This window comes from Mizuhopecten yessoensis, unplaced genomic scaffold, assembly GCF_002113885.1.
Source record: "Mizuhopecten yessoensis strain PY_sf001 unplaced genomic scaffold, ASM211388v2 scaffold10185, whole genome shotgun sequence".
In the NCBI taxonomy this organism is placed as follows: domain Eukaryota; kingdom Metazoa; phylum Mollusca; class Bivalvia; order Pectinida; family Pectinidae; genus Mizuhopecten; species Mizuhopecten yessoensis.
Window position 1 is genome coordinate 511,987 of NW_018408421.1, and position 72,089 is coordinate 584,075.

A 72,089-nucleotide genomic window follows, 5' to 3' on the forward strand; every position below is an offset into this window, starting at 1 on the left:
TACTTACATTTTATAATGCCTGATAAAATTGTTATCTTCCTGTGTTACGTATACTGTGTTATGTACGGACGTTATCGACATGTACCCATCACCTATCTGTTACAGGTATTGCTGACTTTAACTTTTATGAATGGGTCAAGGAAGGTATCCAGCGGTGTTGTAGGTAAGAGATTTCTCGATTGATAAAATATTAAATGTAGCTGAAATTGCAACCATAAGCAATAATAATGCTGTATTTCATGTTCCTTTCACAACTTTTAGCTCACCTAGCATATGAGGCGTGTGTTAGCTTGTGGTGCAGACTATCCACCATAACATTTTCCATTTTATATCTTCTAGAGAATGATAAGGCCAAAAATAAACCCCAATAGACCCTGGTTTTTACCTCCAACTAACAATTATATCTCGTTAAAACACACTCCATACATCAAGTGTTAGGATGACTTGTCCACCAGATGCAAACAAACAAATAAAAAGGGTATTTAAATATGTACCCTCTCTACTTCATAGGCAGGTATCAAAACTAAATTTAATCCCATAGATATTATTCAAAAGACCAAAAAATATATTTGGTAATTTTTGTAAATTAGCCCCATACCCTTCCAAAACAGTGGAGAAAAGAAATAAAAATTAATCCTGACTGAACAACCCTATGTTTTTTCAGTCATGTAAACCTGAGACATGCATACTGTAGAATCATTTAAAATTTCGTGGTTTTCATATACTTTCCTGGTTCAAGGACATTATATTTCAACGATTTCTGATTTTCCCCTATCTATATCGTACCAAATTTATGTTTTCGTGGAGATTTAATTTCGTGGATTTTTGTTATCCATAAAAATAAACGAAATTTAATGTCCCATGAAAAATTATGATTTTACTGTAATATTTTTTGGCCTAAGGTCAAGATTGTGAACAGGTTAATAAAGCCCAGCCAGTGAAATGTTTTGTGTACTGTTTCAATGACTTGTACAATATTTATTCTGTCACCAGACAAATTGTTGCTTGCATAGAATTCTCCATTTTTGATACTCTTATAGTTTCATGTATTGGTCCTGAATTTCAGACGAGGAAAACCAGTTCATGAAGAAATTGTGGTGGCACCATCTACCCCTGCTGTACACACAATGGCTGCTCAGCTCACAGAAGATAATGAGGATTTCGCCAGTAGGGGGCGTTACCATCAGTCAGAAGTTGTTAGGGGAGAAAACTTTGATGATTACGACTCAGACTGATACTAATATCTGGGAATAGGTCTTAAGAAAATTAATGTTATAATAGTTAAAGTATGATTGTTTGGACTCTGTAGATATATTTATCTGTAAATATATTTATTTCAGATTATGTATGTATATGAATGTCTGTGTTAATTTTAAATGTGGTGTTGTCAGATATACCTACGTAATGACGATATCTACACAGGGACATTGGAGTTCCACTAGCAGTAATGTATAGGGATAGTATACGGTATCCTGGTATACTTTTGCCCAGTAAAACTTTCACCTTTTTCCAATAAATTTCATCTTGGCCCAATAACATGTAATTACTATATATTACATGCTGTGTACAAATATTCGCTGTAATGATAAATTTGCCCTCATTGGGGAGGGTGAAAAGGCGAAAGCTAAACTGCGACGAAAATTTCCCTGTATACAGTAGTTATATAGCAAGGGTACAACAATGAATTACTCTCTGACTAAACTCTGCATTTTACTCATCTCCGGACTTCAAATGATCTCCTTAATTATACTTACTGTATAACTCGTGTATAGCTTTTATAGGGCTGTCACTATACATTGTATTGTACCATACAGAAATCAAATATCGCTGTATGGAAACATTTTACAAAAACTTCACTTCAGGTATCTCCTAGATATTTACAAATTATTACACATTCGGACAAATATGCTCATAACCATAATGAGGCTTCTTACTAGTGTTGGAAATTAATTCAAAATTCAAAATGAATGGTTTGAAAGATGGAAATGTTAAATCTGTGATCCATGGATATGATTAAGTTTGATTATATTCTGACAACAATTTATTTTTTTCCTTTGTCAATATATAAATATTTCGCTATATATCACATTTCCATCACCTATACCAGAGATTGGTGCTTTTTTGCCAAGAAAAAAAATATTATAAGACAGAATAATTTCCAGTTCAGAGTTGTGTTGATAAACATGATACATTTGTATTCTGTTTCTAAAACTTATAATGGGACAGGAAATTCTTAATATTCTTAAATTGTCTAACCAAAGGCTTCTTATTTTTTTATTTTTTTTTATGAATTAATCTTTTAATTACTAACGTGTGAAAAACTACAATGCAAAAATGAACATTTTCACAGTTTTAAAAAATGAATCTCTTACAAAGTTGGATGTGTTCTGTTAGTAGAAACAAAAGCCTGGAACAACTGCCATATATTTGCAATTATTTTTTTCTCTAAAATCGTCATGAATTTGATGTTCTCATCAAAGTTTCTTAGATGCACCTAGTCACAAATCTGACAGTATTTTCTATTAATGTATATGTAATTGTGTATATATGTGAACAAAATGTATAAGTTTGTTGAATATGTGAGATCTGTCCCTTGGGCTGTCAGTATCGATAAAATGTATCGGGGTTTTAATTTGGGTCTGAAAATAAATATTAGAATTCCTCATTCCTTCAAACTTTTTCCCAATGTGAAAACATGTTATAAGGGATAATGTTTTAACAGATGAAGTATAATATTACACCAACCTCTACCCAGAGTTGTCCTTCCTTACACTCACTTATCAGGGGTTAACACTAACACTAGTCTGCTAGTCCTGGACTAGTAGATTTCAGCAAGGACTAGTGAATCACCTAACCTAACTGGTCCTTTGGACTTGTGAAAAATATGATTATAAAATAAGAATACTACTTTCTAAAATTTAGAAAATCGCTTGAAAATAAGATATACATATATATTGCATGATAATTGTAAAAAAAAATCCTACAACTTCCCCATGTTTTAATGGCAGTAGATATTTTAGTCCTCATCAGTTGATTACTTTTTATGTTTCGTGCTGTAGATCGCGATGTTTCCTTATCAGGAAATCTTGGACCAGTTACATTGATGAAAGACTAGTAAATAATCTATTCAACTAGTCCTGTGGACTACCTAGCAAAATGTTAGTGTCTATCCCTGCTTATATGTAAGTAGTATAAGTTATTTATATGTAAGTAGTATAAGTTATTTATACTTATATGTAAGTAGTATAAGTTATTTATGCTTATATGTAAGTAGTGTAAGTTATTTATGCTTATATGTAAGTAGTATAAGTTATTTATAATTATATGTAAGTAGTATAAGTTATTTATACTTATATGTAAGTAGTATAAGGAACAACAACTCTGGGTAGATTGCTGCTACACAGCAAATGTTTGACTCTGCAAAACTAGATCTTGGAACTGTTGACATTTCCATTGGAAAAAGAACAAAAGGAGGTATATAAAGCTTTCTCTCTGTTTGTTTTAAACTGTATCTGATTTACTTGATACAATGTGTTTTGTATTTAGTACTGAAAGAATATATCTACAGGTCGAAAGAAACAAATCTGGAAATAATTTCAAATCTACATTAATATTTAATAAGAGAAACGGATTAAATGTAATAAATAAGAGAAATGAACAATTAATTAGTACAATGCCTAGATACCTAGGATTAGGTTGGCCTACCTGTAATTGTAGTACATGTTGTCGACTAATTGATCAGTATCACCATGGAAACACCGTTTGGATTGACATGACTATTTTGGTCGTGGTGGGGAATTATGTGTTACACACAGTGGATGATCATCATATAGAGATTCTCCATTGTTAGTGCTGGACATTAGATGTTGAATTTCACATCCTTATACGTGAAGGAGATCAATGGAATCATACCCAACATATTCAAAACAAGACTTACAGGATTTTTCATAGCTTCACTTAAAGTATTAAAGAAACTGCTATCTAAGTAAATTTGTCTTTGCTATATGGACAATTTTGACAGACAATGGTTGTAGTTTGATAAGTGTATTTAAATATTAACTTTATCTCATTGAATTGTAAAGTTCCTCAATGACGGTGCCCAGTTAAGTAAAGTTTACCAATATACCCGGCCGAACAACAAATATTATTAAGTCAATAGAATAATAAATGTTTAACAAATATGTTGATGATTTTGCCTTACAATCTGATAAGAAATCCATCTTACTTGCTGCTATGTGAGTATATTGAAGTAACTTCACCATATTCTATTAGCTTAAGTAGTTAAACTAATTTCTGATAATATTGATGTACACTTCTTTGTTAGGGTGCTGATTTAGGTTGCTTATTAACTGTAATGATTGTAGATTGAGGTTTTTTTTTTTTGCATAACCAGAACACGCTTTACATTTCATTTTTCATCAAACATTGAAATCTGCTGATTTTGTTTAGAGAAGTGGGTTATGGATCCAAATGTGATACTTGGTTGTCACCTGGAGTCTTTAAAGGAACATAACCTATTTGTTTTTCTTATATAATTATATTGTTTTATGTCTATTGTCACAAGGGTGGACCGTCACATTTTCTGCTACTGAGTTGTTTCAATTGGTAGCAAAAAACAGTCCCAGCATCAGACTTGGAAGGTTGGTGCCTCGGTTACAAATGTGTTTTAAGTTTTTTTAATGACAATTTTTTACTTCTTTTTGTTGAGAACAAGGTTGTTACTGTTGTTATTTTGAAGTTTAGTAAAACATTATTTTCAATGAATTTTCAGTTTAAAACATTATCTTTTAAATTTCACCAGTATTTGTTTTTTTGAGAATCTCAAACATAACATGTTGTCTTTATTGTTATTGATGGCACAGTGGTTAGTGTGCTCACCTTTCACGAAGACGGCTGGGGTTTGATTCCTTGATCGGACTTGAAAAGATAGCATTCCATAAAAAGCATTGGTTTTAATTGTGTTAGATTTGAAATCCTAATGTACATTTAATAGAACAAACGTTATATCTGTTAATGAATAGTTATATAAAGAATATTGTCAATGCAATGACAAAGAAAAAAGTATTTATGACCATTTTATTTTCTTAAATTGCAGAGTTATCTCCCCCTTATATTTATGTTTTGCAAATAAGGTGCAGCAGCATTCAGAGTTACATGGCTGGTAGTACTTTTAATCAGATTTAACATGAGTTGATTTTGTTTGACACAAAATTTGAACCAATTTCATTAGAAATAACTCTTTTGTGTATTTAGAGATGAAAAATTCTTAAAACTGTAATTAATCTTAGTAACTTGCAAAGGTGCAGAAACAAATTCTAGAATAAAAATAACCATTTGTGGAAATGATGACTGCAGAATGAATTTCTGCTTCCTAAAGTATTATTATAAAGATACATAAAACACAAACATTCCTGACTTGTTATTTTGAATTAGATATGGAGGACCACAATTTCTGTAGTTCTGTTTTTATGACATTTTATTACTGTTGTTAAGATCTGTACGACATTGGTTGTGACAGAAATTATTACTTTGTTATCATTATTTAGTTTCTATTGGAGTTGAGTGGTTGTTACCTACTTACCATGTTGTTTGTTATCCTCCTATAATCTATCTTAAGTCTGATTTACAGTGGAACCTTGTTAATTTGGACAGTCTCTCCAAGCTCTTTCCAGATAACTTACTGTATGTGTTTGCTAGTTAAATGTGATAACATGCACCTCTGTGTTCATAGACTGATCAGCTTTCCCAAAAAATAAATGAAGGCCTTTATCCGGAACAACAGAAATATATCACTAATCTTGTGTTTAAGCATTTTAGATGACATTGGTAATACATCCTCGATATGTGGATAATCCCCCCCGATTATGCTCACTTTCGCTCTCTGCACCCCTGGAAGATGTCATAGCAAAATTGAAGGCTCAGTGTACACTGTCTTCTGTATGAGACAAGAAGACTTGTTTGATCCTTTGGTATACATTAAAAGAATCTTGTGAAGGCATAATGGTAAAATTGAAAGGCTTTCAAAGTCGGGAGTCGCTCCTCTGTAATCTTCAAAGGACATGTATCAGCCAAATAGTTTGCCGTGTGTGTGCCTTCAATATTCCAGGGGTGCAGAGAGCGAAAAGTTTTGGAGTAATGAAAATAAACACAAATCTCCATTTGCAACAACAGGAAGAGGGCTTTATATGTTAGCCACCCCAAAAATAATTTACGAAGAATTAATATTTATTATTTTTTGTGGTCAATTTGTGATTTTTTTAGGTATTCTTGAAAAACAGGTTTACAGAAGTAATGAGACATTTATCATTTCTTCTAAATTTGGTCCCAACTAGCAAGGTTATCTGGGTCCAACTTATTACAGTTCTGATGTATTCATTAATTAAATGGTTGTTGGTTTTAAGAACACAGTTTTATTTTTTTAAATATTGTATGCTTTTCTTTTGTTATAATGTGTTCTGATGCTCAATTCTGTTAATCAGTTCGTAGTTTTTTTGTTTTTTTTTACATCGGTTATAGCAATTTTATTTTTTTCAATGTTCGTTATTTTGATATGCTGTACTTACTGCCTATTAGTTCATGGTGTATAAGATGTTTTCAATTTTCGTTATTTTGGCATCCTGTACTTACTGTGATAACATGTATTTAGCTAAAATTTTAATCTCAGGCTTTTTTTTTCTCACAGAAATAAAAACCAGATTTGTAAATACGTAAACAAATGATAATTCTTTTCTGATAGGTCTGATGTTATATTATAAATGTATCTCTAAGAAGACAGTACATTGTAGACAGGATCATGATAAGAATATCTTTGTTAAGCCATTTTCTCAATTGCAAGCCGATCTGAACTTGTTCTGCTTTAAGTATGTATGATAAGGGTATACTGCCATTGTATGTTTTCAGTGTGAATCTGAGAAATTGTTATCATTGATTTTGTTCATATTTATAAATCAGGATTTGATTGCATGGGTGTTTCAAAAGTGTATATTTTTGTGAAAATGTAATCATAAGTTTTGTGCAATAAAAACAAAATGTAGTCCCATTGTCCTCCTCAATGGTTTGAAGGAGGTGCAGCAAGTTCCATATGTACTGGACAAAGGATAAAAACTGAAATTGTGATTGGCACCGAGAAAATGACTAAATGAAATTACACTCTTCTCTCATCAACACCATATTTTAATATGCACAGCAGAATATTTTTAATCTGGAAACACGTTTCAAATAATTCATCAAATTTTCAAATTTAAGATTAAAAAAACCCATCCATTTCAGATTCAGTATCAAGTTAACAGAATTTCAAGCTGTCTCCCAATGTTTTTAACTTCAGTCTTGTTTAAACATTGGTGAGATCTAGATTGACATGATTATTGTAAGGTCACTGGTATCATAATTAAGTATAACTTAACTCAATTAAAAAAAAGATGATTAACATAGATTAAAAATCGCTTAGAACGAAATTAGTGTATATGACACTGACCCATTTTTTTTTTTTTAGCTTCAGTCTTGTTTAAACATTGGTGAGATCTAGATTGACATGGTTCTTGTAAGATCGATGGTATTATTGTTAAGTATAACTTTTAAATTCAAAAGATGATTAACATTAATTAAAAATCGCCAAGAAAGAAATTATTGTATGCATGGACGTTGCAGCATGTATCAATCCTACATATGACATGACCATAATATAGCTTATATCTGCATAAGAATTGATAGGGTATTCCATCTTATACACTGACGGGATGTTAAGGATGATTATTGCTGATGCCAAATGAAATAAAAGTCCAGGTCATACCTTAATAAATGTTGTATGAAATAGACTATTGGTTTCTTAATTGTTTGTTGTTTTGTCATTGTCTTATTAAGGCCTTGCCTCGAGTGGATAGGACATTGATTGCTGACCTGTTGTGTCCCTCCGTTTGACCAATATACATGTAGCTTGGTACAGTCTGTATGAACTGATATATATATATATTTGTTCTGTGGACACTTTTGAAGATCCTGTCATTGTCATAATTGGTTTTTAGAATTGTAAGCATTCCTGAGATGACTTTCTTCATTTGCGGGTATACTGGTCATTATGAGATGGAGCACTTGATTTCAAACTGAGAGTACTGAGACGAGTTCCTTAAAGTAGTGGGGATATTGGTCATTATGAGATAGGGCATTTCATGTCAAACCCTTCCAGGTAATAGTAGTAGTAGCAACTCCCTCCTCTTGTAGGAGAACCAGCTCGTGAAGCTGTATGTTGATTCTGAAGCCAGATACACTATATTTGACTGGCGGTTTGAAGCTGCATAGCTGAAGTGGGAGACATATATGTACCCTATATAAGTCTGTATTGCAGTGTTTGCTGAGTAGTCTATGGGAAAATAGAGCTTCATCAAGGATCATTGTAGACTAAGTTTTGGTGAACTATAATGTGAAGAGAGAGAGACAGTTTAAACGACATATATCTCAGTTATTATGTACAGGGTTAATTAGATCTAACTACCAGTGTATGTACCTATGTGCATCGAATGAATGGAGATATGAATATACAGGAATAGCCATTATTATTACTTGTCTAAGAGTCTCTTGAAGCATTACATGGCAGAGGTCGGGCACAACAGTCTAAATACTCCCACCAGTGGCAATGTCCAGCAAAGTACATCGACGCAGGTGAAGGGCATAACACATATTTCTAGAAATGTTCTCTATCTTATACACTGTTTCGTCGCCCTGTAGGGTTAGCGGTAGGAGAGGATTTGTTACGTCAAGAACAGTCTGTAAAAACTTGTCAGCATCTCTGATGAGTGTTGAGCCAACTATATGGTCGCAGTTGTCAATGATTTCTTGATGTATGAGCGGTATGTAACGACTCCGGACAGGTTCCAGTGCTGGGCATCGAGTCAAAAACATTGTGAACTGATACAATGCGCATGGTGTCATGGTGCCACTTTCCAACTGCTTGATGTTGGGCTTTTGATACTCACTTGTCTTCGGGCGATTTCCTTCTCAGGTGAAATCTGTTCTAATTACATTACCGAAGAGCATTAGGGTTTGCTTGTCGAGGTAAGCCTCAACTGGAAGTTCTCCAGATAGGATGTATACTGCAGAGTCGGCAGTAGATAACGGTAGTCCCATGATATACTTTAGTGCTTGTTTATGGTAGCGGTTGATGTTGGACATGTCTTTTTTGCTCAGGATGGCCGCTTCGAGCCCATACAGCATCCTTGGTCTTGCATAGTGTTCCACATCTGAATTAGAACATTGGGGTGCACTTCACTGTATCCGTGTAGGCCGGCTCCCGTTAGTGATTAGGCCGTCCTCCTGGCGAGCTGGACCCTTTCTTCTGACATGTTCATAACAGAATTTTTGCTAGATGATGACCTATTTATCCCCAAGTGTTTATATGTTGATACAACTTCTAAGCTCTTGTTGTTGAGGTCCAGGCTGACTTGGTCCACTTCAAGGAGTTTCGGACGGTTGGAGATGATGATCTCGCATCACTTGTAGCTCACATGGGTCAGTTGACAGCAGACCGATGTCGTCTGCACATGTAGGGTTGCTTACATGTGTCGTCCCTATCTTAAGGCCCAGATCTTTTTTCTCCAAGAGACCAAAGAAAGGGTTTTTGAACATCTTATACGCAGTTGGAGACCAGCATCCAACCTGACGGACTCCTTGCTGTTCTGAGAAGCTTTCGCAGATGCTGCATTGCCATTTGACGCAGGATTTAGGGTTGTTGTACCACTCGTTCATAAGAAGCCAGTCAGTAGACTGGAGGCCGTATTGGTGGAGACGTCGCAACATGGAATTGTGCCACACTACATCAAAGGCCTTAGTGGCATCGAGGAAGCCTGCGTAGAGGGTACTGTGTCCGTACACTCCGCAATGCATTCCGTCAATAGTAGTGCCGCATTATTGGGAGACCTTCCTTTAGTGAAGCCCTTTCGCATTTTATTGAGGTGGCCTTCTATGACATTGCTGTTGCAGATGTAGTTTTTCAAAGGTTTTTCCGATGATGCTGGAGATAGTGATCCTGCGGTATGAATTTGGGTCATCTATTTGTTTGTCCTGCTTCTTGTAAATAGGGGTGATTATTCCTGACATGACGGTTTTTTGGATTGTTTGGTCGTCGTGAATTTTTAGTGAACAGTTCCGTCAGGACGGTGTGGAGACTCGTACCAGCATACTTGAGATGTTCTGCTATTATTCCATCTCCATCAGCTGCTTTCCCGTTGTGCAAGGTGGTGACGATCTTTCCGATTCCTCCTGTGTATAAGTTGCTTTGGTAGCTTTTCTACAGAGGTAAGTAATGTTTTTGATGTCACTGTCGATTTATTCCTGGTAGTTGTTGTCATATATATTGCTGGTGTCTGGTTGACTGAGGTGCTCAAGATATCGGTCGCCAACGAAGAAATGTGAGAGTTTACGGGTGCCATTTTTTCCTCTCTGTTCAATCAGGTGATGGAACAGTTTCATGTCAGATGGTTGGGCCTCCATTATATCGTTGTATGTTTGCTTCCTATTTTCAGCATTGGTTTGTGTCTGGTGTTTCCTTAGCGCCTTCTTAGCTTCCTTACACGTAATGAGCAGGTGGTTGTATGGTCCAGATGGTTTTCCAGATTGTTTCCAAAGAAAGTATGCCCTTTTGCTGTCGGAGCAAAATGATTTGAGTTTTACACTCCATCGCCGTTTATTGGTATTCTTTGTTCTGCCATTTCTGGTAGAACCGACTGCTTTAGCGCACGATTGCAAGGTTGTTGTTATTGTATTCAGGAGCTCCTGTGTGTCCATTCCATTGGTGTCAAGTCGGTTCGGTTTTTCCGAGATAGACTGTTGATAGTTGTGTATGTTGGCCTTCTTCCAGTTGACTCGTGCTATATGGGAGGTCGGATGATCTGATGGATTTGGTCGGTTCTTTGAAATTACAGGTAGATTGATTGTTGTTGCTCCGGTAACCGGACTATGGGTGGAGAGATTCAGTGGGTCTCTGTCCCAGACTTGGATTTCGAGCCCGGGTGCTGATGGTGTCCGTAGTATGTAGTCAATCAACTATGAATGCCCTGTGTAGTGAAGGAACGTCTTAGTTGTTGGGTATCTTGGTTCAGTTATCAATCCCATGTTCTGGATCATTTCTCTAAATTTCCTATTCCGTGAGTTTGGGGGTTGCCTATGCAGAGAAGCATTGCAGTTTCCCAAAGCTATACTATCTTAAGTAGGTGAGTATTTTTGTATCATCTCGTGCAGCTGAGCCATGGAGTCTTGAAAGTTGTCTCCCGCGCTGCGCCCTCGACATGGGAGATACGAGTTAATTATGATCAAATCTCTGACAGCTGTATTACGCAGATGCGCGTACCCCCTTCCATCAGGGTTGTGATATGAGGGTGTAAGTCTTTTCTCCATAAGATTGCCACACCGCTCATGCCCCTCGGCCTTGCTTTCGGGGATATAGGGTCTTCGCCGTCACTGCATTGGATAGCGCACGAGAATCCATTTTCATCAGCAAGTCTTGTTAGCTTCTATCATCTCCATCATACTGTTCATTCTGTTTTCAAGCATGGCCATTCTCATAGATAGTAATCCTGACTCCGATTTCTGCATTGTCGACTCTAAATATTTGTCGCTGTGTCTGTCTTGCATGCTGCTCACATTTCCAAGAAGTTCTCGGGCTCCTGTAGTGTTTTTCAGTTGTAAGGATGTCCTCAGTTCAGCAATCTGCTCCTCCAGACTAATGGCGTATGCCTTAGATGATGCCAACTGTTTGACAGGTCTTACTCTCATTTACATTGAGTCTGGCTTCCTTTTCCTTGATGGATTTTTCTCTTCTGTCCATTTCCAGTTTCTGGGTGCGCAGCTCCTCAATGTCACAGTGATTTGGATTGTCTGTGTTAGTCGCTTGGTCAACGAATGTGAGGTGGTCATCGTAAGTTGTAGCGGCACTGTTGTCGTTGTTGTCGGTAGTGATCGTGGGTGAAATGTTATCGTCATCGCTCTGGACAATTTCAGGAGATCTTGATTCGTTGGATACTAGTGATAATACCGAGTATATGGACGATTAGTGTTTTCCCATTCTCCAATTTCTTTTGGTGATAGCCCTTCACATCTATAATGGAACCAATGAAGACAGTCCTCGCACATCAGTGAAAGTTCTGTGCAGACTTCATTACAGTGTGGACAGGTTGCATTCTTGATGAGGTATTGCCTGCAGCTACGAGAACCCTAGGATCAGTTTCGATGTCACTATCAGTGAAGTCAGGTTGTTCCTCGATTTGTGTGAAAGGAATCAGTTGTTCCTTGTCTTGATATGGTTTGCCAATAGCAGAGCTGGGTATAGTCGCAAGCTCCATCCCCGCTTGTGTATGGGTAGGCTCAAGCTGATTGGGTGTGGCCTGCCTACGATCATCCCCAGGTGGTTGCTGTTGGGTGGCACTGGGTGATTTGAGTAGGCAGCCGGTTGACATCTGTCTGTCGGTGTTGTCTATTTGTTGTTTGACACCAGATATTGGTACCTCAATTGGTCTTTCTCTCGTTATCTTTTCTCTACCTTGCCCTAAGTTGTACATAATTTGAACACATTGTTCATTAATGTAGGCATTTGCTTCCTCAAAATTGCCGAGAGAGCAGACAGTGTTCATCAGGTTTGGGAGGTGTTCTGCGATAAATAGTCGTATTTTGGAACCGTTCACACTGTTCACGGAAGTTGTTAGATGGAGGTTTATTCGATAAAGTTGTTGTGATGTTGTTTTGTCTTGGATGGATATAGACTCATTTACTGAAAGTAATGTTTCGGTAGGTGCCGGTCCAGGTTTTTGATGACATGCCTTGTAGCTTCAAACATGGCAGCTAAGAGTGTAAATACTAGGTTGTCTCCCCTTTTCATCTCAACCTTTTCCACCTGCCTCTCCGAGGCTTGAATTTTGTTGTTGAGTGCTTTCTTCACATTCAGGTCATAGTTTGCACTGGTTGATCTGGCCTTCGTACTGTTAACTGAGGAAGAGTACGGTATAGGCGGCTTTTTGTTTCTATTAGAGGTGTGCGTTCTGACAGCTGACATGGTTCCCATAGCGGAGGGTACACTGATCTAAGATGTAGATCTATGCTATGGATGTTACCGATGGAAGGTTTGTGTCTTAGATAGACATTTTGGGTATAGTAGCAGTCGACACAACACTAGAATTTATTCATGCTTGGATATCACACTGCTCCGCTGTTATCTACAACATACAACACAGTTCAGCTGTATTAAGATTGTATGCTAGAAAGGTGTATTGGGTACAGCATCAATCGACACTGTACACTAAATCGAGGTAAAATGCTTCAGTGCTCCCGCTCAGTGATAAGTTCATAAAAACACCGAAAGTTGATTCTTGATTGGATATCACACTGTTCAGTTGTTCTCAGCATATACTATAATGACATGGTTCAGATGTGTTCAGACCAGGTTCATAGTGACAACTCTGTATCTACATAACATTGGCATATAAAAAAATATAAAAATACTAAAATACTAATATAGTTGAGATTTAAATAGTCTTAACCTACCAGTTAGAACTCTAAAACTACTGGAGAGGATAAAACAGATATGAGTGTATTTATGTAAGTAGTGACCTCAATGACAACACTTGGACGGGAAGGAACAAGTCCAGTGTTTGGGCTAAAGGATTTTTCAAAAAATCCAAGATGACGGCTAAAAGTCTATAGCTGAGTTGGCCGATATCTTATAAAATGGGAGGTAAATTTATATCTTTGCTGTATTGCAAAACATAAACAGGTAGTACCAGCACTTCTGATGTTTAATCCATACCAAGTCCTTAACGAAAATGCTATAGTTATATTGCATTGGTTTTAAAGACAAAACCAAAACAACAAGACAGTACCAAAGTGTTAGCAAACATATAATTCGAACATAAAACCTGAAAAATTAGGGCAAAATATAAACAAAGAAAATAATTACACGGAGACCATCGGAAAATAATAAGGATACTATGACCAGGTATTCCAAACGGTTGAGCGTTTCATCAATGACACGATGTAGGTAAAATCAAAGTAATTAGTAAATTAGTAAATCGAATCAACAAGGTACAACATAAAATATAGACTTTCATACTGCACAAGGAAATTATCATTTCCCACGACAGTGCTACCATTAAAATTACCTATAATCTTTATCAACCTGCATTTCTCAAAACTTTGTGTCGCAAGTTTGTATGACAGCGGTTAACATCTATCACGGAAGAAATTATTTTTGAGATCCAAGCCGTTGATTACCAAACCAACAAAGACGCTTTGGGATTTTTTATCAGTTGGTGCGGCTTAAATTCCTGTCACTGAGGTTGGATATTGTTTTCTCGGGGTCAAACTCGCATAATTCAAACAGCAAACAAAGCAATGCAAACGAATTACGATACTATACCAGCATTTTATTAAAATGATGTCAATGAAATAGAAAGGGATCAAAGTTGACGGTAACAAAATCATATCGAAGTGTCAACTAAACCTTACTAGAGTAAGAAAATGAAGAAAATTTTCACATGAAGACTCAAGTACAAAGGCGGGTGTTCCGAAGGGTGAGCATCTCCTGCTTAATCGACAAGTTCCGCGCATTAATCAGCATGATACAAGCCATCGACCCTCATGTTACACGAAGAAATAGGATAGTTCTCGATACGATTATTAGTAACCATTAAACATTCAGTAGTCGTCGTCAACCTGCGTTTAAAAAAAACCCAACCTGTGCGGTAATTCAGACCAAATACCGTAGGTTGGATAAGCAAGGATGCTGCTATCAAGAAAGGGAAAATTCACTACTTGAAAATCAAACCTGTTACGCGTATCGTACAGCTTTTTGATAAGCCGTCCATGTTGGTCGTAGTGTAAGTTAGGATCGAGGAGAGCGTCTTATAAGGAGCATCTACATTTTCCTTTGATTTGAAGCTCATTATGGTAGATACGATCTACATGGTCGATATATTTCTTCTTATTGAAAGACAACACAGTCTGTTCCCATAGGAATGAATACCGGTAAGAAGAGGGGCACCGTCTGTTCCCATAGAAATGACTGCCGGTAAGAATAGGGCGCAGTCTGTTACCATAGGAATGACTAACGGTAAGAAGAGGGGCACCGTCTGTTCCCATAGAAATGACTGCCAGTAAGAAGAGGGCGCAGTCTGTTCCCATAGGAATGACTAACGGTAAGAAGAGGGGCACCGTCTGTTCCCATAGGAATGACTGCCGGTAAGAATAGGGCGCAGTCTGTTACCATAGGAATGACTAACGGTAAGAAGAGGGACGTAGTCTGTTCCCATGGGATGGACTACCGGTAAAAAGAGGGGCGCAGTATGTTCCCATAGGGTTGACTGCCAGTAAGAAGTGGGGCGCCATCTGTTCCCATAGGAATGATTGCCGGTAAGAAGAGGGGCAGATTCTGTTCCCATAGGAATGATTGCTGGTAAGAAGAGAGGCGCCGTCTGTTCCCATAGGAATGACTGCCGGTAAGAAGAGGGGCGGAGTCTGTTCCCATAGGAATGACTGCCGGTAAGAAGAGGGGCGCCGTCTGTTCCCATAGGAATGACTGCCGGTAAGAAGAGAGGCGGAGTCTGTTCCCATAGGAATTACTGCCGGTAAGAAGAAGGGTGCAGTCTGTCCCCATAGGAATGATTGCCGGTAAGAAGAAGGGTGCAATCTGTTCCCATAGGAATAATTGCCGGTAAGAAGAGGGCGGAGTCTGTTCCCATAGGAATGACTAACGGTAAGAAGAGGGGCACCGTCTGTTCCCATAGGAATGACTGCCGGTAAGAAGAGGGGCGCAGTCTGTTCCCATAGGAATTACTGCCGGTAAGAAGAAGGGTGCAGTCTGTCCCCATTGGAATGATTGCCGGTAAGAAGAAGGGTGCAATCTGTTCCCATAGGAATAATTGCCGGTAAGAAGAGGGCGCAGTCTGTTCCGATAGGAATGACTGCATTCTGCTGCAAAAATTGCCACCGAAATCAACAGAGACAGTGTCAAGGAGCTCAATCATTCTCACAATTCTTCTTCATAATTCATATTCAGTGTCGCAATGCGATTATAACTGATTTAATGGTATTGAGAATGGTTAATAGAAATTTGGATAATGACTTGTTTGAGTAACTAGCGGTACCAGCGATTAAGCTTCAGATTCCTGTGAAGCTATATTGCTTGTCACCCTTATGTCTTCTGTTCTCAAAATTGTTTGTCAAATTGCTGTAAAAGTGTTAATAATTTTTCATACAAATTTACATCTGTATTTAATGTGATATTCTTAGTATAGGTTGGTGAATTAAACATAAGTGTTAAAACGAACTTTGGGAATGCTTTTCTCGTTCAGGATGGGTAGAATGAAATAACCCTTTGGCTTTCTGATCAGAAAGGCCTATCTGTTGAAACTTGTGTATAAATTATGTTCATCAATTAAAATGACACGCACTTTGGGATTGTGTTACCCTAGTGAGATGAGACTGATCACGTTCTGCTAGTTATAATACAGCACGATTGATTTTCAGCTAAATTCACCATAATATGTCAATCCGTTCATCTTATAAGATGCACTTCTGTTTTGGTGAATTAATTAGACCCTCTGTGGTTAGCCTTAACTTTGTCCGCCACAGTTCCCTTTGTTTTCAGTAGTTGCACGGTACATGATTTACACGCTTTACTAATTATAAATCTATTATCAACCAGAATTCTTCTAATTTTTAAGAATTATATTGTTACATTATTTCTTGCATTTCCTTCCATGTCAGCAGAAGCTTAGGCCAGTTTGATTTCCAACTCTCTTCCACCAACCATCACTGGTTGGTCCTATAAGGACAAAACAACTGTATGGTGCCGTGCAATTCATTTAGGAATACTTGACCTATTGCCATTCGTTTAGGAACAATCCCACGTATTTTTTAATAAATTAAAATCCATTGATAAGCATAATAGTTTTGTCTTTAAAATATTTTTTATTTTAAAAATCAGTTTTTGCGGTTTGTTTGTTGACAGAGAGGAGAATTCAACATTCAACAACTCATATAGCCTATCATTATGAAAACTAATTAATATACATTAAAAAGGTAAGGTAATAATGAAGCGAATCGAGAGCCACATATATATATATATGTTTTATCTAAAGGGCTTTTGAATCATGACAGTCGCCGTTGGTATACATAATCTTAGTCTTTCAAACCGAATAAAATAATTGTAAAATTACTAAACATGGCCACTCGTAAGCATTGATTTTCAAAACGCTGCCAGTAACAATGAGATGTGCCCCGTCATTCAGACACGTGCTCTTGGGATTATTCCACTTGTCCTTTGTTTTGTACAGTAAAAAACACGCTTGGAAAGTAGGCTGAAATGTGTACCCACGAAGTTTGCAGCTTGCTTCCCCAGCAACTAAATACATGAACACACAAAAAATGTCATAGTTATGTATGAATGTTATATAATGCTCACATACTAAAATATTATTCTCCTTCAGCTCGGAAAGTACCTTTAAATATTTCATGATATTGTGTTGGTACTTTTTCATTGTTTGTTAATTCAAGTCATTATATATTTTGATACATTTTTAGAAGTCAAAATTGTAGTTACATGTAAGTAGCATCTTTATCGAACTTTTCTAGTCCAAGAAATGTCAGGTACTGCGTGTCAAGCACAAGCGGAAAACATTAATTTTTTATATAAAATCCATGAACACAACCTCAAAGTCTTCAAAACAGCTAAATACCTTGGGTTCAACATTCATTAAAGCATGGAATCACCACATTGACCAGATAAAAAGGGCAAACTCAACAGCACCTTTTCCTCGACGAAACTTAAGTCAATGCCAACCAGGAACCTCTGCTACAGGACACTGTTAAGACCACTAACAGAGTATGCAAGCACTACTGGGATCCACATGCGACAGGAAACATCAATAAGCTGGTGTTACAGTCAAACGATATACTTTAGCTTGGGCATGAGAAATCAGTATACTGGCAATCGGACGGAATGATGTGCTTGGTGCCTCTGTAAGGTATTTCAGTGGGGCAGCACTATAAAGTCGACGACAGATTCGCGCTATCACAAAGAGGCAAGTACGCCATCACACCATGCCTCAAGCGCTTACACACGCAAGCATGCTTACACAACACGTATAGGGACACGTCCTTAAATGAACTTAAATGTTAACAGGACGTTAAACAAAATAAAACCAAACCAAACCAGAGAATACTGGTCCACAGCATTGTGAGTTGTCTTATTTGTTTCTACTCTGCTTAACCATCTGCCTAAATATGATGTCTAATTAATCCTGATATATCAATGATCAACATCGCAAGCAGATCTGAGAAAAAAATTAGTCGACGCCAATATTTTCAACATCGTATGAATTCATCATATTTCATGTTCAAATTATCTTGCAAAGGGTTATGTGTTCCCCCCCCCCTCTTTTTCAAAAAAAAGAAGAAACATTGCTACCCCATGAAAGAAAACTTACTTAAATATGCACATGCGACTGTATTCTTCATGACTATTAACTACACATAGGTTTTAACCCCATTTAATGAGTACAATTCCTCTTTGCATCGTGTAACAATAGCATTATACAACGTTATCATGTTGTGACCAACTATTCCCATCCATCTAACGTTTCCGCCCTAACAACTTCAATTTCCTTCTGTTTATTACTTGGAGGTATTTTGCACAAACTATAGTTAGTCTTTCGATAAACGTCCAAACTTGATAAACTTCAAAAAAGAGGAACAAGGGTTATCTTAAACTGCGACTTTAATACTCCGTCCAGTGACATGTATAAGAAATTGAACTGGCTACCTTTTTTAAAACGTCTGTTACACGTTCATATAACGCTTAACAGTCAGTTTTGATGTACACTATTTTTACATTGATTGGCTCCTCAGTATCTTAACCACTGTAATACACTACGAATGTCCAGTCAGGCTTTACTAGATATTTGTCAAATAACTTGATGTACCTACCTTTATTTTCCTTTACCTTCCACGGACCACATACATGGGATATTTTATCAACCAGGGACCATATACATGGAATATTTTACGTATCAGGGACCATATACATGGAATATTTTACCTGACATGTTAGAAATGCATGCGGTTTTTAAACACACTGCAGAGAAGTGTTATGGACTTACCCAAGAACTGTAGGGGATGTTTTATGGACTTACCTAGGTACTGTGGGGGATGTTTTATGGACTTACCCAAGTACTGTAGGGAATGCTTTATGGACTTACCCAAGTACTGTAGGGGATGTTTTATGGACTTTCCCAAGTACTGTAGGGGATGTTTTATGGAGTTACCTAAGTACTGTAGGGGATGTTTTATGGACTTAGCTAAGTACTGTAGGGGATGTTTTATGGGCTTACCCAGGTACTGTAGGGGATGTTTTATGGACTTACCTAAGTACTGTAGGGGATGTTTTATGGACTTAACTAAGTACTGGAGGGGATGTTTTATGGACTTACCTAAGTACTGTGGGGGATGTTTTATGGACTTACCCAAGTACTGTAGGGGATGTTTTATACAATTGTATTTCTTCATGTTTTATTATAATGATTCTCTTTTTATGAACATTTTGTAAATGATTGTAAATTTCATAACTACGTGACTAAATTTTGGACGGGTCGTTAAAACAAGCTTTACAATCAAGTATGAATAAAGACTACTATCATCAGTATTACATGAAGTGTATCTACGTACCTGGCCAATCGGAACATCAGAGAGCTCATTCCTTGTTGCAGTGTAACCTCGGCACTCCTCCGTGTTTGCCATATAATAAATAGAGGTTACACAACGAGTGGTTGTTGAATATGGTATTTATTTCACTCGAGTTAGTTAATTTTCAAAAGTTACGAAAGACACGAGCTTTAGCGAGTTATGTAAATATCATTGTTACATAACAAACGAGGTTGCCACGTTGGGTGACATAAGAATAATTTATGTCCGTCCCATTGTTGGTTTAAAAATCTCAGCGACAAAGGAACTTATAGATTAGGAAAACATTGCAGGTTTGAACTAAATAAACAGTCTCCTCTCTTAATACATAGATTAGGTGATTCAGTCTAAAATCGATAATTTTAAAATCAATAACCGTACAACATGTGTCGATGACGACCGATACGTTGAGAACGTTCGTCAGTGATATCATACCTAACTTAGAAGTCGCTGGGACAGCAAACACAAACAAAATGCATTTTGTTAATCCCAAGATGTTATCCATATTGAAAATTCTGACAATTAAACAACGTTTTTGCGACTAACTACCGTCACCCTTAGTGAATAGGAGGAGAAATGACGCCGTCTGATTTTACCACCGAGTACATATACACATTTTTGTTTCATTTGAATGACCAAGCTAACTAGTTTACTGACATGTTAGGTATGATTAAAATAGGAAAGGAACTTCTCACATTTGTGTGTTTTTCATGTGATAATATTAATTTCTGAATTCTAAGGTATGCATTATATTATTTACGTATTAAAACAAGAAAGTTTAGCTCTCTCTTTACTTGCCGTTAAGCTTAATAAGCATTGTTTGAGAAACATATCTATTCCTGATAAAACGTTTATTACCTACATAAGCTGTTACCTTTACTGACACTTTACAGCCTACATGCACTAGCATTCCGTTACTTTGTTCATGGCGTCAAAACAGCCAATGTCAGGTTCGGTATTGGTTCGCTTTTGTTTTGTAATGAATATTTAATGTTTAAATTGCCAATCATGATTTATACATAAGTTAAAACATGCTTGCCTAGATCTGATCAGAAAGCCTTGGAATATATCATGTTTGAATCTTCTCCACCCATCCTATACTAGAACCTTGTTTGCAAAGTTCATTTGAACATCAATGTATCATTCATTAGAAAGAATATCACATTGAAGGTAATGAGAAAAATATTCAAGACAGTGTCTCTAAGCCGTTCACCTCTTATGAGGTTCCTCAACAGATTGTTTAATTTAAAGATTGCACATGCAATGATGACGTCATCAGTATTATGACGCCACAAACAATACAAAGTACGGACATAACTTGTCATTGAAGGTAAAAGTGCTCACGAAAAAGGAATTTCACTTTTACTGCAATGAGACTAATATTATTGTAAACGGGGTACACTTCACCTTCAACTCAGAGAGGTTAACATACAATATAGCATTGGAGCGTCAACGTTGACCTCTCCGTATTTCCGTTACATTATGTCAGCAATCTATTTGTATTTTGCAACCGTTATTCGTGCTAAAGTTTTGTTTATGTGAGTTGGAATCTGCTGAGGAAATATGTAAACCAACCTTAATGACAGGTATACAGTCCCACCTACAGCGAAAGCTCAACACAGCATTAGTTTGTGTATGACAATTATATTGATGATTGAACTGTAAAGCGCTCCAGAGTTTTATCATGGAATCTGTTCATTAGCTCAGTTTAGAACTGATGACAAACTTTTCAATTGGATGGGACAAAATTGTTTCTTGTTCGATTTGTAGAATGAACAGCAAACATTGCAATCATGCGTTATTTCTTAAATAAAAGTCATCATCTGAATGAGATTATTTGTAAAAAAAATCCTCCAGCAGATAATGGGTTAAGAGTTCTAGAGTGGGCCTTATAACTTTATAAGAGCCAGGGTAACACTATTTTAACATAGTTTTACAGGATGAATCTTTTCTATCTGATTTAATTCAACAATACCCCAATATGAGTAATATTTTCAACAACTTGTACACTTTTCCAAAACAAATAATTACATTGGATAACGTTTTTTTCTATCCTTTGTAAAGACAACGATTTGATTTTATAAAACGAAAGTGAAAATCTTCACTTGCAATTAAAACTCTCGTAAACTGTTGGAACAAAGTTCTTTGTTGCAGATACCGACCGATCTCGTACGTTACCCTGTTTCAAAGGTTAACAGTCGGTATAAATGTTTTTAATATAATCCAATGTTTACCCTTAAAAGCCGTTGTTGCAAACGATATAAAATGATATATTGATGTCTAAGGATGATATAAGAAATAACAAACATTTTACAGATTGTATTTGATACATATTTGTTAATTTAGAGTGTTGATAATTTAACAAATCGTTGAATCAAATAAGGAACCAACAGATAAGGAAAGAAAACCGACGACAAAAAGGAGAAAAAATAACAGTTTCAGTCATGACAGCACCATTCCAACAGGCTGTCACACAGCCAGGACATCACCGTCCCACCAAGCTGTCACACAGCCAGGACAGCAACTGTCCCACAAGGCTGTCACACAGCCAGGATACCACTGCCCCACAAGGTTGTCACACAACCAGGACATCACTGTCCCACAAGGCTGTCACACAGCCAGGACATCACAGTCCCACTGACCTGTCACACAACCAGGACTGCACGGTCCCACCAAGCTTTCACACAGCCAGGACATCACTGCCCCACAAGGCTGTCACACAGCCAGGACATCACAGTCCCACTGACCTGTCACACAACCAGGACTGCACGGTCCCACCAAGCTGTCACACAGCAAGGACATCACCGTCCCACAAAACTGTCACACAGCCAGGACATCACCGTCCCAACAAGCTGTCACACAGCCAGGACATCACCGTCCCACCAAGCTGTCACACAGCCAGGACATCACTGTCCCACAAGGCTGTCACACAGCCAGGACATCACAGTCCCACTAACCTGTCACACAACCAGGACTGCACGGTCCCACCAAGCTGTCACACAGCAAGGACATCACCGTCCCACAAAACTGTCACACAGCCAGGACATCACCGTCCCAACAAGCTGTCACACAGCCAGGACATCACCGTCCCACCAAGCTGTCACACAGCCAGGACATCACTGTCCCACAAGGCTGTCACACAGCCAGGACATCACCGTCCCACCAAGCTGTCACACAGCCAGGACATCACCGTCCCACAAGGCTGTCACACAGCCAGGACATCACCGTCCCACCAAGCTGTCACACAGCCAGGACATCACCGTCCCATAAGGCTGTCACACAGCCAGGACAGCACTGTCCCACAAGGCTGTCACACAGCCAGGACATCACTGTCCCACAAGGCTGTCACACAGCCAGGATATCACCGTCCCACAAGGCTGTCACACAGCCAGGATAACAGAGTCCCACTAACCTGTCACACAGCCAGGATTGCACTGTCCCACCAAGCTGTCACACAGACGGGATAGCACAGAATCACCAAGCTGTCACACAGACAGGACAGCAACGTCCCACCAAGCTGTCACACAGCTATAAAGCTAGGACACCACCACCCCACCATGCTGTCAGACAGCCAGGACAGCAACGACCCACCAAGCTGTCAGACAGCCAGGACAATACCACCCCATCAAGTTGGTACACAGACAGGACTGCACAGTCCTAGCAAGCTGTTACATAGCAAGGACCATTTAACCCGAATATTAGTAAGACAATTTTAACTGTGATTGATAACAGACAAATAGTATTTGATAGATATACGAATGCATTCGCATTGAAATTGTCCATTTCATACATGTAAGAATAAAAACATTCTGATTTCATTCAAAAGGTGTAGGAAAAATATAAATAAAAGAGCCCCTGTTAGTATCTTATGTTATATAATACGTTATATAATGTGTCGATATCACATTGTTTATGATAAGCCTCTAACAACAGGTATGCGTTTTATCAAGTAGAGGTTATCAGTTCGAGGGAAAGGTCATACACATATTAATGTAACTCCTTCGACACACATTATGTTCTACAGGCAAGATGGCGTCAATATTTAGACGAAGGAACAAGACTTATACACTGAAGGAGTTTTACGAATCAAATGTGACTCTTCCGGTTATCATATACATTGACCAAGGATTCGCGGGAAACAACGCCGTGGAAACTATTGGTGCAGGACAGGTAGGTTTCCAGTTAGTTACTATGATACGATACACTGTCTGCTGTCATTTATTGTGACGTTCTGCCAAAGGAGTACTAGGATATAATACATATTTCCTAATACTGTCAACCACTTAATAATAACAACAATGATGATTGATTGTCTTATACGAGCTAGCCTTTCTGTTCAAAGAACTCTAGACTCTATTTAAGTAGTGATCGACTACATTTCACAGACACACATACATGTTATGTATATATGCCATGATTAATTGTCTTAACCGGGCTAGCCTTTCTGTTCAAAGAACTCTAGACTCTATTTAAGCAGTGATCGACTACATTTCACAGACACACATACATGTTATGTATATATGTCATGATTAATTGTCTTATACGGAATAGCCTTTCTGTTCAAAGGAACTCTAGACTCTGTTAAAGCAGTGATCGACTACATTTCACAGACACACATACATGTTATGTATATATGCCATGATTAATGGTCTTATACAGGCTAGCCTTTCTGTTCAAAGGAACTGTAGACTCTATTTAAGCAGTGATCGACTACATTTCACAGGCACACATACATGTTATGTATATATGCCATGATTAATTGTCTTATACGGGCTAGCCTTACTGTTCAAAGAACTCTAGACTCTATTTAAGCAGTGATCGAATACGTTTCACAGACACACATACATGTTACGTATATATGCCATGATTAATTGTCTTATACAGGCTAGCCTTTCTGTTCAAAGGAACTCTAGACTCTATTTAAGCAGTGATCGAATACGTTTCACAGACACACATACATGTTATGTATATATGCCATGATTCATTGTCTTATACGGGCTAGCCTTTCTGTTCAAAGAACTCTAGACAATATTTAAGCAGTGATCGAATACATTTCACAGACACACATACATGTTATGTATATATGCCATGATTAATGAACGTAATCACTGTTAAGATAAGAATATTACCAAAGGAGAAAACATCAAACAGATAAAAATCGTAGATCAAGTAATATTTAGAAGCGGGAGTACGTAGTTTGGTATTATTTCAATTACCATTACATTCTTTCTAATCACAGCTGTATCTTTTAACATACCCTTACAAATATCATTGCACCTCATTACTTATCAATTAATTCTCTCAAATACCCTAAACATTCAAATTCTGATCAAATTTCTTTTTTTCCTATAAAATGAATAATTTTCTCAAATACCATTGCATTTAATTAAATTGTATTTGTTTCTATCAAAAACAACTATGTGTCCCAAAATATGTATTTTAAAACATATTTGCACCCTTTCAAATACAATTACATTCTTTCAAATACCGTTGCATTCTCCTAGATACTATCACGTGTATACCCAGTGAAATATTAAGTTTGTTGTACATCCAGTCACATGCAAATGTATTAATGATGAATGTCATCCATATCTTTTCAACAAATGGAAGATAAAGATGTGGTAGGAGTGGGAATATTGTAGTACAAACGCTGAGAGAAAATGAGGTTTCAAAAACCAAAAAGGAATTAAAAAGTAAACAAGAAAAGGGGATATTGAAATATGTTAGCAGCATGCAAGGTGGCAAACGAAACGAGGGGCGTTATATCCATGTTTCACTGTATAAGATAGCATGTATTTGTGACAAACATCCGGATGCTCCAGATGAATTAAATAACTCCTTTGACGTACTTTGTACTATAAAAATCAATCAGATTTTGTCTAATATTTTCAAAGTTTTTACACAGATCTACTCTATTTGCAGTATTTCTTTATCCATGCTGTCTACCGACAGAGGCGGGCAATGACAAGAGGCAATATCCCTGCTGTCTCCGCTGATAAATGTCTGATCAGCATTCCGTTGTCGTACCCTATCAAGTTCAGACGTGTGGAGAGCCGGCTTAAAGGTGGCAGTATCTTTTATCTTGTTTATCTGAGAAACGTGCTATGTTTGTGCACCACAGGATATGCGTTTGGTTATTGACACATATACGTTCATTTAAGGACGTGCCTCGCTGTAATACCATGCCGAATGCACCCAGTATAGTATTCTACCCGAAAGATTTTTCTTTTTATATCAGTGTGCACAGAGCACCAATGCATCCTATATTGTACTAATGTCAAATAATTTACAGTATTCTGAACATCGTGGTCCGATTAAGTCATGCAACGAGGAATTGTATATGAGTTACCTCCCTTCGGCATTGTACATGCATGCATGATATAGCTGTTTAAGGAAGACAGAAAGATCTCGATAGAGTTGTCTGAAACAAACCAAATTCTTTCTTAAAATTACCACCCTTATAACTATCTTAACTGTCTTCACGCTGTTTAGATAAGTTGTCAAGAAGCTAGGTGAAATACGGTCGAAATACGGGTATCATAAACTATCTACGCACTACTGTCTAAAATAAAAACTCAAGTACATCTGTACTTTGTTGAACTGCACAGAGTTTACCGTTTAAGTATTTTTAAACAGTCTAAAAAACAAGTAGAGAATTCCGAAGTGTTAACAAAACCGTGTAGGGAAAATATGAACAAATGAAATATGTACTTTGGTAACCATTTTAAATGTACAAGGATAACAAGACCAGGGCCTGTATTCATGAAACCGTTCTCATACTCAAGTATATATTCTGTGCTCAAGCCGAATTTCTTGTTTCGTTTATAAATTAATAATAAAATCTTATTTTGTCAATGATTTGGAAAAAAATCTTGAAGAGACTTCTGTTTTCAGTGTTTACATTTGATTTTTTGATCGTGTGACTTGATTTAAGTGAGTAACAAGAAAGTCGGTTTGCGCACAAATCCATGGTTGAGCATGAGAACGGTTTCATGAATACGGGCCCAGATGTGCCGGAAGGGTAAAAGTCCTCTGCTTCATCAACAAAAACCCGTCGTGTAAATTTAGGTCAAGTCCAATTAATGTCACGTCCTAAGACAGCTCAGGTAGTGACAACAAAACCAAGAGACACACTTATAAGCATAATAAAACCCATCGAACGTCCCAGAAATCGGGAATATCCATATGAAATAATGATGGCGACCATATATTTGTAAACCATATATTGTAATTTTGTCCATCAATAGTCGATATCTATCACAGAAGTCATGATATTCGGAGAAAACTCTTGAATACAGAACCAATAAATGCCATGGTTGACCGATCCTAAAACCCCCGCTTTTTCATTCATTTCCTTTGCCTACCTACGTTTAGTCTAAAACAACATCCGTCTGCAACGTCTGACCATACACGCCATCAACGATTCATATTTCAACTTTTATTTGTCAACAGTTGGACATGAGGATTTCATGTGGTCACTCCTCAGGAAATTTGACCCACCGTTCCAGGTGCAGATGTCTCGGACTGACCAACGCAGACTGGACACAGGCCCGTGCTCCACTACAACATCTGAAATGTCCAATCTCCTTGTGATGGGGAAATACAAAGAAATATATCTCCTCGGAAACCTCATTAACCAAGGTAATACATGTCCTTTCTTTATATTCCTACATTAACGATGGATAACTATAATGTGAAATTAATCGCAAGCCAACTAAACAGTTCAAACCAGCAGAGTTATTGTAAAAATCAAAAGTATTTCAAAGAAATTTTAATGTAATAAAGATATCTCTAAAAGAAATAGAGATTTCTTAAATTGAAATATGTATATCTTTATATGTTTACATTTGCTCTGCATCCTTCCACTGCAATACAATGAGATGGCAAATGTTGTTATGATACTATAACAACATTTATACTATAACAACATTTGCTATTGTAACGTCATCAATCTCTATTGTGTCGTCATCAATTTCATTGCTATCAACATTTGATTTGCGGTTCAAAAACTGTTCGAAATAACTTAATAAAGCATATTATTCCATCAAAATATAAATATAAATAATGAATATTTTAGCAAATATTGTTATGGTCCTATATATATAACACATATTTTTATTGCTGACAAACTTACCGATCAAGATTGTCATCAATACCAATGTGTGTTATAGGACCAAAACAACATTTGTTAAAACGTTCATTGCTTAAATGAATGAAAAATATCTCTAATTGAGTTAAATATATCTTCAAATGTAATAAAGATATCTCATATCAATATGATTTTATCTGATATCGCTATTCTTAATATAATATTTCCTAAATTAGATAATACAGATGTCTTTTAATTTATCATATTTCTCCTAAATTGATACAGATAACTCTTCAATGTATTAAATGTTAATTTGGTTACCGTAGAAAGCACTATGTAAAAACGTAGATTCCGTCTACTGTATTTTTCTGGGTTTTTTTCGAGGCAAACTGAAGACCGCAGTAATTACATCTAGTAAATTTATCACGGATCTACCCCTAATTGAACGCTAATGCCAAGGTGTGCATTGTTATTGCCTTACCAACTTAATTTTTATTAGTATTCTGTTTTTTATTATTTTATTCTGTATAAAATTGAATGTAATCTGGTGAGAAATTCAAGTGTTTAGTAGACTAAACGATATGTTTAGGTAGGTTTTACTGGATATGAAGTTTTATTTAATTATCTATATATTCCAGACTGAACGCTTCCACAGATTTCAGTACGTTTAATGGTGGGTACTGCTCTGATAATACAAATGTCAACTTTGAAATTATCAGCCTCTATTGGTGATATGTTCACATGTGAAAGGTGATATCACCCGAATATATGTGTAAAAGGTAGAGGGAATTCTCTAATGACGTATGGTGCTAATTCCCTTCTGATTGGTGAAGCAGCGTTAAGTGACGAGTCTGTAATATCACACTCGTATATGAGGTGGCGTAGTTATTCCCCAGTTTGGAAGTAAGACAGAGAAATACAAACCTCCGGGGAAATGTTCTTAAAATCTCGGCTAGAAATTTAAGATTCTACTAATCTCACCCGAGGGTCCAGACGAGGGATTCCCCAGTCAAAATAATAGTATGACGTTACGCAATGAATTGATTCTGTAACGTCAACAATGTATTCTGTATTTTTAAAAGGATTGAACGTCTGTCAGATTGCAGTTACAGCCAATATGAATGCAATCTGGGTGACAGATAAATAGAATGACGTCCGTTCACTCATACGGGCTGTCTTTTATTAATTAGTCGGATGAGCCTAATTTATATTTCCTGCTGCCGGCCATTATCCGACCAAAAACTTTCCAAACAACAGTCGCCATTAAAAAATGTTACCAGGCGACAACTGTTAAATGCAGTTTGATGCTCTACTTATATGTGTAGTACAGTTTAATACAAAAGTAAGAACTTGCCTTCCTGTTCTGGAAGATTTCATTGTCTGCGAAACCCGTTAAAATGCAACTTGTTTGAACCAAACGACAACAACAAGATGGCGGCTATCGTATCAGGGGAGTGGTTGCTAACACTGACGTTACGGAAACCATGGTAATGTGACCCGATAATGCAGGGTAACTACAGACTGACTTTCAATAGAGTTAATGGAAAATGGGAAGGGCATATGTAGATATAGGACAGTGAAAGAGAACAACGAATAATTCTCTCCCTTGGGACAGCGTTACCAATCATTTGGCAAGCCTCGTTTTGGCCAATGATCATCCTTCCCCTCGTGGGATAGGTGTGCCTTACATACGCAATGGTGGTTTGTTTGTGTTTTACGTTATATGAACAATTATTGGCATTTAAGGACGCATTTTAGGTTTTGTTGGCGGAAGAAAGACGGAGAACCCGGAGAAAAACCACCGACCTGGCATCTGCCCCACGTTGACCACCACGGCCAATACGCAGTGGTGAAAGATAATATAACGTATGGCTTGGATAGGGAACAAATATTCATATATCTGTTATGATTTTAGGAACTGGTGCCCTTTACTACAAACAGGTGGCAGCCATTCCACTATACTTACCTGACGTCGAGATCAGCGTGGTGGATGGATTTGCGGAGGGCATCAACGACCGGTGGATGCTCTACATTGACAAACTGTACGCATTCGCTCTACAGGAAATTGATCTACATGTGCGTCATGGAAATAGAGGTAAAGATCAGAGGTCAATAACGTGTCTGGACCTTTAAAGAATAAGTAAATAAATCAAATAATTAATTTTATACGTCAATTTAACGATATATATTGTTTTAAATCCTGAGACGTAATTGCCTTTCTAAAAGAATGTCCCCCTAACGAATAGATGGACCGATTTTCAACAAGACAGCATATACTGTAATACTTTTGAGCACAAGTTACTTTTTGTACGGCTTCTTTTGGCGACATAAAAAACTATTCCGCTTGTTTGATTTGACTGATATTCCACAAACTGCACCTTCGTAGTGATCTACATGTAGCATTAATATATTTTTTTTTACAAATCTCGCCAATGAAGTGATTGTAAAAGAAAGGAATGTCATCAAAACGTTTCTGAGTAAAATTTAGTCACGTTTATTCGCCCGCTCTGGGATCCTGCAGGTAGGGCGTAAGAGTTGTACATACTGCCCTCAATTGCATGATCGTAAGAGGCGACTAAATTTGGGATCTTATCTTTTCTCTTATTTCTAAACAACTTTCTTCTTCCTTATGTCTCCCTTGACAATGCCTCACTTTTGGCCTTTAGTTGAGCGTTCGTCCCTGTGAGAAAGGCTTTTGGTTCTGTTCCCTAGCCGAGACATACCAGAGTCTGTAAAAATGTTAGTTTCTACTCCTGCTTAACGCTCAGCAATTTAGGAGTGGGACGACTGGTTCGCCCGTTGTCAGTAAAATGTGACCGGGTTGGGTGTCCTGCTGGGAAAATTCGGCAGTATGTTTCATTGAGGTAGCACTATTAAGTCGGCATCAATTCCGCGCTATCACAAGGAAACAAACACGAATATACCGCAGCCTCCAAAAACACACACGCATTCGCTGCACGCATGCATCTTGCACAGAAGGGGAGGCCGTCCTTAAATGATCATGGCTGTTGATAGGAAGTTAATTCATACTAAACCAAACAAATCGCCCTCTCTGCCGATCAAGCAAGTCACTGTCCCTACTAGCATACGTAATCACTGCCTCTGTCCATCAACCTTTGTCACGGTCTGCCAAATATGATGCTGTCTATAGTAACTTAATAACTAATGCATACTTGTATAACATCACACAGTATCCTACTAGTCTCACTCAGCTTATAAATGATGCAATGAATGCATGTAAATATCAAGGATATTTGACGATAAACAATGAAAATAATTCGTATCTAAAGCATGATGCTAAATTCCTCAGTAGGGATGATAAATGATCTGTTTATTTTTCTACTGAAACAAAAATAGTTCTTTGTCTTGAAGTGCCGTCGTTTTATACCAGTAATTCTGAAATATTCAGACAAAAAGTATTCAAACGTTATTCTATCAAACTTCTGTCACATAAACAGGTAAGAACCAATGATGGTAAAGGTAAAACATATAGTTTTCATTAAATTATTTTCACAAACACTCCAATATCTTTTATATAATGCAATTAACTTTATCAAAGTGATTTGTATTTTGTACGTTTCAGACATTTCCATTTTTATCGAGGATAAAAGCACGTTGGCCAGGTCTGAGATGTGTGAGTACCTAGTTCCCGATCGTAACTTGTTATTACAAACGTCCGAACACAGACAAAACCATACAACGCCCAACTCACGACAGTATCAGCCTCCACTGAGGGCAGATGACCCGCGATATAACCAGGACCCAACAGCTGGTGATAACTCAAACAGAAAACGACGTGAAGACACAGTCAAGTCGTCGCAGACACAAACAGACGGAGATGACGAGGTAATCGTTGCATTCAGTCGAGATTACACACCATTAGATGAAATTCGTGACCTGAAAAGGCCAGTCCCAGCACCCAGACAGCGGCAGCCCGTTTATCCGACAGCTCCACCGGAAGATATCAGTCTGCCGCCGATCTTGCCTCCAAGAAAGGAAAATGCTTTACACGTTGAACCTAAAGAAATAGAAACACCGAAATATAGTTCTTCTAAAAATCTGCAAACAGATGAGGATGAGAGAGGGGAGGAAGTAGAGGAGAAGGTAGAATATGAGAGGAAATCTCGGACAGCCATACCATTTTACGACAAGAACAGACCTGATACTCTAAAGAAATTGACAAACGAACTGATGCAAATGTGCGAAAGAAAAAAAGAGAGTGAAATTACGTCACCTGTCATCCCGGAACCGGAAATCGATTACGATTTCTTACCTCCAAAACGACTGCCAAATTCATTGCGAGAGCGTCGTAAAGACGGGCGAGAAACAGACAACGAGTACGATGGTGGGAAATATCAAAGCAGCGCACGTTACGTTACACACCAGGCGCTGAATGACCCTAAGACAGAACCAGGTCAAAAGATGACCTTTGACCCTCAAATGCCCTTCGATCATATGACCATAAACGACGTTATTGAAGTGCTGAAAATGCTTAATCTTTATAAATACGAAGCGGCATTTCGATCTGACATGATTGACGGATTCATGCTGAGTGGTCTTACAGATGACCACCTTCGCGATTGCTTCGGTTTTTCAGTTCTTGAATCGAAACGTTTAATGCACTTCATCTTACATAGACATCTGCCAAAGAAAGTATGAGCCATTGAAATCAGCTGCAATGCAACCAAACGTCCCGATAGGTTCCGAATTGTTGCAAATGCTGATCAGAAAAGGATGAACACATGTCCTACCAACCCTACCAGCACCTCTAACCGTTCACTGTACCAACGGTCAAAAACAAAAGTCAACACATTGCACTCTGAAATAATCAGGAATGACTAATATTCAGGAGAAATTGATCATGATTGAAAATAAAACCCTTATCTAGCTTCTCATCATTGATCTACTATGACCGTATTGGTTTATGTAGTGGTAACTTTTTTTTCTATGTGACTTGACAGATGTATCATTATAAGCTACTTCATTTTGATGGTTTGTTACTGTGAAGGTGCTTCCTGAACTTTACAGGGACAACAATATAGCTACAGAAGTGAACGGTTACTTTCAAAAACAATTGTTTTCTTTGGTTTTAAGTCAGTTTTAGATACTAAGTTTTAAGGAAGGTTACTGATGTGTCCATATTTTTCAAGTCACGTGCGACTCCGTGGTTCCCATTGCTAACTGCACGCCTGCACTTTTTTCATAAATCCTTGGATGTTGACATCATCATGAAACGAAGATCATGAATCTTTAAAATAACGTGGGCTGTGGGAGGTGTTACTACTGGAATTATCGTATACACGTGATTGTTACGTGCCTTGGACCGTGGGAGGTAAATAATACTATGATTATGGTGTTTTATTTGATTGTGACGTACCAGTGACCGTGGTAATTGTATCATTATACTGGGATTGTCATGTGGAAGACATTGTGACGTGCCTTGGACCGTGGGAGGTATATACTTCTTGGATTATCGTGTCGTCGTGATTGTGACGTAACTTGGACCGTTGGAAGTTATGCTCCTGTGTTATCGTGTGTGTGTGATTGTGATGTACCTGGTGCCGTGCGAAGTGTATGGTTCTGTGATTATCGTGTCCACGTGATTGCGATGTACCTGGTGCCGTGCGAAGTGTATGGTTCTGTGATTATCGTGTCCACGTGATTGTGATGTACCTGGGCCCTGGGAGGTATATTGGTTTAACATGTCCATGTGGTTGCGACTTATCTGGCGGTGTGAGATGTGTATTATACTCCGATTATTGAGTCCACGTGACAGTAAACGTACTTCGGTTACCTTGTCAACATGATTGTGACATACCCTGGACTTTGGGATATGTTTCATACTGGAATAAATGTTTGATATTTTGTGATAACTAGCATATTTCCAGGGTGTTTGGTTTATATCATCTTCGCAAGCCCAGGGTTAATTTCAGGTAGGTCTACATAGACCGGATCGGTACCCTTGGCCAGCGATTATGGATGTATATAAGAAGGTTGACATAATATTGTTTCTTGACACTTAAGAATCCCCGTCCCTCCGCCTAAAAATGTAGTGAGGCATTTTTTTTTTCCTACGGCATCGCTATTGCATAACCAAATCATTTCTGAACAATAACCCATACCTTACGGGAGTTTCTTCAGATTTTTTGGGATATTATGAAACTTCGATATTTTTTTTCATTTTTTTTTTCAATGGAACAAAATAAAACAAAATACTTTTTATTTGATGCAACAATGGTTTATTAGAAATATAAACCATAAAAATAATAATAATGTCAATATTGATGAACAAAACACAAAAAAACTGAGTAATTTTCTAACAATAATACTAAACGAAATCTATTCCAGGGAACATAACAACAACATTGTCGAAATGGTAATCAGGGGCAGGTGACTCTAACACTGAAAAACGACAGTGGAATTATTTTGTGTTTTGCTCTGGCTGGGACGGGGATCCTTAACGACGGATTCAGAAAAGTCAGACATCATAAACGTAGCTAAATGCCTGTTTTCGTCGTTGGCCGAAGCATACTCTCGGCTCGCCCAATCAATTTTCTTTTAACATCTATCACGGTTTTGTGCTATTGATGAACTCCTTTCTATTTTAATAGCAGTCCGATGTAAGCTTGTATTTACTTCTTTGCTTACACTTAAAGACCGAGTTGACCGCTGTACAGGCAATCTATGTTAATGAAGCTCGTCTAAGTATACAGTAAGCGTCTTGATATCCACTACCGAATACGGATCTAGATATCCAATACGTTATCAATACCATCTCCACTCAACCCTATCATGAAGTTGAATAGGTTAAGGATTTGGCAACCTGTCTGGTGTATCTAAAATAGATGTAAACTTTAAATAAATATTTTTGACCCTACTTAGGAATCATCTCTGTGATACGATCGCATTCTCCCTCCGGGTCATGTATCAATTAAGATTCTTTAGGAATGACATGAAATGGCGCACATAGTTTACAGTACGCTTTAGAATAGTTGAAGTAATAGTGCGTATTTATACAAAATATTGTATTACAAATTACAGGTTTTATATTTTATTTCTTTTCAATGTTTTCCTAATTACATCCGCTCCTACAATCGGAAACTGTGTTTTATTTTTACAGATGTACCGTTGAACAGGTTGTTGTTAATATATGGTGAAATATATGACAATAAGGGCAGATAACAGAATATATTGCATGAATATTGAAAAGGTCGACAGTGTGGGTAAACAGGAGTTTAGGTAATATGACGACAGTGTCACCGGTGAATGAGGCCAACAAAGGGGTTTCTTTCAAGTGCAATCCCACTGAAATATCTTAACCTGGATACGGTAGCATGACACTTGACCCAGTCTTTTCATAATATCTAAGGAAACAGCAAAAGTAAAATTAAATTCAAACGCGTTTAATAAATTGACACACTCCATAATACATGTGTATAGTATACAAGCATAGAATTTTTAATACGTAGTAAAATATCGTCTTATATTCACAACCCTTTAATATTAATGATTACGAGAAACTATATATAATAAATACTGAAAGGAGTTGTTTTATCAATATTTGATGACACCTATGTATCATTCATTCTCATTGATGGGATCATAATCACGGTGGAGGTCGGTGATTTATGATTACTTATTTTAGAAACAGCAGGTCAATATTCAATTAATGACGTCATTCGAATGGTAACTTCTCAATACTTTCTGCCAAATGCAATATTTTCCGCCGTACACTTTCCATGTGTTTCATCTTGTTTAATGATCAAATCATTATTCAGTGTCTAATATAAATGTTAAGAACTTTCATTTCGTCTTCGTCAATACCATTTTTTTATGTCCATTTAACCACATATCTTCCTGACCAAAACCCCATAATTGATGATTATATGTGAACATAACCATTTGAATGCATAAAAATTAAATCGTAAATTGTTTTAAATGTCCTTAATGTGGGCAAAAGGGATAATATATAAACAATTGGACACTCAAATATCTACATTTGTAAGCATGATTGTTTTTTTCTGAATGTAACGCTGCCGAGAGGAAAGATTTGGTAAAGGGAAACAAATGGATAAAAATATCAAGAGTTGTGAATCACAAAAATAACAGGAATTATATCATATACACTAAAATACTACGACTTACTGGAGCAGTGGTACATATAATTTGAGTGGATTTTTATTCTTTTCAAATATATTTTAGATATGTTCACAAACCAAAAGACGTATGTTTTCTTCATGTAACACATTCACAGTGAAATGAAATTCTTTGAAAAAGTATAATTTAAGCATAATGACACGTTGTTTGGAGCTTCAAGCCTATGCTATTGGAATGCAGAGGTTATTATCCACAATGAACGAATCTCTATGAAGCTGTTGTTCGCAGAAGTAATTTCAAATGACAAATATATATAATTGAAGGAGTACAATGTTTCAATCCTGATTTACGACAGTAAATAGAGTAAATATTTGAGAAATATTTTCCGGTTTAAAGAATATCGAAAAGTGTATAGAAAACTTTATCTTTATATTTCTAAAACGGCGACAGATGTGTGCTCTGTTGGTCTCACGGTCAAACTGAATCTTACATATATAAGGTATAATGAATACACATTTAATGAGCCATCTTACAAATTTGTGCTTTAAATAGCTAATGTGTGTTATCAAAATAGATTCCAAACCAACATCTCAATAAAGCACGAAATTAACTAGCTTGACCTTAATTTGTTTTTAATTAGGCAAATAAAGGTCACCTGGTAAATTCAGGGTCACGCTCGTGCACGTGTCATTTACCCTTCATTTCTCTCAGTGTCAGTATATGTGAACACTGATGAAATTTTCTGTAGTCTATTTCTGTTTCATATGATGGGAGGGCATTGCGTTATTTCTTTATTTTTTCGACAAATTCTTAAGGAAACTAAATTTCCTTTGAGTCTTAACTTGCTTTTCGACGCATAGAAAATCCGACATCGTGTTTTCTCCTGAAACGTTTTCCCAAAGGATATGGGAAAGAAGATATTAAAAATGAATCCGTGGCTATACATCTGACTCTGATCCCAATTTCTATATCCAGTTGTAATAATATTCATATCTACCTAATCATTCACTTTTTATCCAAACTCTTTAAATGCAACACCGACATTGTAAATGCCACCACACATATCAACCATTTTCAATAACGTATATAATTAACAACAAAAATGTTTAGAACGAGCGGAACAGTGTGGTATACCATTAAATTGGATAAAAGTGAATAAAATCAAATTAAAATAAAGCAGCATGCTAGCTTCGTTTGTTTAATAATTATACAATTCCTGTAAGCGATATCAGCTGCCAATTGTCTTTTTTAAAGCTCATCACAATAAGATCCCTCCCATTGTAAATAAAACGATTAAGTAATCACATAATATGCTCGAACTATCTATAATAACACAATCCGAGAAGGCAGCTAAATATTGTCATGCTATTCTACAAATTACAAGAACAAAAGCGATAATAGAATATCGTCAGTTCCTGTCATAACTGTTGTCTGAAATGAAAAGTGTTAAAACTGTTGCAAAATATGCACAAAACAAACATTACAAGGAGACATCTGAAAATAGTAAAAATAGAATAAGACCAGGTGTTCTGGAAGGGTAAGCGTCTTCTGCTTCATCGACTACATCCACCATATAAATCTGGGTTAAATCCGAATCATGTCACATCCACAAGAACCAAAATAACAAAGCACACTAATGAGTGTGATTAAAGTAGAGGAAACTCGTGTAATGTCACGTTCTTGAACTTGGAACCAAGGAAGTAATAACGAAACCGAAGATCACACTAATGAGTATAGTAAAAGTAGACGAGATTCAAGTAGCAAACGTCCTCGAACAAGGAACCGGGGAAGAGAGAACGAAACCAGAAAAGCACACTTATGAGCATATTACATCTCCAGCAGATCTCCAGCATACACGCAGGCATACACACATAGGGAGATATTAGCCAGGTGGCATAGGACTAATAGCTAGCGCCTGATAAGGCAGCTCATGCGAATTCCTCAAATTGTATTCATTAATGTACATGATAATTGTCTTGATTGTAAAATTGTATATCTATGTACTGTAAAGCGCTTAAGAGTGGCTTAGGTTAGCTAGATAGGGCGCTATATCAAATGCTGTATTTTATTATTATCAATATTATAATCAAACTCCTCCGTATTTATATAAAACAAGGAAAACTTCCAACTGGGATCATGATGGCTACCAGTTAACTTCGCATTGTATACCAATTACATCTGGTGAAACCTTGTGCTATGGGTTTAAAAGCACCAGTTCCTATTCATCAAAGAGATGTAAATATTCGTATATATGACAGAATATGTTTATATAAGCAATGGATTATGGGTAAAATGAAAAGCAATTCCACGAATCATTTCCAATATTTGTGATTAACTTTATATAAACATTACCAAATAAATAAATCATAGATAGATAAATAAAATATAATAAATAAACCATATAAAAAGGAAACCAAACATACAGTAACACATGCTATTGACGAAAATATTTGGTAAACATGATAATACTCTACATCGTGGAAGAGAAGAACCCGATCGATTTCATTACTTGCGTTTGAAACACCACGAACTTGTATCTCTGATTTTGCTGAAATAAAACACGATGACAAAATACTTGGTTTTCTGATATTCCTGTCATCGACGATATATATAGTGTATATCAAAGAGAAAATACCGCCCCATCAACACTAAATCACACGGCGTCAAGGTCACTGAGCTGTTTGTTTTCATTTTTCATACTGATAATACTGTTGTGAAAAAGTAAATAAGTGAATATGACGAATCTGACTCCGTGTGATGTTTACTGGCGGTAGACGTTTTATTGCTACTCCGAAGGTTACTTTATAGATTAAATGTATAGTGATACATGAACAGGACTTTATATTAGACAGGGGGTATACTGATACCAACATTACTTTCATCACTGATACCACGCATAGCGATCTCTCATAGATAAAGATGTCACCTTAGACACGGTTTCATCATACGAATGTGATAGAAAACATTCAGCTCTGCGTTAGTTGTACATTTGTACGTCAGTGTCGTAGACAAGTGACGTCATCATGTATGATATGACGAGTTATTGACAGAAATGTAACGTTTCCTTTCGTCAACGAGGACAGAACTAACTAAATCACACAGTGCTTTAAAACGATATTACAATTGCTCAAGTGGGATATCACAAGGGACAATATCGCAATATAGTCGTCAGATAAAACGCCGCCTCGTCCATTCCACCTTTACATGGGCCTTACTAAAAAAACCTCCATGTTAGCAGGGTTCAGCACAGTCTTAATGGTATAAGTGTCACCCAACCTGCAAGTAAATACTTAAATTTATAAAACATAGAACATAGCTTTTACTATTAAATGATATGCGATATACGATGGAATCCCAGTAGGTAGAAAATACCAATATTTTGAATGTCGTATTTAGGAGGGTATCTGTAAATTGAAACAAAAGAATAAATAAATAAATAAATAAATGAACGATACGAAATGAAATGAAATGGACCAAGATGAACTATCTATCTTTTATCTTATCTATACAGCTTAAATGCATAGGATGCAAAAACGTTTCATATTTCAATTTAATATGTTGCTCCAAAATTCTCAATGTAAACAGATTCGCATTTCAGCGCTACCTTGACATTACTAATCTGCTGTTAGGCCATACGTCAAACCTGTTTCCAGAACTCACTGAAACAACTCCGACATTATATAGAATGTAATGCTGTTTGATTTATTGGAATAGAGCTGTATCATTCAAGACTCTTACTTAGTAATTCTGATGTGTTTTCCGTCAATCAATGCTCATTCGGTGTCAAATAGATAACCTAATTCGATATAATCCCTTTATATCTTGTTTTGTTGTTTTTGCATTATTTCGTTCCATTTAGTGTTTAGTTTCGTTGGGTTTCGTTTAAGTTCGCCAAGTTTCGTTTAGCTACGTTATATTTCATTGGTTTGTTTACTAACTCATGTTTTGTTCCGATTTTAGAAAGTAGAGGAATGTAGAGACGGTCAATGACATCTGTGTTAAAGAAAGGGAAGCTGCATCAATAACACTCAGGACAACTCCATGATAACATGGAATCTTAATTAAAGAGGATACAGTGACGCTGGGAGACTTTCCAGATTAAAAAGATATAAAAAGACTAATATCTGATCACTTTTTTTGCACCTTCTCCTTTTCACTGCCAAATCGAAAAGTTAATTGGTTTTTACAAATTTTGAAGCTTACAGCTGCATTCTTCAGAAGGAATCCTTCATTTGCTCCAACCGAAACGGCAGCGTTAATTAGAATTGACGCTGTGCCGAGAACACCTCCTTGACTCTCAGTCAACATGATATTTGATAAAGATTTGCAGACTGTGTGGTTCACTTTACGATATGAAGATAAGCGTTGTTCATATTAAATTTCAAATTTCAAATTTTGCCAATATTGAACCGCATTGCAATCAATCAGCTGCGTATATATGTTTTGTTTTTGAAATATAATTTTTTTATTTTTTGGGTGACTTTTTCTCATTAAGGGAAAAACGCATTTTGTTCATCATTGCAACGGATAAGTCACATGACAACGCTATCAATTAAAGCCGAGGCCATGCATCGGTTATATTCATATAACGACAAAAGCTAGTGTGCTGAGTTCACAAATACATCAAGATCATTCTACGATTGAGTGGAATGTTGATGGTGCCACGACACAGCTTAGTTCAGTCGAGGATAGTATGCACTGATGATGGCGGAACACAACAGTTAAAGCTATCTGACAACATTGTTAAATCATGACAGAAACATTTTATAGAAGATCCTTTTTCTGCAGCGGCTGCACTAAAAGCTTGGCACCTTTAAGATTTGGTAACAGATACAGTATATAAAAAATGAATTACACTGCATCTTTCAGCTCTTTCGTCTTTCTAGGACTCATCGGTGATGCTAGCGGCCAAAAAGTTTGAAATTCAGAGGGGCAGGTACGCAAACTCCTTGATTTATTAATTAAAGAATAACACACACAGAATAACATCGTCGTTGTTCCGAAACAACATCAGGTTTTGTTATTTGGACTTTTAATGACTCATGTCGCATTAAGATGAAACCATCCGATTTACCCTCATTATCTTTCCGCAAAGGTTAATAGGTACATCAAGTACACAATTGTTATCCTAGAATTAAATATTATCGAAAACGTTAAGCTTTTTTAAATACAAATATTCAAACGTATGCTGTCTGCTGTTGATATATTTATTACTTTAATATATATATTCTTAATTTTGAATTTAATTATAGTTGAGTAATAAGTTATAAGAAACAATATTAGTTCAACTTTTTGTTTAACCTGTTCAGGGGATGGCTTTGATTACTTTACGATTGGATTGTCCGTTTATTTTTCAGAGCATTAGGTTTTTTTAGGGAGTAATGTTCTGGAGAGTACTAGGACTAGAAGTTCTGATAGGTTTTTAGTTACATATGTTGTTTCTATGTGATTTTGTGATTTTCCCCTTTCCCCTTCCCCCTCAAAAAAACGGTACTTTCCACAAAGTTTTTCGTAAGCGAACTTGACAATCTGTCAATGTGTAGTAATGCAAATGAAACCCCCATTAACGTACGCATGATGGATGACAAATAGGGGAATAGAACCAAATAATAAAAAAAACTTATACTTCGGATTTATAGTGTAGTGTGCTTACTCTTATTGAGGTGTAACTGTGTTACACATAGTATCAGGAATTTCGACTATTTTAAAAGCAGGAACATAAGAACTTAAAATGTAGCATTCCCCATTTCTTCAATTACTAGTTTGACATCTAACGTAACGGTAACAAACAAAAAGTTTTGTTTTTTTATATATAAAAATAGTGATGAATGCGTAAAATTTTAACAACATTAACATAACATGGTTGTATCGTGACATCCCTCCCAGTAACTATAATATATACGCTTAAAACACACATTTTTGTGTATTGTATAGTGTAACGTCCCACGTTAAAACCGTAATTTCTATAAATTAAGTCTCTGAAACACGTAAATTAATTTTGATTTTTTTTTAAAGTATGAACATTGCACATTTTGGATGTAGCGATCTTCCAGTTAGTAATAAATCTGTTAAATGCACATCAACTCTAACATTGCATAAAAAACCGTAAAAATAACAATACAAGTTTTGCGCTCGTGTTTCAGGGTTTTCAGTATTGAGCAGTAGTTAGCTACACAAAGTGATTGGTCAGATTTATCTAATGTCGCTATCACTCTATATGACCGGAACTACTAGTTTGTTTAGCCATAACAAACCCTGTTCTTGATATAATTACATACATTAGTATTTATCTTCGAAATGTGAGGGATCCGCTCTGGATACACCTACAACTGTATCATCTGGACACACTTGGAATATTGGCTTTCAAAAATGAAGTGGACATGTGATTAGTTTCAGGTATAAAAACCCTGACCAATCGCTAGGCCTAAACATGTCTTTTAAAGAAAACAGAGGATCGAATTAGTCTATTTGAATCATCCGCTCACCCAGAGCCTTCACATTTGTCGTGACAAATTCCAAGGATGTAGAGAAATATGTATATCACTCTCTGATTAATAAGAATGTGTTGCTTAAATGTTTTAACATTTTTGACCCCTGTGACAATGAAAGTAAGCCAATGCTATTTCCATGAGGAACATTTATAACACTCTATGCTAGGTACCTAGTGGCCGGAGATCAGCACCTTGGGCCTCGTAGAAGTTAAGAAGATTTAAAAAATAATTTTACCCATTACAGCTTTTGTTAACATTTGACAAAAGCTAACTCGCAATATTGACCTTTGGCCTCCAAACAATAAATAAAAAAGCACATCACTTATCTCCATATCATACCCAAGTACCATTGCTCTAGACCTGCTGGTGCTTAAGAAAATGTTGCCTGAAGTTTTTAACATATTCAACCCCGGTGACTTGAGAGGAGGTCAGAATTATATAAAATAAATAACATAGTTCCCGACCAGAAGCACCAGGGTGTACCTATATATATATGAGGGATAAATTAGTCCATAATACTTTGTTTAAAGAAGCCAAGTCACAATTATTGCTAATTCCGTGTAATTGATTCGGTGATTCAATATCCCCAAGGGGGCGCTTTGGTGTTGGAAGATGGACATTATCTTTCTTCAATTACTCTAAGTCGTGACGGCGGTCGAATACAATACCGATTTAGTTTGTTTGTCTCCATCCCCTTTAGGTGCTGGTTTTTCCTATTTACATATTCGGTTATACAGAGGTTCCACCTGGTTGATTAGTCGGTACCGATTTGCATAACAATGTAAACGCACAGACGTATCTGAAGCAATATCATGAATTTAAAACAGCTCAAATGTTTAGATCATCGTGATTTAAACATCTTTGCAATAAATCGGACAAATTTAGTTAATTTTTATAGAAGACGAGTTTCGCTAGAGATTAAACTGTAACCTATCCTCACATCAGTACAAGTGTATCTTCTAATCTGATTAAATTAGAAATTTTCTAAACTTATAGATATACAAATACATATAACAAAAACAAAAATGNCTTGTTGAATACCAAATAATTTGAATCTGAAATACGCACACTTTCTTGTTTAATTTTCTGGCTAACCAATAGAGAGACTTGTTTTGAAAAATTTGATCGGCATGATATAAGGCAACCATTTCACGTAAATAAAGATGTTAGGACATATTGTTTTGTTTGGTCGGCAATCAAAAGGAAAAATAATAAATCAGCAGGTTATCTGATACACCGTGAATAACTGTCACGAGTCAAACACCATTTTATTTGTGTAAGACTCGGCAAGAGGTCATTTGTTGTCAACGGCGAGGTATACCAATTTCGTTATTATGAGTGAGCTCTCATGACGTATTTATCGAAAGCACGGCTATTTTTATGAACGGTAGTTTGTGATAATACGTGCATTTTGTTGCAATCATCTCCTAATTCACTTTGGTTTCATCTCAGGCGGAACATCACCAACTTGAAAAATATCAATAAAAACCGAAATGAATGTGTTTTCCGCCTAATGCCATATCGGTGCATAGAAAATGTACGTTTTAAAAGTATTTGTCTTTGTTCCGACATGTAAATAAAACAGGAGAATACCAATATTTTGAATCAAATTCATCAGCTCGAAATGAATAATCAAGACTCATTTTTTTTAAAACCTAAACAGTAATGTAAAACTTGGTATGCAAACCTTTGGAAACGTCTGTTTCCTTTGCCAAGCAATGAGTGCAAATGAGCGGTGTCTTGACTCAACACCACTGAAAACACTTCACTTAACCACAATGTGCTGAATCAATTAAGTCAGCTATCAGAATAGCATTACCTGTATCTCTTGAAACCCTATGAGGAAAGATTGTCTGTTGGGCGTGAGCTTCTGAAACGGAAAGGATTATCAAAGTTGTTATAACGATCCTTAGGGCCCTTCATTATGATTATTCCTTTCACCTTTCGAGCATATTGTAACATTGATCATTTTAATTTAAGAAATGGCGGTTAGCTGTCATTTGGTTGAAAAACTGGTTCAGTCGGTATTAAAGCGTTGTCTATAAGGTTTCTTGTGAAATTTTGGAATTCTTTTCTAACGAGGTAGGTCTGAAATCTTATCATTAACCGGTGTTCTGAAATATTGTAACACAGAAAGCATGGCTAGCAGGTATCTCGTCCAAACAAATCGAAAATGTATACAAGAAGAAGATATGATGGTTATCAAGCTAAACTAAGTGGTCTGTTTACAGACAGGTTCAAGCTATTAGATGCTTTATCTGTAACACAACCGTATGGAGTGTGGTTTGGACGTTAAAGTCAAGGAATACATAAAGTCATTGCATATTGTTAATTCCGGATCTGGTTTTCCGGTATTGGTTCTTCCTGTTTGTCGTTAGTATCATCCCTCTTCTTCCGGTTTACAGCCTTCAGTAAATCTACGTTTACATTGTGTACTGTTTTACTTACTGGCGTAAGTTGTTTTGGTTTACATCTTAATTTAAATTACTTATTCCGTCTAAAATGACGTACCACGTTCATTTAACCCACGTTGTAAATGTAACCAATTAAATCGCCAATTTATCGAATAAAAACTTGAAATTCACTCTCTTATTTATTTGTATTTATTTTTAAATTTGTACAGCTAGTCTCATCTATTCACGAACTTGACGATAGATCTGTATAATTTAGATTGCGTTTCAAACGCTTTGTTAGCAGACTTGCTATCATATATTTAACTCAATTCGAAGGCGATGACAAAGTGATATTCCCAAAATTATACTGTATTGATATTGTAATTTATTTCAATATTGCACTTAAGTTGTCTCCAGGTTTGAGATAAATTGGGACACTGACGAAGCTGCACGTAATATTTCCGATTTAAAAGCTACATCTTGATTGTATTTCCGAAGTGTCGTCATGTTGTTGGCGTGTATCATGATAAAGTTAAACAAAACTTGCTAAGTTCAGCAAAATGATAACTTATGGGGTTTCTGTTCAACAGGGTAATTTTTCATCAATGCTTCCCTTTTTGAATTTTCTTTTTTCGAGTGACTTAAAATTTGGGGATAAAAACATCATATTTCCGGGGTTTTTAAATATATATCAAACGAGAGATACTTACATAATGGACACATTCTCTCCTTGCAAATTATTGTTATTTTGTTAATTCATTCCGTATAAGAAATTAACATGGAAGTCCAAAAAGAGCATGAACGAAACCTTCATTTTAATTCAAATCAGATAACATTTGTGCAGAATATAAATAAAAATAGGAAGCAAATAAGACCAACTGGTTTAGAATGGGACGCCTCTTCAGCTTATTCATCGACAGCCGTCTCGTAAATCTAGGTCAAACCTCGAGTAGTGTCCGGTTATGTAACAGACTCACGTGGGAACTGGGACAATGACAATGAAAAAACTAGACAAATCAATCAACAATGAGGATATAATGAACATAGCCTTCATAAACATGCATCTCCCACATGAGGTTTGACCTAGATTTACGAGGTTGTGGGAGATGCATGTATGAGTAGTGTCCGGTTATGTAACAGTCTCACGTGGGAACTGGGACAGTAACAATGAAACAACTAGACAAATCAATCAACAATGAGGATATAATGAACATAGCCTTTGTAAGGTAAATTTAATTTTGTGTCAAGATCATATTATATGTCTAGACGTTATAGGTTAACATAATCAATATTCAGGGGTAACTTAAAGTTCAAGTACAGCAAGTGGACCATGTCTAGGAGTTTTGTATTTCTGCTATAAAAAACTTAAACATGTTACGGAATCATTTAAACGATAAGAGTGATGCTATGGACTGGTTAAAATAAACATTCATTTTGCCATTTTAGAATTCGTTCTAAGTTAGTGGACAAGTTTGCTTGACTTATATTCGAGATCATAGAGAAGGTTAAGATGAAGCTGTCCGCTTTAATTCCATCCTAACACCGTATTGATGCTTTGTATAATTTAAAGGATGTGGGAATTCTTCTTATCGAAGAAATCGAGTAGATCTCTTATATATAGGACACCTCACAAACTCAATCCAGCTTACTTAAACGGTCTTTTGCATCATTTTGATTGCGAAAGTAAACAATATGGAACAATACTCACTACACAATTTCTCTGTTTAGACTCACTCTTTTCATTCATACCTTCTAATCTTCAAAGCTGAATTACTACTTGGATTATAATCTAAAAAATTATTTTAAGATGGATAACAAAAATTATCATTTATGATTTAGTTTGACATACCAAACCGTATAAAACGAACAAGGTTCGGATGGGTCAAATCACACACCCTTTCACACTGAAAGTATTACGTTGACACGGTCATTTTGTTGTTGCTTCGCATTAATTACTCATAAGTCATACTAGATTATCAAAACGCATGTATGTCGCCAGTAGAGCTAGCAACACGAATCGTGTTCAATCGGCGATGCCATCATCAGAGAGCTATCATACATGTACGGCTCAGCGAAAACAAATGTCACTTTGGAAAAATTAGAGTTATTCTATAGTATCATATCTCTTTAAATAAACATTAAAGAAGTCTGGTCATAATAATTCTTTATTTTTTATAATAAAATACTAAGACACACTCCAACAGCAGCTTTGTAGTTTAACAAATGGACTAAATTAGATGTGTTTTGAGTAATATGTTCGCATTTATTGAGGGGTAGTGGTCCATTAATAGTCCAAAGTGGTCCAAATGTATATCCACACACGTTTTAACCAAAGCTTTGTCCTTATTCACAGTCATTCAAATATTCGCGAAGAGACTACTCAACATTCAACGGTTAAAACAAACATTAAAACATTCACAGTGAGGAACTGTATTCCTGAAAAACGTAAGAAACCCCAGTTACGCATTCAACGCGATCCCTATCGCTAGCAGTAGTTTCTATTCGGTGGGAAAAACCGAAATTTGGTATACGATTAAAGGTTATTTTATTGCTAATGATCTGTATTCCGACAGGTCTTGCTCTATTTTTCAGTCACATGATACGTTCGTAAAGGAGGATGTGATTATGTAAAAGTGCACGGATTATACATGTTAGGATGAAACGAAAAACACGTTTAACATCACACGTGCGTTCCCCGCAGAGCCAGATAAACAGGAATGACACGCTAAGGCCAGTGTTATCAGGATCCATTAGCTAAATATCAAGTTAAAATCATGATATTCTCTTCATCATTGACGCTGACTGTAAACTATTCCGGGATACATTTTTAACACAATCTAACTTTTGAAACTATTCATATATAAAAAAAAACACCCTGTATTTGGTTATTTGATCTATCATTTCGAAGAAATCTTGGAACTACAGGTTTCTATGAGCGTCATGGATTATTTCAGTATAGTATATATACAGTATATATTAAGCATTAAATCATTTTAGAGCGAGCCCTGCTATGATACAGATATTACAAAGAGAGATGACAGCAATCTACTAATGAAACGTCAAATACAAACATGTACTGGAAAACACGATTTTATAAAATATTAAACGTCAAATATAAACATGTACTGGAAAACAGTATTTTATATAGTACTTAACGTCAAATACGAACATGTACTGGAAAACAGTATTTTATATAGTACTTAATGGTCATGTTAACCATATACTGCTACAGAAACTACTTCAATCGAAGCAATATGTTTGTGAATAAAACTTCATTCAGTTTGATAAGCAATTAAAGGCCCTAGTGATAGAACCATATACTGTTGTTTACCGTTAGCAGGTATAACCTCTCGAGGTCAGCCTTCAAAACACCCAGCATAAGGGTAGTACATTTATACTATTTCAGATACATTGGCTCATATTAGTGAACATTTGGCAAAATGAACAAGTTAATCAATGTTTTGTTACCTCAATTCCTCTTATCTCCGTTTTTCAAATTATCATTTATTTCCTGTAAACAATAATCAGATATTGATGCATTTAGCCTTCAGAAGAATACAAATAAGTGATATAAATTTATATATTTAAACATGTTTATGCTTCGTAACTTGAGCATTAAGACAAACTTTCTATTAAACCTTTAAAATGGTGAATTCATTTTAGCAGCAATCATATTCTTCTAAACAAGCGAGTTTTCCCTTTATCCAAATGTACAACAAACTGTATTTATGATTCAAGACACCGATAGCAATATCCCATTACGTTTCGTGTGATCAGGAATATCAACGAATGTCTTTTTCACTGTTTGTTTGCACGTAGGTGGTATATGAGTACATACCTGTTGTGCTTCTGACGGGAACGTACAGTGTATGGTTTTAAATATCCGCCTTTAATTGGTATGTGATTTTAAAACACAACTCTAAAGATTGTTATCGACTGGTTTTCCCCATCGAGTCATGTGCTGCAGTAATTGTAATTCAATTCTTCTTTAGGATATATATAGGGGGTATTTTGCGTCATTACATCAGCTAAGATCACATTAAGATCGTGTGATGAGAGCCTCATAAAACTTATCAATACATTGGAATAAACAAAACACAGCTACATGTCATTCTCCTTAGTCTGGAAACGGAAGAAAATTAGACGAAAAGAGTAGAAAATCAAATGAAAAAAAAAATCACCAGTCTGTAATAAATTCCGATGGTCAAACCACACTTAATGATCTGCAGGGTAAGTAGGAAGTTATTTCTGCAGACAAACCATTTAATAACTAAATCGTTGTCCACAAACACTTTTACATTTCCAACTTTTGCAAAAAGAACTAGGATTGCTTAACAGACAATTTTTTGAAAGACGAAATACCAGCTTATCAATCATCAGTTGTACAATCTTACCGAATACTCATTATACTCAATAAGTTTATATTGGATTCCAAATTATCTTTCTCAGCTCCCTGGGGAGCATACAGCCGGTGCTGCCATTTCGGCGCTCACAGTTAGCATTCTTCAATTTTAGTACTGCCCAACCACGTACTCGTTTACAGCTGAGTAGACTGGAACAAGCGGAGTAAAGTATCATTCCAAGGATACAACACAGTGCCGTGCCGTGACTCACACCCGCAACCCTTCGGTCACGAGCCTACCACTAGACTAACGTGCCTCAAGATGAACAAACTTATATTACAGCATAACGTTTTCAAAAGATTTAAGTTGAAGACTGTAAACATTATGATATCGTAGGGAAATATGCAATTTCTTTCTGATTAACATGAAAAAGCCTACTTATTATGTGACATTAATTTAACAAATCATTTCAAACTGAAATACCACAACCTGTGCAAATGTAGCTCTTCGCCCCGTACTCACAAAAGCTTACTGATATAAATAATGGATTTCAGATTATTCACCTTATATATATTTGCATGTTGAGTATGCGATTGAGGATCTCGTAGCACTGTACAAATATGTAACCACGCATTACAAACTGTTTTTTTCTGGCATGACTTTATAACTTTGAAATTTTATAAAAAGAAAAACATAAATTGCAGATTTTTTTCTGAAAAATAATACAGATGAAATGAAGACAATATAATCAAGAATAGTCTTATGCGACGGACGGCTAAGACGGACTAGAGCCCGATTCGAACTACACAATCCACTGTGGCACCCTGCCCAACAATGCTAGTTTTTTTCCAAAACTAAAATAAGGGAAGGTAACTGTATAAAGCAACAGTTCAATGACACAGGGATCCTTAATTGGAAGCATCTTACAAAGTTTTTAAGTCATTACATATATATACCAGAGCTGCTTGTGTATCTTTCATTTTCACAGTTTGGTGCCCTCGTAACAGCTAAGGTCCTACGTTATTACAACCGAAATAGAATTCCGGATCGGTCCAGTGAACTAATGCTGCCAGAGACCTCCGTTAATTAACTGTATCCATTTCAACCCCCAAGGTAAACCAAAATAATACATAGACAGCAGGAGTGGGATTACCATCAATGAGGGTCAAACGGATATGTTTGTCCGGTCCTCTAGTAATTTAAACTCGATGGATGTCAAAGACAAGATGGAAAACCGATCAGACAAATAGCATCGGAATCTTGCTCCCGTAAAAATGTGATCAACAGCACTATCTATAAAAAAATCCTACAGAACCGTCTCTTGACTACAGGAGAAAATTGTGATACTGGCAACGGTCTGAGACCCAGCGTTGCAGAGTAGAGGAAATAGTTTTTTTTCATATACATATATCATTCTCTAAAGTGATGCTGAGGACACTTCCTCTAGGGAAAAACAATCAAACTATTTCCTTATTATTTGATATGCATTTAATCAAGGTTTTGCATATAACCATGATTTATACTTTAAATCAAAGCTGCTTTAATATATCTTATTAAAGACATTTGTGATTTAAAATCAGTCCATGCATCCCTAATACCTACAGTATATCCGACTCAGAGTTATAATTTCAAAGCGTTCTCGATGCAAGAGACATATCTTATGCTCGTTGAAGACAACGATAATGTACATTAGTAGGTCACCATGTCCTTTTCTGACACAGCGAAGTCGAATGGACCGGAGAAAGACAGCTATGATTGCTGTGTGATGTATCGTGTCAAGTGTGAAGATGACGTCCTGTGTTTGGTGGACTATGTCTATTGCTTTGGTTATTGTTGCTCTCAAAAGGGTCCAGTTTAATATTGTTCAAAGTATGATCAGCTTTGAGATTTTATATTTATTTATTTTATAAATTGATATAGAAAAAAATTATGAAAAAGGAACAGCTTAACCTCTCCTTAAAAATTAGGTACGTATCAGCTTTTTAATTACATGACGTTTTTTCTTTAGCCTTGGAATCTAGGTAAAACAATTTTGTTCGAAAGGGAAAACCAGTGAGTTGTCTTTTCGAAACCTGACGATCCTCAGGATTAAGAGAAACATTTTTTTATTTTTTTTTATAAATTTTGACAAAATTCTCGCAAACAAGAAACAGCGTTACCTCTCCTTAAAATTTGGTACGTATCAGCTTTTTAGTTACATGAAGTATTTTCTTTAGACTTGGAATCTAGATAAAACAATGTTGTTGTTCAGACAAGGCCGGTCCTTTTCTTTTCGAGACCTGATGATCCCAAGTATTACAGTATCATATTTATTTGTATATAGTATACTTAAGCAATTATATCAGTACAGCATTACAAAGTAATCAAAACATTGACAAACAATGACAAAATATAGCACTGTCTGAACGCGCAAAAGCAAAATACCACATCGTCAACACGCAGGGACGAGATATATCATTTATCAACACACAAACTCAACACCTACAACTCAAGGACAAAACGACACCATCATCAATGTATAATAAATAAAATATTACATCATTAGCACAATAAGGCAAAATATATAACCAGCACCAACATACAAGGCCAATTTAAAACACAGTATCAACACATTTCATTAAGCTTGCTATGCTTAAAAAAGGTAGATATGCGGAACAGGATTTTGGGGACCAACGGTAGAATAGAGGAAAAACAAAATGGCTTTTTGAATTACACTGCATTGATGTTTTTATGTCTTTGTAACGAGCTTTTTCCGGCGCTAGTTAATGGTCGGTAACCACGTGATTCAAACATATTGCTTTCAACATATAAACATAAACATTATGTTTGATGTTATCATTATCAAGTTCCTGTTGTGTTACAGTGAAGACAACACAGCAACACCAAGTCCATCTAGATCTAAGTAAGAAATATACGAAAATGATTTTCAAAACATGTGAATCAGCTGTATGTATAATATGTATACTATGCTTGGCGTTATAACGATTACAAACGCTCCGCTATCTTCCGCTATAGTACGCATCGACAATGCCCTTGGCAGCTCGTTCGAATTGCGTCCGATAATTTGATTGTTGTATTATCATTTTGTTCTATAAAAAGTCTCTTGCATCAATCTGATGCTATAAAATGGGCCATGTGCTGCTAATTGGAACGTAGATGAACGTTACATCATAGTTAATCATTTGGTATGACGTCACACCCGAAAACCAATTCATGTACATACTATTTTTCTCTGCGCTTCAATGGTTACCATTCTTCTGTATTGTGTCAAATTAACCAAAGTTATTTTGTTTCGCCTCGGTCGTTGAAATTTCAAGGCAAACCATCGTCCTGTTTACCACTAACACACGCGTAACACATGAGGTGTTCCGAATGAGTAACATTACGAGGGTGTTAAATGCTGAGACACAACATATATGAAGCAATAAAGGGTAATTGATTGAGTTTTAATGGTATTTGTTACTTGTTACCAGATGTTATATATTGTTTTAAGGCGAAAAAGCTCAAACAAACACAGTTGGTAAACATGGACACATATGATGTTGTTGTTTGAAGAGGCGTATTTTTAGTCGATCGAGGCAAAAACAATGTGATGGATAGGTCTATTTAATAACACATGCGAGGGAAAGCTGAAAAGCGTTTACACTGTTAAACATTATTGTAATTAACCTTTATGTTAACTTTAAACTTAAAACTTTGTGAGGGCACACTTCAAGTACATTAACATAGTAATATTATAACCATTAACAATATTTTATTCAATATACAAAATCAAACGGCAATGTAATGCATTGTAAATGGCCAGACCATCTCTATAAAACATAAAGTTATACACTTTGGAAAGTCATTCACATGGTAACATGTTTTGTTTAGGTAAGTATGTGGTTGTATGAATCGGAAAAATCAATATTGACAAAGACGAAGACATCAGGTCCATACAACACAAATTCAAGGATATAAAGGTCCTTAAGATACAACTGGTCAATTTTATTTGTCATATAGCAATACAACGAGTATGAAATTAGCGCTTCTTCTACACAATCATCGACCTCCGCGTGATTATGATGAAAATTTAGGGAAAATGATATCATGTTATATATTGCATAGGGTAATATTATATATAGGGTCACACAGTATTTATGATGCATAAGGTACATAATACATTCATCAGGGTCACACGGTAGATATGATACATAAAATTAAACATTGTGCAGGGTCATACGGTAGATACAATACATAACTTTATACATTGTGCAGGGTCATACGGTAGATCCAATACATAACTTTATACATTGTGCAGGGTCATACGGTAGATAAAATACATAACGTGATACATTGTGCAGGGTCATACGGTAGATAAAATACATCACGTGATTAATTGTGCAGGGTCATACGGTAGATAAAATACATAACGTGATACATTGTGCAGGGTCATACGGTAGATAAAATACATAACGTTAAATATTGTGCAGGGTCATACGGTAGATAAAATACATAAGGTTATACATTGTGCAGGGTCATACGGTAGATATAACACATCAGGTTATATATTGAACAAGGTCACGCGGTAGATATGATAAATAAGGATGTATATTGAACAGTGTCACGCGGTAGATATAATGCATAATGTAATACATTGCACAGGGCCAGACAGTAATTATGATAAGGAAGGCGTTAAATAGTAGGTGTGCCTAGAGGAAAACGGAGGACGTTCTGGGCAATGTGTAGAGCCATATTGTCGCTATTTATAAACATAACTACATATTGTATGTAAGCAGAGGACACAAAATCAACTAACCGATTTGACATCGTCCATCTAATACAAGCAGTCATTGTAACGGTACGCCATATTCGACTGCTGTCTGAATAAATACTTATTTGTGAGGAGCCACACAGGAAATCAGTCTATCAGACGGCATATTAAACATATTATTTGGTTACTGAATCTAATGAAACAACAGGGTTTATATTTCATAATCGGGTTCTCCAATTTTCTTTCTCATCGAGATTGTTTGAGCCTTGTCCAAGTATAATTAGTATTACAACATAGTTCGGTATTTACGTCACTCATATTTCGTCATGGTGCTTCAATTCCAACAATTTATGATCAAAATTCCAACATTTTTGTTCTGATTCTCGTACGTCATTACAGAAAAAGATGAATCTTTACTTTTGTGATTATACATGTAAGCCTATTAGTTTACGTCATAAGTTTTATACAGTATATAAGATTGTACCATGAAAGCATAAAGGTCGTACAGTTGGCATAACATGCAAGCATTGCCAAGATTTATTTTTGCATGTGTACGTCACACCTTATGCTACGTTGTGCTAATCTTAAATGTTGTATGCCATGTCTTATTTGGACCATTATTTTGATGAATAAACATCAAACATGGGAAGAACATCAAACTTCATATTTCATACAAAGAAATGGTATGTTTTCAAAATTAAATCATAATGACGACCATAAAACTCTCCCATAGTCTTCATCAAGATGATCCGTCAACAGTCGACGTCTATCACAGAAACCATAGTAATCGGAGTACGGTTGTGGATACATAATCGAATACGCCATTAAACACAACGTTTGGGAACAAACGATGGAACTATCAAGAAAGAGAAAGTTCATGATCGTAAAATTGCAATCGTTACTCTTATTGTAGAGCTAAGTAGCCGTCCATGTTGGTAATAGTGTAAGTAAAGATCGAGGAATGAGGCAGAAGAAGAAGAGTCTGTCGAGTTATTGATGTAAGGTTCATGAGGGTATATACGATCGACTTGGTCGATATACATGTTTCAATATAGCACATTGTAGCTATATCCTGATTAAATAAATGAAACCTACTCGACACTTCCTCTAATATCAGTCGAACGTGTTCTTACGACATCCTATGTTAGTAGTAATACCTTCTTTGTAAACCACCTCCAGTAACAGACCACCTGTGTTAAACATCAAGGGTTTACTAACCAGTAAAATCTAACAGAGCAAGTTAATGGGAGTCAACCGTAATAAATGATAAATTTGTGGAATACCCGAATGTGCACATTGAATGCACCTCTGATTGCACATTATTATTATTGCCGCGACTTCGTTCACAGACAAGTATGTATTGATGATAAATATGGAATAGAACTTAGTAACAGATTGATTCCTCTAAAATTATTCACTTATCAATTGCCATGTCGTCCAAAGTGAACAAGTATCATATGATGTAAAATACGAAAAGAACGACGTTTAATAAAAGAATATTTAACATTATATGTAAAACCCTATGTATAAATGAATAGATTGGTACTAGTCGTATTTACTGGTAACTTAGATGTAAACAGCCTTGGAACACTGCTACAAAATAGCGAAATCGCAAGGATGCGAGACGATGATCTGATGAGACTATCACGCATGAGAAACTGCACGTGCTTTAATAGATAATAATATGGTTGACCTTTTGTCAAAACAGCCTAAACAACCGAGGTCATAAAAGATTATGAAAACCCGATAAGTAAACCAATAAAGACGGTGTTTTGTCCGTTGTTTTAAACCCGCGGAAGAAACTTATATTTAAGAGAATATTACCAGGGTTGTTAACACAAGAAATAAATTAAAATAGAGGAGGGTTTTTTAAGGTGTTGTTAACCAGAGTAATGAATTGATATATAGAGGAGGGCTTGCAAGGTGTTGTTAACTAGATTAATGAATTGATATATAGAGGATGTTATCCAAGGTTTTGTTAACCAGAGTAATTAATTGATATATAGAGGAGGTCTTCCAAGGTGTTGTTAACCAGAGTAATTAATTGATATATAGAGGAGGGCTTCCAAGGTGTTGTTAATCAGAGTAATGAATTGATATATAATGGAGGGATTCCAAGGTGGTGTTAACTAGATTAATGAATTGATATATAGTGGAGGGCTTCCAAGGTGTTGTTAACAAGAGTAATGAATTGATACATAGAGGAGGGCTTCCAAGGGGTTGTTAACCAGAGTAATGAATTGATATATAGAGGAGGTCTTCCAATGTGTTGCTAACCAGAGTAACGAATTGATATATAGAGGAGGGCTTCCACGGTGTTGTTAACCAGAGTAATGAATTGGTATATAGAGGAGGGCTTCCAATGTGTTGCTAACCAGAGTAACGAATTGATATATAGAGGAGGGCTTCCACGGTGTTGTTAACCAGAGTAATGAATTGGTATATAGAGGAGGGCTTCCAATGTGTTGTTAGCCAGAGTAATGAATTGATATATAGAGGAGGGCCTCCAAGGTGTTGTTAATCAGAGTAATGAATTGATATATAAAGGAGGGCTTCCAAGGGGTTGTTAACCAGAGTAATGAATTGATACATAGAGGAGGGCTTCCAAGGGGTTGTTAACCAGAGTAATGAATTGATATATAGAGGAGGGCCTCCAAGGTGTTGTTAATCAGAGTAATGAATTGATATATAGAGGAGGGCTTCCAATGTGTTGCTAACCAGAGTAACGAATTGATATATAGAGGAGGGCTTCCAATGTGTTGTTAACCAGAGTAATTAATTGATATATAATGGAGGGATTCCAAGGTGTTGTTAACCAGATTAATGAATTGATATATAGTGGAGGGCTTCCAATGTGTTGTTAACCAGAGTAATGAATTGATATATAGTGGAGGCGTTGTCAGGGTTATTATAAATCCAGGCAGTACATTATAATTGATGTAAGGGTTGTTGTAAGGCCAATATAATAATAAGTTTAAAGGCGTTGTCAAGGTTGTTGTGAGGCCAATATAATAATAAGTTAAAAGGCGTTGTCAGGGTTGTTGAAAACCTATGTTATACATTAATTCAGAGGAAGTGTTGTCAGGGCTATTGTCAGGCCCAAATAATAAAGTAGTTTAAAGGCGTTGTCAGGGTTGTTGTAAACCAATGTTAAATTAATTGATTCAGAGGAAGTGTTGTTAGGGCTATTGTAAGGCCCGACTAATCAGTTTATACGGAGAGGTGTTGTAAACGATGTTGTAAGACTTGAGTAACAAATTGATTTAGAGGAGGCGTTTTTAGTATAAATGTAGACCCTAGTAAGAAATCAATTTAGAAGTGGCGGTTTTAGAGTTTTTGTAAACCCAAACAATAAATCAACCTAGAAGCAATATTCTAGATCTGATTTATGATAAGGAGGCGTTGCCCGGGTTGTTTTGTTCTCCCGAGTACGAAATGTATATAAATGATGAAGAAATAAGTATCTGTTAACAACCCCCACCCCGTTCAAAAATCAAATCTATTAATTTTGAAATTAACCAGTACTGCTCATGGTTTTGATATTCGAATAATTAAGGGATTTTACACACACACTTTTTGTTTCAGCAGTAGATTAGTACAGTATTAAATTCCACCTGTTTAGCATCACCGATGAGTCCTGGAAAAGACGAAATTGCTGTACGATACAGTATAGTTCGTTTTTGCATACTGTATTTATTACCAATTTTTATTGATGCAATCACATGTGTGTGTGTCACGTTCGAACTGTCAATGGTAACACTTCTGAAGATTCTACGGAAATTGCTATGTGTTTCTTTATCAACATCCAAACGACGGTATTTTATTTCTTCCTCAAAGCAACCATATAACGTCACAACAATGTAATCAATATCCTATTGACATATTAAACATTGTAAGACAGGTACCTTATAATTGCTTGTCCTACAGTTTATCTGCGTCTCAAATGAAGTGAAGTGTTTACATTTTATAACATAAGGCAGGTTTTCCCACTACATAAAATCCTTTCGGAAGTCGCTTAACGTTAAAGGTAGAACACACATTATTTTATGACAAAAGGGCATTTTGTATCGATAAAAATCTTAGGTTACTTTCTAAATGGCATTATATTTCCCTTAAAAGCGCAGCAGTTCTTTACTTTGTATGAGTATAAACAACAGCAATGACAGATTGTCCTGTATAACAGGTTTGGCGATAATGACAGGTTCCCCTTAGTTAATGAGCAATGTTGATAAAAATCGAAAAACAGCAGAAGTGTTATCTGACCCAAGAGTTGTGTTCATCCATGTTATTTTTTTATATTTTTTTATAAATAGATAAAAGGTTTTTTTCCTTTTCGTGTTCCCTTATTTTACAGACTTTGTATCAAATTCCTATAGCTATATCTGAAAAATTGTCTCCATTCTATTTTGGTTGAATTAAAATATTATTAATTTGAAAACAATTTTACAGATTAAAGTTGTTAATAACTTTTTACATTAATCGTCGGAGTATTGAAACCCTTGCATCGTTCGTGAGCTTAAAATCCTTTGCGTGTGTGGAGATGGCGCTGTAAGCGCAGCATTAACCCTGTTGTTTGTTGTTGTCTAAGATTACGCTGCAGTTAGCCACGGTCCATTACACTCCATGGGAAACGACGAGCACAAGATCGCGTTCTGTTTACATGTACTTCACTAGAGTTCTCTCATCCTTGTTCGACTTGTTGTTACGACCAGCAGCACGCCCTACTATTGTAACCCTACTCGCGAGTGTGATCTGGTAACACTAATTGGTACAAGTGCAGACACTATTTTAACTCTCTAAAGAGATGCCATAACCTTGACGATTTATATATAATATCAACAAATGTTAAAACCTTTATAGATAAATATCAATTTTAGTGAAAGCATATTTAAAGGGACAAAAGGAACATCACAGGCGGCCATCATATCCCGTGATAAACTCATGGGCGGCCATAATATTCCGAGATAAACTCAACGGCGGCCATACTATTCCGAGATAAACTCATGGGAGGCCATAATATTCCGTGATAAACTCATTGGCGGTCATACTATTCCGAGATAAACTCATGGGCGGCCATAATATCTCGTGATAAACTCATGGGCGGCCATAATATTCCGTGATAAACTCATGGGCGGCCATACTATTCCGAGATAAACTCATGGGAGGCCATACTATTCAGATTAAAATCCAAGAGTCTTCAATTTCGTTATCGTCGAAAATGACGTAGTACGCACTTACAGTTCATCGAAGCAAACCTTCTACCACCATAGTCGCCAAATGTCTCGTTTGGAACGTTCACTTTCGGGAGATTATCAATATTGCTCCATCTAAATTCCTACATATATAAGTGGGTTTTTGTTTACCAATAAGCAAATGGCGTTGACAGGTTTGCTATTCCAAGATGAAGGAATAATTGGGCTTGTTCAATAAATTTAAATATGGGTCAGCGTGTTTTGATGTGCACAGAAACAAATTGGGAAGGAAATGGGATCCAACATATAATTTTAAGCTATAATAAGTTTTAAATCAATCGCTATTTTTTAAATCAACCGAACAAAATCCTTCGAGGGGGTACGTCGTCCAATTTTAAGGACTATTCGCTTCCGGTTTACTGATATTTTGACAACGAGATGTCAGTAAATGTTATATATTCTCACACAATGAAACATACGTGTTTCACGATTTAGTTGGCTTTACACGATAAACAATATAATAGACTTTGAAATAATAATAGTCATGTCAGGACAACCACATAGTGTAACAAACCTTGGGATATTTTGGTTATGGTAATATTTTGGCTTATTTGATGCTTGGAGGGAGTGAATAGGCCAAAACATTAACACAATGGACTGATGAAGCGTCTTAGTGTACAAATCAACAAAAGAATACCCAAATGACAAAACGAAACGTCGAACTCAAAATCGATAAAAGTAAGGTAAAATATGAACAAAGGAAACATTTACATGGAGACCGCTCGAAAAGTACAAGGAGAATAAGACCAGGTGTTTCAGAAAGGTAAGCGTCTTTTGCTACATCGATAACAGGAGGAAAGTAAATGATTACTTTCTACAATGGTATAATCGCGTTCATTGCCATATGTATGCAATCATGAAATTTCCATTGGAAGTGTTTTCATCGGTTTATGAGGGAATGCAAATATAACCAAATCACGTGACACCACTCAGCATGATGTTATGAACGCTTTTTAAAACTTAATCCTGTAGAGAGCATTTGAAGAAAAATAAGATTCTACATGTGAATATGAATATAGATTTATCAGGTGTGTTATAGTGTTAAAGGTATACAATTTCCGTTGTGATACAGAAGAATATCTGTGTATGTGTGGCGATCCCTCCTAGGTTATCGTGGTACGGTATATCTATCCAAGGCCATGTGTTGAGAATCTTATGGTTGTTTTCTAGCCGCTAGGACTGGGATAGTAAATATCCGATATCAGTTGTATTGTTCATACCACCTGTTCCTTTATAAATAATTATGCTATATTTGAGAAAACATACGTACTTTTGACCTCTGCCAAAGATTTATATATCTTTGTAAAGTTAACGGACTACTACATTTCGTATGCACGAATGAAATATTTTGATATAAAAATCATCTGCAATACCTCGCATATCTCCACTACTAATAAATATGTACTAAAACAAGTTATCCCAGAGTATCAATTATAATGACAGGTCCATTTCCGGACTAGTTTTTTTCATGACCTTATTCTGCGAGTTTCTTATTTTTTCAATGTATAATTTTAATCCAATCCAGACCGAATTTTCTCACCGCATGCCAAATCTGAAATTTTAACTCTGGTAGCCGTGGGTTTGCGGTCGACCGTGGAATTGTTTGAGTGGCGGAAGCTGATATGTAACAATGTGTGTGGTGTGGTTTTCTGTTGAATTATTACACGTGTGATTAGGCTTCTGTGGTGTCAGCCCACTGTTAAAACTGAACTACTTGGGTAACCAACCTCGTAAAACGTGTCATGTATCCCGCTTACCATGTTTTATTCCCTTCCAGATGTTTTGATCTTTCTAAACCCCGGCTACGTAACTCTGAATTGTGAATGGATACAGTTGATATTTAACGGCCTCATCGTAGATTGTGTAAGTGTAAAGCAGACATTAGCCATTAAACATAGAGAGCAAATCACTTTAGCATTTTAATTCAAATGATAATGAAATCATCGTTGGGTTAAGTTCATATTCAATTTTTATGAATGTGGGTTCTGTTAATTCTGAATCTCGCTATTCTGGCACTAAAACTTTGGAACTGATATCGATCATTATTAATATCAGATAATCCAAACGTTCGCTTTGTCATTGCTTGTGTTCTTATGTTAATAACAACGAAGCGTGCTTTGAAGAAACTACACGCGAAATACACAAACGAATACTTTGTTGTTGTTCTTGTTGTTGTTGTTGTTGTTGTTGTATCTGTTGTTGGGGAAAAACCCGCCTCACGATTTGTTGTTGTATTGAAAGACAACATAGTTTAAACTGTTTTGCGTTGGGTGGCATCTAATAACATATGAATGTATTATCAATTTATCAATTAAAAGTGACTCTAGCTAATGAAAATCTCGCTTGTTTCAAGTCACAAATCTCGGGAGAACTCCAGTTTATTAGCAGCAGATTAACATGTCCTACACAATATCGACTTCGACGAGACAGTTTAGTAGCAATTGACCGTATTTTCTACAGAGGATAGTTAGCAATCTGTCGTGTATTTCACTTCCCGGTCAGACGATGGATCACAGCTTGCTGTTTAATGGAGATTTATATCTAAGGTATTCTTAATTACTCTGTCAGACAGGAAGACAATTGCATCACATATCAATATTTATCCAAACCTTCCCCTTTCAATGGAATGAATCATTGCACAAATTGTCTTTGGTTTTTGTTTAGTTTTTTATTTTCTGTGTGCTGTCTTGGATCATTTAAGCTAATACGTTATAAAAATTGTGCTTATGATCCACTTGATTGTACGATGAACGTGAACATTAAACACACTGAGAATAAATTGTGAATATGAAAAAAATCTACTTGACAATATCTTTGTAGAGTTTGGTGGCAATTTATAACAGACTGTTAACAAACTGTGCCCGTCTTTGCCGACTTGATTTTGTTTTAAACGTGTATGGGATGAATGAAAAAAGCATCGGGACAGGTAACAAATATGTTGTTTTCAAATAAAGGACATTTGTCAACCATTTTGAATATATATATCCCATTAGCTAGAAACGATTTCAGTTTTGTTCGGTCTTGAACATTAGCTTTCCCTTTCTTGATAGGGACATTACTGCTTCTATCACTGAAGTTGTTTACGTGTCGCAGTCGATTCAATATTTACGAACTTTCTTCGAATATCACGATTTCCTTGATAGAAACAGAATGTTAAAGTATTATTACAACACTTTATTTCGAGAGATGCAGATTGATGAAGACAGTGGGCAGGTTTATGGCCGCCTTGCCATTATAAATATTAATCTCGGCATGTTTGATTCAGGACATTAATATGCCTTGTATTTTTCAACCCAGTTCTCTCTTTGAAAGGGTGGCATTACATATGTTTGACCTAATTAACATTTGAATTCATAGAAAAAGGAAGAAAATGTTTCCCTTCCGGAACACCTGGTTCTGCCCATGTGGTTTGTTAGTGATATATGTGTACAATTTGCCTTTAATAATGCTTTGCAAAAGTTTCATCATTTTGCATCACTTTAAACAATTAGCCTATAGCTTAATTGAACTTACATTTATTTACATGCTATTCATCTGTTATAATGTATGTATCGTTATGTCAAACATTTAATCGTAGTGTATAATCAGCTCTTGTTGAAAATTTATTTTGAGTTCGAATTTCATATTGTTATCACTGCATTTCTCTCTTGTTTTCTTCTAGCTATCATGCACACTTTTAACCAAATACCGACATTGTTGTGTAGATGTGTAGTGTTGATGTTGGAGGAGTTTTCCCTGTGTGTTATCGGTGGAATACATCTTTATTGACATTGAGCTAGGGCATTTCCTTGTCAACAAAATGACTCAACTCTTGCGGTTTCAATTGCTGCATGTTTTATTTACTGCCATTACATTGTACAACCATCATAACAGTCTATTTCACAATACAAACCTATGTGTAGTGGCATGCCTCTTTATTTATTACGAGTATAATATAATTGTATGCGCGTCATACGTTATTTTAACAGACATTCGAACAATATATGACACCTAGACAACAACGTACATGTATGAGATGATAGACAAAACTATTTTTATACAGATTTTTCATCAACAAAACAAAATGGTATGACTGAAAACACAAAACATTAAATATTATTGGTCTGGTCCCGCTGTTAAGAGTGATGCCAACTTTCAAAAATCTATATACATTTTATTTTATACAATTTATATATGATTTATTTATTTTACAATTTATTATATACATTTATTCATGAATGCCTGAAGGATATGTGATAGAAGATGTTAAAGACTTGCTTTCGTATCATGGAAGTTGACGTTCATAAACTCTTTTTTTTCAAATCTTTAATAATGTAAATACAAATAGCAGAAATTACAAAGCTTTCACATTTTTATATACCAATATATTTCAGTTCATATATATATTCAACGAAATACAATACCATATTTAATGAGAATGTTTACAAAAACTGTCAAAACCAGTACAAACTGATGAGCAGTTCTGTTATATTCAGATTGCAAGATTATTTGAGTAAAAATAACCAAATGAAAGCGTGTTTTACATTACACGGTACATAAACCTCATCGTTTCAAAATCATGAAGGGAGAAACTGCTCAATATGTTTAAACATGAGAAGAAATAAATAAATATAATAATATTTAAGAAAAATAAGATAAAAGTACAGAAATCAATTAACAATCGTTTGAATTATGTTTGTGTTTTCAGCCATAAATGTTTTATCAGTGTCCTGGAACTAACTACGTAGCAACCGTTGCTGTCATACAGTTAATAAATGGCTATTCTCCTTTCACTTTTACAGTTAAATTTGATCCTCTCCAGAAATGTCTTGTATTGAGAAACGAACTGTGTCCGCCGAGCTGGTTCAAAGCCTTTGCGTAACAAAACACTATCCATTCCAAGTGTCCTATATTTGTCGGCAATATTCATTACACTGAGTTCCTACTTCCGCGTACCGGAAGTGACAGATCATTAACGATTTCAATGACGAAATCAACAGGAAGTAAATGGAAATAGTGTATTGATTGTTTTTTGCTCACATGCAGTTCCAATGTCTAATAAAATGACAGTGTTTCTTTCGGGTCAATATCGACAGTCTTTTCATGTGTCCTCAGCGAACAACGGAACGGTGATAAAAATATAAGACGTCTCTGTCCTATATTTCTCTACAGAATTAAACGTCATGAAAAAAACACAATTACTCATAAGCACGGTACGGCAGACATTGCATAATAAGAGCGATTTAATAGATTTTTCAGAAATATGAATTTTGCAAAGCGATCTTTCATCTAAGTTTTTGCATCTAATATCAAAAAGATAATTTCCATTTTTTCATTAGTCGCCCAAAATATCAACATATTTATCGTTAAAAAGACATTGTAAGGATATATCAAATTTCACTAAATACATTTGGTGTTCTAGCCAATGTTTTTAAACTTACTATTATGATTCAATCACTTGCCTGCTGAGTTATAGTATAAGACAATACGCCATTGTTATTTTGTTTAACCAGGGTTGAGTCATTTAAACGCAATCAAATTTACGTTTTAAAATTTAGATAGATGCGATTTTCGAAGAAATTTGTTTCTGATTTTTCATGGTTTTTTTACATTTGGTTATTTGTATGGAACGATTACCAATTGGAGTGATGGAGGAGAAACGTTACGAAATCCTGTTGATCAACAGTTAAAACAATATCGACTGTAAATTAAAAATCTTAATCAACCATCCGAGAATATTAGGAAAGAGGCTGAAATTACACATTACTGAATACCATATGGAAACTGATACGGATGAAACTCATAATTACTGCCAAGGTCTAAATGTAGTATCATAATCTAACGATTCAGTGTAAGATTATATGTAGCACATTTAGAAGAATTTGAGTGGCCAAACTGCAGAATAAGCATTGCTAGCTAACCCCACAGTACCCTTCAACATCCAGACTACCGACCTACAATGTGCCTTCTATGATAAAACACATTTAGGAAAATAACCTATAGCTAGATGTAAGTGGGCTTTATAGGCAGGTGGTCTCTGTAGACAGGTGATAGCTAGATGTAAGTGGGCTTTATAGTCAGGTGGTCTCTATAGACAGGTGATAGCTAGATGTAAGTGGGCTTGATAGTCAGGTGGTCTATGTAGACAGGTGATAGCTAGATGTAAGTGGGCTTTATAGTCAGGTGGTCTCTGTAGACAGGTGGTAATGCTAGTCAGGTGAATGTTATATAAACAGGTGATGTGTTTAGACAGAAAGTTGTTATTGATACTTTTTTTTTATTATGGATAGCTACACATTAGTTTGTACAAAGCAGATTCCCTTAACAGATGACAGTTATGGAGCGGTTTCTTCCTATTCATGTACTTGAATTTATTTGATGAATTCTGTCACTGAACCATGACAATTATAACCAAACTATTATGCATACAATAATTATGTCATTGTATATCAATCAGAGAACTAGCCCGGTACTACTAAGCTGAGGCGGGCAGCACTGTCTGACTATACTTGATGTAAGCATGTACGTTATTATTGAGGAAACAGTACAATATCGACAAGACGGTTCCTTGTGACGAAGTCAAGATTGTGGAAATGTATGAGCATGAAATGCACTTGATACGCGCATGCGTGATGATCATGTTGAACAACACGGACACGAGTATAACGAGATAAAATAGACCAGACATCAGAACGTCGTATTTGATCTTCCGTACGTCTAGGTTTTTCTTGTGTTTTGTGCACTTAGTTCTGGCGAACACGCGGTAAGCAGTAACACAAAGTAGGGAAAATGCCGCCAGCAGTGCCAATAATTTTGGGATCTGCATGATCCAAATTAGCGGAGATTCCGTGTGACCAGTCCAGTCTTTCACCTTATGACTCACTGCCATGGAAACGGCCCAGACGGATGTTGGAACTATTGGTAATCCCCAACCTATCACAATGTAGGTCATGTATCCGGAAGTGCAAATTTGTCCTGATCTCGATATCACTTGTAGAAAGTGCGAATCGTTGGTTAGCCACAATATAATTGCTAGCTCTGAATATTGTTTCATGGTGGCGAGGAGTTCGTAAGCAAAAGTAATCTCGACTGTGGCAATTTTATGCAATTGAAATAACAGTAGGATCTGAATGATCAATTTTGTTGCAGCGTCAAAAATGACTGACACAAACAAATGTTTTTGGACCCTAACGTGCAAAATTCCATTTACAAATTTTGGTAAAACGACATAATATATCAATAGTGCGACAAAAATTGTTACAAGAGCGATGCCCAGCAATACTATCGCAAGAATGTTCGATATTTTCGCGTTTTGGTTGAGCGATGCTATTGACGGACCCTTGATGAAGCATTCCTCATAAAGAGTCTTTTGAAAAACGATATGTCTATCCGGGATATCGGACCATTCACCGTCCGTACCACATCGTCTGTATACAAACTGTAATGGGTTCAATTGTAGATCAGGAAGGTCTGGACATGGTTGTTTAACCTGTGACCCCGCCAGGGTTGGCGGCCAGCACGTACTCCCGTCATGCGTTGCGTTACAATACCGTCCGACTTCCGTTGGAATAGTTAGATTTGAGAAAAGCTTCATACAATTTTCCTTTGAAATAAACCCGCTTTCGATTTGTCGAATCATCGTGACTTCGAATCTGGAATGATAAAAATAATACACTTTTCAATGCTTAAAAAGGATACCAGAATTATATTTAATATGGAAAATACAAAATATAAAATTATAAAGGACCTCTTATCAAAGCATGCAAGTTTGCGCTGTTATGTTGACAAGTATTTATTATCGAATAATTGCAGTACCTTTTAAATGGCAATAATTATATTCTCTGATTTATCGACAGAACCCCTTGTTGTTTTTACAAACGAACTGACACACACTAAATTAACCACCGTTGTCGTCGGTACAGCTTTTTGATCATCGTTAGGTAAACGAAGTTGGTCCGTCGGTGTAACGAACTAACAACTAAAACGAGCACTCAGTGACCAAAGCGATTACTTACAGTATGTTGAAAGACACAACCTTTCTCGATAATAACACCCTGCATCCCCACCAAATGTGTTTACATGGCATAGGTGATTCGATATTCAAGTTTTCTGTAAAACTGTCGAATGCTGACGGAGAATAACTGACAATACAACGTCACCATGTTGGAAAGATTTATTGTGCCCCATATCTACTCTTTATGTAAAGCTAAAGATCACTAATTAGCCTATTGTTATACTTATGTAAGCTACTTAAATATCATTGTACTATATTCAGGTAAGGATATTTGAGTGATATGACTTGATAAACCTCTTTATCTATTGACCTTAATTTCTGCAGGGACAAAAATGCAAATAGAAAGTATGGGGTAAAGAGTAAGTATGGAGAAAGTATTGACGACGGTTCGCCTCAGCAGGTCCTGGTGACATGTTCTCAGAATATAACCGGTATAGTGTAACGTTTGTTTGTCAAAATGACATTCAATCGTGGTGGCACTTTAAAGAAAACGTTTACTCTATATTTACCATCGAATGGCATTGCCACTATATGACCCTACCAAATTCAGTTGGCATTCATAAAGGCTATTAATGGCGACATAATTGTTTCGTTGGATACTACTGACCATCCCCGGGCCGATGGCTGTTCTATTCAATGCACAAGCATTTTTTATGAGATGAACATTTAAATTGGCTGGATCATGTATTGCATTATTTTAATTCTGTGTAACCGGCTTAATTCCATTACATAACACTGACCTTGTATCAAACTACTGGTGAAGGTACTCTTGTCGATAACACGTAATTAACATGACACCGAAACCCTTGATCTGTTTAGGAGAAGGATGTTCATGCCTAGTTAGTTTTACGCAATTTTTTCAGCATTACCTTTACTTTTGATTTTGATATTTTACGATATAAAGTATAACTGGTATGCATGTATTCTACATTTCTGAAGATGAAATATATTCCATGCTTGTTTGACGTGTAAAATGATAAATCAAACAATTCGTATTTAACTTTCGAAGCTAACTGAGCATTTCTCAGAACTCGGAAACAGGGAATCACACAGAAACACATGGCTTAAAAATTCAAGCATCACCTTCCTTGATTGAACAGAGACCTAGTAAATGAGGGAGAACACGGTCTGATTTTCTATTTTAAGACTTTTATTCTGATATGACGAGCAAATAGTCGCAAACGACCACCCAAACATGAACACGGTAGACAGCTTAAATGTATGAGTACTTTACAATTAACCCCGTGCTAAAAGTTCATAGCTTATGTCAAAAATTATCACAGATTTCATATTTCCTTGTGAATAAATTACCCAAAGAATCATTGTACATAGATCTGTTTAAGATCAACATATTCCGTCTTTGCGTATTGCAGAGTTATCTTCTCTTGTGAGCAGGTATTGATTGTTAAGTCATTGGTTTTTGTGAGAAAATGACGTCGTTTTCTCAAAAAATGATGACGTTACTCTCACAAACAAATGACGTAACAATCAATACCAGCTCACAAGTGAAGATAACTCTGCAATACGCAAAGACGGAATTATCATGTCGTGTTATTGGGAAGGAGTAAGGAATATTGACTTGCTTCTTACTTTTTATAAAGACACTACACATTTTCGGGTATCTGAAAAACTTTCCGTGAAAGCGCCGCGATCAATGATTAAGTAAATTTTCATTTTAGTGATAAAACAAGCCTTTTCTGATTTTACATTAACTTGATGTGTGTCTATTTAACAGAAGGTTATAAAATTGATTCTTATTTATTTTTCATGTATTTTCTCAGTATTTGATTCCTTTTTTATTTATTGCTAAAAAAGGTTTAAATGATAACGCAAAAGTTATCAAAAAGTAAGCTGATGTTACACCTATATAGATATAATCTATTGAAAGAAAGGATGTCTTTAAAATTAAAATGCCAAAGGTTTTCTGGAAATATGAAGGATACTTTTTATTTATTAAACTGAATGAGATGAGAAAGCAGTACATTATTCTCATATTAACGATTCATCAGAAATATTTGTAGTTCTGAAGTAAATCACCTCATATGACAATGTAATAATATAATGTACAGTCACTCATCTCACTCATTCCGTTGCAGTGATTTAGAATACACTGGTTCACAAATTCAATAAAACCATGTTTCCGGTGCAACTGTTTCCACCAGAGCGAGGCGCTAACAAGGTGAACCCCTCTGTCGGAACGAGGCGTACCGTCTTTATGACTGTACAGACAAGGCGTTGTTTACGAACACTTCAGATATCGGTCTTTTGGAGATAACCTGGGTGTGCATATGTTGTTAGTGCAGATTACTGCAGTTTTAGTTTATGCAAGATGCATACGTAAAATAAAACGTAAGATAATATTTATTATATTTTCTTAATTGATATTCTCTTCTGTATTTATATTAATGCATTCCAACGAGTTGTACTTGTTTGTCGATGCTTGCTTATTTACACGTGTGATACACTTTTTTTTATTTTTTTTATTGAAGTGGTCTTATAAACACGTGTTGTTTATTTGTATTGTTATTTGTACGGAAGATAATCCAGGTTATGTAGAAAAGTAATATATTTCGGTGTTTCGTGTTAGTCACTCGGTATTTCGAGAAAATAACTCGGAAATTTGACTTACTTTACTCGAAATAACGAGATATGAAGTAGAAAGTTCGAGTTAGTTACACCACATAGCTGCTGAAATAGTGACTTTCAATATCGCAGTGAAAGTTTTTATTATTATTTTAAGAGAAAAGCATAAAATATTGTCTTTTGTGTAGTTGTAACAGGCATGGTTTACAAGACACACTAGATTGATAATAAATCATCTATTGTCACTAAACGTTGTAATGTAAATTTGTTAAACAATATAGTGTCTGAAGCCCCTTTCATTCGTTGTACTACATCTAAGTATAGTTCGGTACACCAAGACTAGATTTGTGGTTACACAAGTTATACTAACAAGCCTCCGACAGCTCAATGGTGGATAAGGAAGAATTCTTTGCTAAAATATGTAATCAAACCTCTTAACGTAGCCACTGAATCAATCCACCCATTAATTATCTAGTGGTTGAAATATTAATTCCACGGAGGTGGGGTGGTGCTGGGGCTATTGTATTTAAACGTTGTAAATGTGTATAGGAATAAACGGCTTCAGAGGCCGTTTTCCTCTTTAATTGAATGTTTGTATGTTTCGGAACACTTAGACAAGCCTATTTTCATTTTTGTTAAATAATCTACCACAGGTAAGACTTAAATGAAAAAAAACTAACCTTGTATCGACATGGAACACTTATATCTGTTATAAATCTCATTCACTTTACTGTACTGCAATAGAGTGACTTTTATGATACAATGAATATGCATACAATGGGATACAAATCTGAATTTACTATTCAAAAGTGGAAACATAATACAGAACAGGAGAATTTTTACACATAGATTATTTCGTAAACTTCAATGAAATCTTGGTCAAGTTAGCCAATTCTCTGTTTACTTTTATAAACACACAGAACTCGGTTAACCATACACTAAGCTGACAAGGTATTAACAGACGACTAAGGCAGGATGGTGACAGATACCTGTTTTCGTCTCTAACCAGTAGGAATGTCTTGTACTCATATTAACGTTTCATAACATAAACGTTAAGGCAGTGCATGCTGTCCACTTTCTGGTTTTTGTAACATTTAAAAAGAATCTAACTTAAAGCTGTTTTCGCACCTCACACACTTGCGTTGTGCCATTTCCTTTTAGTCACTGCTCGCGCCGTTCATACACAAGTGTTGCGCAATTTCTAACAAAAGACTGTTCATACCTTTCTAAACAAAAACCTGTATACAGAAGACCTCTGCCGACCTGAATCGTTTGGACCAATCATTCGTTAATAATGGAGAAGCTTTGAGTTAGGAGTTGCTACATTACTTAGAGAGTGAACATGAGTAGTATTGTATTTATATGGGAGAAAGACTACCTTAATAGTTGGTATGTGGCAGCAAGTTCTCGTAGTGATAAATGGCATGTTTGTGAGTGATAAACATTTAAGATAAACCAAGCTCCACAGTGTATGTAATCGGAAGTGGAAAAACGCACTTCAAAATTTAAATTGGTTAATATGTATCCACATGCCGAATTGCAAAACGCCGCTTGTACTGTTTATGCGTTTTAACTAGTTTTTTAATTTATCACCACAGGTCGAATATCTTCAGTCTTAGACCAGTTATTTTGACAGACATGTCATTCTCAGAATATGTGTTAATATTGAGGTTTGATAAAGTTCCCTTACTTAATCATTTAAATTATGTATACATTCTCCCAAACAAATAAATAATGTAATAATTTCAGCGTTTTAAAAATACATTTCAGAAATACAGTTTAATGAATGACACTTTTATATGACACCATTAATTTGGGCTATCAAGGATTGAACAGTTCTGTCACAGAAAAACATTAATGTTACACAAGGGAAGTTATATTTAGACATTGTTTCGGTTTCAAATCGTTCGAATCATTACGTCCGTGTGCCGAAAGCAATGCATATGTGATGTTTCGTACAATTTGCAACATGCAAAACAGATTAATACTTATCTGTGTAAATAGATCAGTTCATTGGTGTTGTTTGAAGAAGTGAAACAGCTAGACAAAATGGTGCTATATTAATATGATATAATACTTATTATTTCATACATGGTATCAATATAAAGAACTATATGGTTCATATAAAGGCAGATATATTTGTCACGGTCGAGCAATCAGATAAAACAAATCTATTTATCAATTACATACCTACCACGTCTGTTTGGCAACTGTACAAAAATGTGTGATTTTTTTCTCTCGTTTTATTAAGTTGTTTTGACAGACACCTACCATTTGGTAGGCTATCCGAAAACACGATCATTGTCAATTACTTCCTATTTCCCAGATGTGACCGTATGTTGGTCTTACAGATTCAGAGGGTGCAATGATCGAAACCCT

At 36.1% G+C, this 72,089-nt stretch overlaps 3 protein-coding genes across 6 annotated transcripts in view; 2 read left to right on the forward strand and 1 right to left on the reverse strand.

Annotated features, from left to right (window-relative positions):
* Window positions 1-2,856, forward strand: part of LOC110459706 (solute carrier family 12 member 8-like) — a 37,508-nt gene extending 34,652 nt beyond the window's left edge. For all 4 annotated transcript variants that reach the window (XM_021512083.1, XM_021512086.1, XM_021512084.1 and 1 more), the window contains exons 13-14: window positions 106-163; window positions 1,067-2,856. In XM_021512083.1, the coding sequence (XP_021367758.1) occupies window positions 106-163; window positions 1,067-1,235 (227 nt within the window). In that variant the 3' untranslated portion in view covers window positions 1,236-2,856. The remainder of the gene's footprint in view (window positions 1-105; window positions 164-1,066) is intronic.
* A 20,847-nt stretch (window positions 2,857-23,703) lies between these two features.
* Window positions 23,704-33,900, forward strand: LOC110459681. The gene is made up of 5 exons (XM_021512050.1): window positions 23,704-23,886; window positions 25,639-25,780; window positions 27,169-27,357; window positions 29,721-29,900; window positions 31,389-33,900. Exons 1-5 carry the CDS (start codon window positions 23,746-23,748, stop codon window positions 32,462-32,464), a joined length of 1,728 nt encoding a protein of 575 aa, XP_021367725.1. The 5' UTR covers window positions 23,704-23,745; the 3' UTR covers window positions 32,465-33,900.
* A 29,567-nt stretch (window positions 33,901-63,467) lies between these two features.
* LOC110459702 (PDF receptor-like) overlaps window positions 63,468-72,089 on the reverse strand; it is a 14,294-nt gene continuing 5,672 nt past the window's right edge. The window contains exon 2 of the mRNA XM_021512077.1: window positions 63,468-66,765. Coding sequence (XP_021367752.1) covers window positions 65,589-66,752 — 1,164 coding nt within the window. The 5' untranslated portion in view covers window positions 66,753-66,765 and the 3' untranslated portion in view covers window positions 63,468-65,588. The remainder of the gene's footprint in view (window positions 66,766-72,089) is intronic.

Excerpts from the sequence above, each read along its gene's own strand:
- LOC110459681 (XM_021512050.1), top strand. The coding sequence starts at position 23,746 with ATGGCGTCAATATTTAGACGAAGGAACAAGACTTATACACTGAAGGAG. Across the intron at positions 23,887-25,638 it reads AAACTATTGGTGCAGGACAG|TATTTCTTTATCCATGCTGT; the intron begins GTAGGTTTCCAG and ends CTCTATTTGCAG. Across the intron at positions 29,901-31,388 it reads TGTGCGTCATGGAAATAGAG|ACATTTCCATTTTTATCGAG; the intron begins GTAAAGATCAGA and ends TGTACGTTTCAG.